This window comes from Pseudorca crassidens, chromosome 3 (genome assembly GCF_039906515.1).
Source record: "Pseudorca crassidens isolate mPseCra1 chromosome 3, mPseCra1.hap1, whole genome shotgun sequence".
Lineage (NCBI taxonomy): Eukaryota > Metazoa > Chordata > Mammalia > Artiodactyla > Delphinidae > Pseudorca > Pseudorca crassidens.
In genome coordinates, this window is record NC_090298.1 from 170801900 (window position 1) to 170870528 (window position 68629).

General features: G+C 56.4%; 2 protein-coding genes and 1 long non-coding RNA gene across 9 annotated transcripts in view; 2 read left to right on the top strand and 1 right to left on the bottom strand.

The window, feature by feature from the left end:
• Positions 1–6837: 6837 nt before the first annotated feature.
• CSNK1G2 (casein kinase 1 gamma 2) lies at positions 6838–34355 on the top strand. Of its 6 annotated transcripts, none has more exons than XR_010942562.1 (12): positions 6839–7118; positions 24306–24738; positions 31521–31561; positions 31706–31775; positions 31854–32002; positions 32101–32335; positions 32401–32486; positions 32566–32650; positions 32750–32873; positions 33062–33145; positions 33230–33336; positions 33456–33498. XR_010942562.1 is itself a non-coding variant. In XM_067734360.1 (12 exons), the coding sequence occupies exons 2-12, from the start codon at positions 24555–24557 to the stop codon at positions 33508–33510; spliced, it is 1245 nt and encodes a 414-aa protein (XP_067590461.1). In that variant the 5' UTR covers positions 6842–7118; positions 24306–24554; the 3' UTR covers positions 33511–34355. The 6 variants fall into 6 exon arrangements, 5 of the variants coding, with proteins under 5 accessions (XP_067590459.1, XP_067590460.1, XP_067590463.1 ...); XM_067734360.1 differs by having other exon boundaries at positions 6842–7118; positions 32750–32898; positions 33456–34355; XM_067734358.1 differs by having other exon boundaries at positions 6838–7118; positions 32750–32898; positions 33062–33336; positions 33456–34355.
• Positions 34356–47206: 12851 nt separating this feature from the next.
• Positions 47207–68629, bottom strand: part of BTBD2 (BTB domain containing 2) — a 22335-nt gene continuing 912 nt past the window's right edge. The window contains exons 2-10 of one of the 2 annotated variants that reach the window (XM_067734363.1): positions 65688–65783; positions 57876–57995; positions 54060–54216; positions 52873–52978; positions 52504–52701; positions 49262–49511; positions 49022–49109; positions 48584–48730; positions 47207–48168 (exon numbers count right to left, since the gene is read on the bottom strand). In XM_067734363.1, coding sequence (XP_067590464.1) covers positions 48007–48168; positions 48584–48730; positions 49022–49109; positions 49262–49511; positions 52504–52701; positions 52873–52978; positions 54060–54216; positions 57876–57995; positions 65688–65783 — 1324 coding nt within the window. In that variant the 3' untranslated portion in view covers positions 47207–48006. The remainder of the gene's footprint in view (positions 48169–48583; positions 48731–49021; positions 49110–49261; positions 49512–52503; positions 52702–52872; positions 52979–54059; positions 54217–57875; positions 57996–65687; positions 65784–68629) is intronic. The other variant, XM_067734364.1, reaches the window with a different exon arrangement.
• Positions 54213–62041, top strand: LOC137222712 (uncharacterized). The gene is made up of 2 exons (XR_010942563.1): positions 54213–54417; positions 57850–62041. It is a non-coding gene; the product is annotated as an uncharacterized lncRNA (long non-coding RNA).

The window sequence follows — 68629 nt, forward strand, 5'->3', positions numbered from 1 at the left end:
GCAGACGCCCGTGGGAGCCTTCCTGCAGGGGAGGCTGGGCTGAGAGCATCCTCAGTGGGATCCGAGGGGAGGGGCTGACCTTGGTCGGGAGCAGCGACAGGTCACCTCTGGTGACAGGAGGCTGGCGGACCAGGCAGGTCCTGCGAATTGTGAGTAGTTGATAGCTGACAGCTTCTCACCAGCTGTCCTCCAGCTCGGGGTTCCCTGGGCACTGCGAGCACTGGGGTTGGAGCATCTTCTGAGGACTGTCCGGGGTGCTGCGGGGTGTGGAGCAGCCTTGCTGGCCCCACCCCCTTGATGCCAGTAGCCCCCCAGTCGTGATGACCACAAACGTCGCCAGACATGGCCCCGTGTCCCCTGGGGGCAGGACCACCCGGGTGAGATCCCTGCTTTAGCTGCAAGATTTGACCTGGCAGATCTGTTCTCAGTGGAAGTCAAGAGCAGCAACTGAACTAGAAAACTTGATGAAGGTTTTTTTTTTTTTAATCTGATTGAGGGATCAAGTACCCTCAGTTTCATGCCAAAGCATCGAGGCTGATGGAAGTCACTTCCAGGAGTAAGAACATAAAACAAAAAAAACCCAAAGTTTTTAAAAGGGGACTTGCCTGGGCGTCCAGTGGTTGAGACTCCGCGCTCCCGATGCAGGGGGCCCAGATTTGATCCCTGGTCAGGGAACTAGATCCCACATGCTGCACGGCGTGGCCAAAAAAAAAAAAAAAAAGGTAACTGGAAGCGATTTAACTTTGCTATGGAGAAAATGAATGATTGATCAGGATTACATTTGATTTGTAGAGTTTACTCCGAACCTACTCAAAGAAACTCATCAGTTGGGGGGTGGTGAATCTGGGTTTAGATGCTGTCTTTCATCAACAAAGACCCAGGGGCCAGGGGGCAGGTGGAAAGGTCCATGTAACAGACAACCACAGACTGGGTGGCTTAACACGGGCAGGAACTGACGCCCACATTCTGGAGGCCTGAGTGCAAGGCTGAGGTGTCACAGGGCCCTGCTCCCTCTGAGACCTTTGGGGGGACCCTTCCTGCCTCTCCCAGCTCAGTACTGTTATTTACTATATTAGGATTGAAGACAGAAAATTTTGAAACATTTGTTAATGTCATTTAAAAAATAAACTCATTACATTTGAACTTTTTTTTTTGAAGTATAGTTGATTTACAATGTTACGTTAGTTTCAGGTGTACAGCAAAGTGATTCAGGTATACATACATGTATATCTATTCTTGTTCAGATTCTTTTCCACTATAGGTGTTTTTTTAACATCTTTATTGGAGTATAATTGCTTTACAGTGGTGTTTCCATTATAGGTTATTAAAAGGTATTGAATATAGTTCCCTGTGCTATACAGTAGGTCCTTGTTGTTTATTTTATATACTGTAGTGTGTATATGTTAATCCCAAATTCCTAATTTACCCCCCCTTCCCCCTTTGGTAACCATAAGTTTGTTTTCTATGCCTGCATTTTAACGTTTTTAAAAACCACATTTTCCAAAAATAAAAATAAAAATAAAAGGATGAGTGACATTCCTTTCATTTTTCGAATCTCTGACTTGTGGCTTCAGAGAAGAGGAGCTGGATTCGCCCGTGGGCTCCTTTGCAGCAGGATGACTTGGACCCGAGACACAGATTGAGGGTGAAAGGTTTACCCGGGAGGCGGAAGGCATAAATGAGCAGGTCACAGCCGTGGGCAGTCAGGAGGGCTCAGTCCCTCGAGGACCCTGCCTCAGGTTGTCTGCCCACGGGGGGTGCGCTGGGGGCATTCATCCTCCAGCTCACACACCTGGGCTGGGGGCCGGGGGGCCTTGACTCTGCCCTCAGGTGGAGAGTGCTGGTCTGTGTGCCTGCGTCTGTGTGTGTGGACGTGCGTGTGTGTGTGTGTGTGTGTTTGTGGGGAATGTGTTTGTGTCTTGTTATGAGTTGAATTGTTTCTCCTCGTCACCCCCCCCCAAATTTGTATGTTTAGGTCCTAAACCCTAGGACCTCACGGGGAGCATATTTGGAAATAGGGTCATTGCATGTGGGATTAGTTAAAATGAGACTATAGTGGAATGGGGTGGTCCAAACGCAGTATGGCTGGTGTCCTTATCCAAGGGGGAGTTTGGACACAGACAAGACACACAGGCAGAGAGAACACCGGGGGTGGTTGAAGTGATGCTGCCACAGCCAGGGAACCACCAGAAGCTCAGAGAAGGGCCTCCCCTCTCCCCTTCAGGGGGACACCTCAACCTTGGACTTCCAGTCTCCAGAACCAGGAGAGAATAGATCTCTGTTGTTGAAGCCACCCAGTCTGGGTGCTTTGTTACAGCCTTCCCCAGACACACACACAGATGGGTTGTCCTGTCATCTGGCCAGTCTTCATCTCTGCTCCTGTGACCCCAGCCGTCACCAACCAGGTCCTTCACCCACAACCCAGAATGTCTCCCCACTGCCTCGTGGCTTCTGTTCACCCATCGGGTAAGCTGGGCATCTCGCCTCAAGCATCAGAAACCACCTCCGGCTGTCTCGAGACGGCCCAGGAATTCATTGGAATTGATTTTTCAGAGTAAATTGATATAGGAATTTAGCAGATACCCAAGGAATTGGTGAGAGGCTGGAGACCCTGAATCAGACCCCAGACCAGGAGTGAAGGTGGCTGTGAGGACCAAGAGATGCTAATAGAACATCATCTTTTAAAGCATCCTGCGTGGTGAGAGGGTAGGACGACGGCCTCACCCCTGGAGTGAGCTGGTGGGAGCTGGCTCCAGGCTCCAAATCCAGAACAGGACTGTTCAGTGGCTGTTTTAGTCTCCTGGGGCTGCTTAACAAATTAACACAAACACCGTGGTTTAAAAGAGCAGATCTGGGCTTCCCTGGTGGCACAGTGGATAAAGAATCTGCCTGCCTAATGCAAGGGACATGGGTTTGATCCCTGGTCCGCGAAGATCCCACATGCTGTGTAGCAACTGAGCCTGTGTGCTGTAAGTAATGTGCTGCCACAACTAAGACCCAGTGCAACCACATAAATAATTTTTTTTTTTTAAAGAGCAGAAATTTGGGGATTCCCTGGCAGTCCAGTGGTTAGGACTCTGCGCTTCTGCTGCTGGGGGCCTGGGTTTGATCCCTGGTTGGGGAACTAAGATCCTGCAAGTCATGTGGCGTGGCCTAAAAAAAAAAAAAGAAAAAAGAAAAGAGCAGAAATGTATTCCCTCCTGTTTCTAGAGGCTGGAAGTCTGAAATCAGGGTGTCAGCTGGGCTGGTTTCTTCTGAAGCCACCAGGGAGAATCTTTTCCATGTCTTTCCCGGCTTCTAGTGGGTCCAGAAATCCTTGTCATTCCTTGGCTTGTAGACACATCACTCCAATCTTTGCCTCTGTGGTTACGTGGCCTCTCCCTGTGTGTCTGTGTCCAAATGTCCCTCTTCTTACAAGGACACCAGCCATTGCATCAGGGCCGCCCTAATCCAGTGCGATCTCATCTTAACTTGCTCACGACTGCAAAGACCCAATTTCCAAATAAGATTGCATCCCAGGTCCCAGGGCTCAGGACTTCAACATACCTTTTGGGGACCACAATTCCTAACAGTGGCTAAATCTGGGTGCACGTCTGTATGCGTTTCCTGGGGTGGCCGTAACAAAGTACCACAAACTGGGTGGCTCAAATCAGCTATTTATCCTCTGAGGGTCCTTCCTGCCTCTTCCAGCTTCTGGGGGCTCCAGGTATCCTTGGTTTGTGGACATATCCCTCCAGTCTCTGCCTCCGTTTTCATGTGGCTGTTTTCTTTATGTGTCCCTCTTCTTATAAGGACGCAAGGCATTGGATTTAGGGCCACCCTAATTCAGCATGACCTCATCTTAACTAATTACATCAGCAAACACCCTATTTCCAAGAAGGGTCACATTCTGAGGTTTCAGGTGGATGTGAATTTGGGCGGATGCTATCCAACTCTCTACCTTGCCCAGGCCTTGGCCCCCGGTAGTGGGGCGAAGGAGCTCCTCATGGGGGCTCCTTGGGGACAGGTAGGACATTATATGCCTGATGCTCGGGTGACTAAGGCTTCCTGGTTTGGTGGGATTTTTGGGATTTTAGCAATGAAAGGTCCGGGTCCCAGGAGACCCGGGTATATTGGGGTGCTTGGTCACCCTACACTGTGTCTCAACAATGGGGGGTGGTGGATGCCAGAGAAACCACACAATGGCAGAAGGCCACCATCTGGGTCACATCTCACACAAGTCATGTACCTTGGCCTCCATCCGCTGAGCAGTCCTAGAGGAGGATCTGATTGGCTCATGCTGGGCCAATCAGAGATGGCTGGGAAGTCACATGGTACAGACCTGGTTGCTGGGGGCTGTTCTCAGAGGATGGGGAGGCCCCTGGGGTGAACAGTTTGCTCCGGAGTGCTTCTGCATCCTCAAGGCCTTGGTTTCTTCCTGGTGTCTTCTGGCCTCAGTTTTCCCTCCATAGCTCACAATGACCAAAGAGAGAAATCTGATTTGTCCCAATCGCTGGTGAGCTTATGGCGCCAGGCCTCGCCTGCAGCCACTGGGATTGAGGGGGGGTGGTGCTGGGCCCACCCTCTACCCACTGGTGGAAGGCAGCAGCATTGGAGGTTTGAAGCTGGGAGACACTGGGCACGTCACTTGGCCTCTGTAATCCTCAGTTTCCACAGCTCGAAAATGGAAATGTATGTGTCCAAGTTCCTGCCCCACTGGGGCAGAGGCCTGGCTGCAGGGAGGGCTAATTCCATTCAATTCAACAAAAGCTAACCGGGGCACCCGCTTGTGTCTGTGGGCTGGCGCTGGACACCAGGACGCAGCCCTGATTCTGTCCTGGGGTCTCTCCATGCACCTGCCTCTTACAAGGGTAAAGGAACAGAAAGGGGTGCTTCCTGCTTGTCTCTTCCCCGAAATCTACAGCTGTTTGGGATTTATTGGGAGGCTGGGATGTTGTTCGACTTTCCCTGGTAGATGGGTAGGGGTGGGGGGAGGGGGCAATGTGGAGACTAGCTCATCCTCTTTGCAACGTTCTTATTATTTTATCGAGAGCCCCAAATGGGCTGTTTCCTACCCCAGCTTCCCCAAATGGTGTCCCCATGATCAAAGCCAAAAGGAAGCAGGAACATGTGGTGCACCTTTGAAGTGGGTTAAAAAAGAGGGAGCATGAAAGGCTGTTTGCTTTTTCAAAGATCCCAAGTGATTAGAGAGAAATATGTCCATTTGAGGCAGAAGGTCCTATGCTGGCAGGTCTTTTATTCACTAATTCATGGATTCTCATGATGTACCCGAGGGGGCTATCGTTAGTTACAACTTGCAAACGAAGATGCAGAGGACCCGAGGGGGTTAGTGACCTACTCATAGTCACAGAGCCTTTGGCTGGCACAACCCCAGTCCCGTGGCCTTTCTGCATTCTTTCCTTTGCACAAGCCCCCCTGCCTTTTACAGGGACAAGGCTGGAGTTCGGGTTTAAGGCTCAAATACATCTGGAGGAGAGGCCACCATGCCTCCTGCTCCCCTGGGAGTTGAGCACCTGTGGGCAGATTTTTTTTGAACGTCACGAGTAGGTGCCTACAGGCACAGCAGTGAGCAAAACAGATTCAGTCCATGTTCTTGCACAGCTGGTGGAAGCCTTTGATTTGAAACAAAGTTAAGGCTCAGGTTGGAGAGGGTGAGGATGCAGTGAGAAAGGACAACAGGGGAACGTGGCTTGGGCTTCCCGGAGGCGGTGACATTGCAAGTGGGGCTGAAGGAGGAGGACTGGGGCAGGACAAGCCCTAAACCGTTGTCATTTCGCCGCACCCCTCCAGTTTAATTCTCCTCCCCCGTTTTTGGCTGCTGAGACCATGGAAATCTTCTTCCCGTCTGCTAGATCTAGCTCTTAGCCCTTAGGGCCTAGCCCTTGGTCACTCTGCCCCAAGTCACCTTGTAACACCATCTGAAACCGTCGTGTCCATTTATTCACCGTCCTGTCCATCCCCCGGCTCAGCACTTAGGACTCGCTGGGAATCCATGCCAAGAGCCTAGCTCACCATTCTATTTTCAGAGCCGCTGGCAGGCACTTAATAAAGACGAGAATGAGTGAGTCTCCTCCAACGGTAAAAATGCCCCGCCGGAGGAGGCCCTGTCCCGGGGGGAGCAGACACTCACTGCAGGGCCCTTGCTAGTCGCCCCATCCCCAAGCTTCCTCTCGGTCCGGGGTGGACTGACAGTGCGTGAGCCAGCACTCTGCAGACGACACTTGTTGAGCGCCAGCTGCGTGCCAGGGCCCGTGCTCGGCCGGAAGGCCCAGCTGGACCAGTGCCTTGGGTGACCCCCTCCTTGGCTCCTCGCTTACGTCACTGTTTCTTAGGACGCGGAGAAGCGCCGCCAAGCCTCTCGCCCGTCGACCTAAAGTCCTCGCCCCTGCCGGTCCCACCCAGCCGACTCCCGCCGCCAGCTCCGGAAGTCGGCCTGCCCCGCGCTGACCACGCCCCGCGGCACCGCCCGGCCGTGACGTCAAGTGGCGAGACCTTGACGTCACAGGAGCACGGTGGGGCGGTGTCCGAGCGACCGGCCACGCGTCGCCATGGCAACGGCAGGGTGGGCCAGGGCCGGCGGCGAGAGCCCCGCCTCCCGGGAGGGTGGATGGGGTCCGGTTCCTTCACCCCGCCCGTGCGCGCCCTCGCGGCCGCGCGCCTCCAGTGGTCCCGGGGTCTGCGGCCCGGCCGCGCTGGAGCGGCCGCAAAGCGCGGCGGTCGTCGCGCGGCGCCACCCGCTGCCGCAAAGCGGCGGGCGCGCCTCCGGGCCCCGCCCCGCGCGGTGACGTCACGCGCGCGCCCCAGGGCCGCCGGCCGCTGCGCAGTGGGCGCCGGGCCCTCCCCCGCGACGCTGGCGGCGTAAGCGCGGGCCGCGAGCGACGCTGCGAGACCGGGGCGAGCCGGGCGCCCGCGCGGCTGGGACAGCCCGCGCCCAACATGCGGAGGCCGGCAGCTGCAGCGGCGCCGGAGTGGGGGCCCGAGCGGGCGCCAGAGCCGGAGCCGGAGCGCGAACGGGGTCCGGAGCGGGGGCCCGCGCCGCGCTGCTGAGGGAGCCCGGGCCGCCCAGCCCGGTCGCCCGGCCGCGGGGCCACGGCCACGACCACGGCGGAGGCCGTCAGGTAACGACGCGGACGCCCTTGTCGGCGGCCCCACCCCCGCGGACTCCCGGACCACGCCGCCCTTATATCCCGAGGACCTCCCAGTTCCGGCACCTCGCAGCCCCTACATCCGCACTTCGGCACCCCGCAGACCCCTGCATCCCGTGTCCCGCACCCCGCGGACCTCACAGTTCTGACCCTTTCCTGTGGACCCCTGCACTGCCGACTCTGCTTCCCCACTGCCCCCTGCACTGCGACCCCACTGCCCCCTGCACTGCGACCCCACTGCCCCTCCAGCTCACTGACCCCCACACTCTAGACCCCAACCGCTTAGCACTTCTCTCCTGCACCCCTGATCTTGCCGCCGCCAGCGACCCCCGAACTCAGGCCCTGTCACCTCTCACCCCCACTAATCCCCATACTGCAGACCTCATTGTCCTTCCTGATTCCTCACTCCAGACCCTACTGTTCCCTCACTCCAGACCTCAGTGTCCCCCACTGTCCCTCAGCCCCACCCCACCTCCCCCCTTCACCACCCCCCAGCGCTCAAGCCCACGGTCCGCTCCCCGCGTCCTCCCACCCCTCTAGCTCTCTCTACTGGGCCCATCGCTCCACCCCACGCTGGCGCATACACTCGCCCCTCTGTGGCTCTGCAGGTTTTAGCGGGGAGCTGGGAGCAGGGAAGGGGAGCAACAGTAGGGGTCTGGTCTGGGGGACCTGTTGTGGGCTGCTCAGGAACTCCCGGCTCTCGCCTGGCTGCGCCTCCCCCTTCCGCCCTCGCCACCGGCTTTGTTTTCCGGAAACACTTCGGATCAGGGAGGGGAGTGCGATGTCTGCGTGCCCAGCAGCCACACTCATCCCCTACCTGCCCTGTGCTTCCCCTGTTTCCTCTGCCCCTGTTTTCTCAGGGGAAGTGTGTTCATTATCGGGCTGGGGGCTGAGAGCACTGCTGTGACGTCCGAGGCGTCGTCCTGGGCAGGCTTTGGGCAGCTGGGGTAGTCCCTTGGCCTCCGGATGGCATTGTTTGCAGGAAACGGCCTGGAGAGCTCTGTGCACATAGGTGGAGCCTAGCATTCTCTCCCCAACCTCTTCCACAGGGGGACCCTGGCCAGGCCAGCATCTGGGACTCCAGGGTTGTTCACACATCCATCCTGAGGGGCTTCTGGGGGTCCCCCGTCCCTGCCCCAGGGGACACGGACAGGCTCAGTTGGCGTTTCCGGGCCCCCACGGGCTCCTGTGTTTCAGGGATGTGAGAGATCCGTGGGAGAGCACAAAGGCTCTGATCTGGAGGCAAGACCGGGGGCTGGGGGATGGCTCTGATTGGAAGGAGGTGGAGGCTGTGCTTGAGGGGAACCGGCTGAGCTGGGCCGCCGGTTTGAAAGGGGGAAGTTTGTGGTCCTCGCCAGGAGTTCGTTTTTATCTGCTGCGCCTCCACCAAGTTGTGGCTCCACAGGCGCGTGGCCAGGTGGGTTGGGGGGTTGACTGTAGCGCCCCCAGGAGCGCACACAGGCTTGGACAGGCCCACCTCACTGTCTCCGCGGCCCCAGGTGTTCAGTTCCCCGGCTGCGGTGGTGTCTGTGGCCCTATCTCTGAGGAGTGGAATGGGAGGGCCACTTGGGGGTGGTGGGTGTGGGCCGGGGGTCCAGCTGGTGGGGGGCAGCTCCCAGGCTGGGGGCCAGTTGTATGTGCTGCGTTTGCCCGTGGAGGGAGGGAGGGAGGTCGGGAAGGAGCTGGCTGGACCCCCACCCTAGGGGTGGGCCAAACCCTGGGGTCTGCAGCGGTCATCCAGCCCGGCTCTGGTTTTTCCGTGTGCAGTTGCCAGTTGGGTCTTCTGGTCTGATTTCGAGTTCCTCTAAATTTTTCTGAAGCGGGTTGGGGACAGGCGTCTCATTCCCTGGCTCAGAGATGTGACAGCAGAGCCGTGTGTACACAGACTCCTCTGAACTGCTGCTGCTGGTTCCATCTTAACCTCCTCCTTTCAGCTACATAGTAATTACCTCTGGATTGCAAGAGGAAGTAGGTGAGGTTTGTTGGTTTTTTTTTTTACACTGAAAGCTTTCTATCTGTTCGTCCCAGCTCTGGGGAAGCCAGCCAGCCAAGAGGCGTTCCGGACAGCTGCAGGGGCAACCTGTGTCCTTGGGGGTTTACTGGTGGGTCTGAGCGAGCCCTCATTGTGGGCCCAGTCCCCGCAAGGTTGTACCTGGGGAAGTAGCACCTCCCCTGGACGTCCTGGAGCACCAGGAACTCCTTGTTCCAGTGCTGCCTGGGCCACCTCAGAGCAGCAGGTTTTCTCCTCACAGTTGTTGTGGGTTTGGGTTGCTGCCTGCCCCCCCTCCCCCCAGAGGCCTTACTGGGAGGCCTTACCAGGCTGCAGGCTGGGGAGGGAGTTGGCAGCGGGGTGTCATGGCCAGGGGCGTTGGGTGGGTCAGCATGGGTGGTGCATGCGGCTTGGGGTCGTGGTCAGTGTCTGGGGTCCAGCTGGTGCTGTCACGCCCAATGGGGGCCTTGCTGTCGTGATCTAGGCAGCGGGGTGTGCTCGGGAGAGCTCTGGCCGTCGGGTCGGGAATCTTTCCGCCGTGGAGGAAGGGTCCGCCAGGCCCGAGACCTGGTAGGTGCGGAAGGCCCTACCTCGGGCAGCTCCGTGTCTGCCCATCCCCGTTTGGGAGCTTTGGGGGGCCTGTGCTGGGCGATGGCCCAAGTGCCCATCCTACAGATGAGGAGGTGAGGCCTAAGTGACCTCCAGTAGGAAGACCTATGCTCCCTGGGCTCCTCTGGCCCACAGGGGCTGCGAGTACCCATCTCCTCCTCTCCTGGCCTCAGCCCCTCCCTCCTGCCCTGTCTTCCACAGGAGCTTCTGGTCCAGGCTGAGCCCACGCCCGCCTTTGTAGCGCGGGGCTCCATGCAGAGGGTCGGTGGGACTCTCCGGGAGAGTGGCTGGTAGCAGCACTTCCTTCTCCGAACCCCATGCGTCCCCTGGTACCCGGCACGGTCCACGGATGTGCGCCCGCCCTGCTGTCACGCAGCCCTTCCTGTAAGCCCCTTTCAGTGAGCGGCAGAAGCCAGGTTGCTCGGAACAGACCGCGGTGCTTAAATTCCAGAGGGCGAGCCCCTCCCCTCACCGCGGAGACCCAGCCTGCAGAGCCCGTGCAGAGTGCGTGCGGGGCGGCAGGAGATCCCAGCAAGTGCAGATGTTGCAGTGCCTGAGCACCCCTGGTGCGGGACTGCTCTCCCCCGGTGCCCCCGCCAGCAGCCCGTCCTTTGGAGAACAGAGAGCTGCCCACCGTCCTCCCGCTGCTCGGAGCCTCTCCTGCCAGTGGCGGGCAGGGGCACCCAGGTGCTGGATCTGGTCCCGGGTCATCCTGGGTCATGGTAGGATCGCTATTTAAAGGTAGAAATAGGGGCTTCTCTGGTGGTGCAGTGGTTGAGAGTCCGCCTGCCGATGCAGGGGACACAGGTTCATGCCCCGGTCTGGGAAGATCCCACATGCCACGGAGCGGCTAGGCCCGTGAGCCATGGTCGCTTAGCCTGCGTGTCCGGAGCCTGTGCTCCGCAACGGGAGAGACCACAGCAGTGAGAGGCCTGCGTACCGCAAAAAAAAAAAAAAAAAAAGGTAGAAATAGATATACGGTATGTATCACAACTTTACGTTGGTCTGTGATGCACCTCAGTCTTAAAAAGTTGTTTTTGGGGACTTCCCTGGTGGCACAGTGGTTAAGAATCCACCTGCCAATGCAGGGGACACGGGTTCGAGTCCTGGTCCGGGAAGATCCCACAAGCTGCGGAGCAACTGAGCCCGTGTGCCACAGCTACTGAGCCCGTGCTCTAGAGCCCGCGTGCCACAACTACTGAAGTGCGTGCGCCACAACTACTGAAGCCCGTGAGCCTAGAGCCCGTGCTCGGCAACAAAGAGAAGCTACTGCCACGAGAAGCCCGCGCACCACAACGAAGGCCTAATGCAGCCAAAAGTGGAACTTCCGCCCTCTTGAATGAGGGGACAGCCCTGCCTGGTGTTGGGGGCCAGGCCGCTCCCCCGCCAGCCCCCTGCAGGACGTAGGGTTGCAGGGCAACGTCGCTCATTGTGGGGCCTTGGTGAGTGTTTGCGGTGCCCCCTTGCGGCCGTGCCCGTCATGGGGGGCTCTGCTCGCTGTGGTTCCAGAGCTTGGCTGGTAGGCACGTGGCAGAGCTCTGCTGGGCGCCCAGTGGGTGACCCAGCTGGGACCGCGGGGCAGCTGGCTGGGGAGTAGGCTGAGATTAAGAATCCCAGGCAGAGAATTCCGGAAAGACTGGGGGCTTTCGTGGGGGGACGGTGGGGTGGCGAGGGCTGAGGTTGGGGGAGGTGCCTGGGGACACGTGCAGGCTCCCTTCCTCGTTGCTTCTAGAACAGGCCTTGGGTGTCATTTCAGGGGGCCACGCTGGGAGACTGGTGTCTTTACAGAAACTCGACCGTGCTGTGTGCCAGGCCGCACCGTCTCGGGGATCACCCACATGGACGGGCTGGCCTTGAAGCCAGCCGCTCGCGTAGCTTAACCCGAGCGGGCCGGGAGGGCCCAGGTCAGTGCCGATAGCTCCCAGGACCCCTTGTGCCACCCTGTGCGCCCCTTTGCTCTCACACTTGCACGGGGGCAGTTTGGGGAGCTCCCGCCCTGGCCTGGGCCCTCCCTCGGACTGCCGGCCCTCAGTCATGAGCTGCTTGTTTCCTGAAGCTGCAGCCATGGGTCTAGCGGGAACCTGCATGAGGGACTCTTTCTAGAACCAGGTCTCTCCCCTCGGCACTGTGGGCGTTGGGGCCGGGTCATTCTCTAGGGCAGCCCCGTCGTGACAGCCGCAAACATCCCAGGCGCTGCGCGGTGTTAGGGCGGCAGGATCAGCCCGGCGAGCACCCCAGCTGGGTGTTTCCTGCACTCCACAGCCTGCTGTGAGGGCCCGGTGGGTGCCCGTTTCAGGTGCTCCCTGAGTGCGTCTCCGGGCCTCCACAGGCCCACCTTTGCCCCCAGGAGCTGGAAGTCTGTGGAAGCAGGTGGGGAGGGGACCGGCAGAGGGGAGGCCTGGAGGGATGCGGCTCATGTGGACTGGACGTGGTGGCCGGCCAAGGTCCCCCCATGGGGCAGTGTCTGCCCCCTCACCTCGGGCCGCCCTGCTGCTCGTCCAAGGGTGACCTTCATCCTACCTCCTGGTTTCGCCCCTGGCCTCCAGGCTGCTGCCTGGGGAGTTGGAGCTTCCTCTGTGGCCAGATGAAGGGGGCAGAGCCAATCAGGAGACCATCTCCCCTGGACGCTCCACTGCCTTCCCTCCAAAGCTGGGGCTCCAGCCTGGCCAGTCCCCACGCGCCCCTGGGTAGTGCCCCTCACCCAGGCAGGCTGCAGGGCGCGCCCGGCGCCTCTCACACCCCAGCCTAGGCTTCCCCGTCTGAAATGGTCATGACAGTACCCAGCTTGCGGGCGGTGCGGAGTATTTTGGAGGCCCAGGTGTCTATCAGGCTCCCCAGCCCTGGTCCGCAAGACAGACAGGATGTAAGCCGTGTGGATGGTGGACAGTGTGCTGGTACCTGGTTGAAAAGTAGAAAGCAACAGGTGACGCTCCGTTTACGTCATTTAATTTTGTTTTCTGAGGTATGATCATTGAAACGTTAATTGGTGTGAGAAGTTACTGTTGAGGCGGCTTATGTCCTTCCTATTGGGTATATATCCATACTCGTGGCTCATCACCATTTGGAAGCTAAGTTTTCATCGGAAACGCTTGATTTTAACAAATACACGGACTTGAGTAGAAAACATCAGTGCCTTTGGCAATGTGAGTCCTGGCAGAGGCTGTCTGCGCTGCTGTCAGTCGTGGCCACGTGTAGCTGATAACAGTGTGGGGTGCCCAGTGAAATTTTAGTTTCAGACAAACCACCGAAAATTGCTTAGTATAAATAGGCCTCAAATAGCGCATTGGACATACTTGTAGTAGAAGTTATTAGCTGCTTATCTAAATTTCCGTGTCAGCTGGGCGCCCTGTGTTTTTATCTGTGTCTGGCCACCCCGGGCTGGTGGCAGCCTTCCATCGGGGGCTCGGGGCTGTGTTGGCCTCAGTGGGTTGGGGCCGGTGGCCGGCCTTGAGGTGTGGAGGGGGACCTTTGCAATGAGGAGGTGGTGCTCCCAGGCGGCTGCAGGCCCTGCCCCGGCCTCCGCATCTGGGGGTGGGCTGGGCATCTGGTGACTCTGATGCAGCCTCTGGGCAGTGGAGGCGCTCCAGCTCGCGGCCAGTCTGGGGGACCAAAGTCAGGGTGCTGTTTGCTCGCTGAGCGGGGCCAGAGGCCAGCGGGGCAGTTCTGGGGCGAGAAGGGAGCTCCTGAGTGTGCCCAGGTGAGCGTGAGCCCGTCCTGGGCCATCGTGGGGACACCTCTGCGCCCCTGGGGCCTTGTCCCGGGCTGCTGGGAAGGACCGAGGCCGTGAGTCAGCCCTTCCTCCTCTCCCCACCTTCTCGCCGGTGTCTGCGTTTCTTACTTCCTGTGGGCACGAACCCCTTGTCCTCTGAAGGATTTATTGCGTGTCTGTCACAGAAGCTGCTTCAACTGGTGGGAGGGGGAGGCGTGGCTCTGGCAGCTGCACGTGCGTCGGACTTTGATCTGCGCTGGACAAGCCCTGTTCTCTGGGCTGCCTGCCAAGCCTCACGCCCTGTGCCCCTCCAGACAGCTCTGTGGAGATGCCACACACGCCCCCGGTTTTAGCTGAGGTACGACTCCCAGACCATGCAGTTCGCTGGAGAGTACACCTTGGTGGTTTTAGTGTATTCACAAATTGTGCAGCCGTCACTAAAATCATTTCCAGAACATTCCATCACCCCCAAAAGAACCATGTCCCCATGAGCAGTCACTCCCCAGCCCATGACAGCTACTCACCACTCTCTGTGTCCGTGGATCTGCCTGTTCTGAACGTTTCCCATCAGTGGAGTCGCACCCTGTGTGTCCTGTGTCTGGCTTCTCTCACTGAGCATCGTGGTCTCACGGTCCATCCACGTGGTAGCGAGTGTCAGGGCTTCACTCCTTTTCGTGGCTGAGTGATGTTCCTGTGTGTGGAGGGACCACATTATTTATTCACTCCTCAATTGATGGACATGTGGGTCGTGTGTACCTCTTGGCCGTCATGAGTCATGCTGCTGTGGATGTGCAGACACAGGTGTGCGTGGACGTGTTCTCAGTTGCCTCAGGTGGACACGGAGTAGGTCGAGTGGGGACTGCGTGTTTAACTTTTGAGGAACTGCTGCTTGTTTTCCATGGCGGCTGCACCACCTTCTGCCCCACCCGCCATGGGTGAGGGTCCCGTTTGTCCACGTCCCCACCAGCTTCCTCTCCAGGTTCTGTGTCCTGGCCTCTCCCAGCATCTTTCCTGTCCTGGGTTGGGGTCTGTCCTTTGTGGTGGTGTCTGTCTCCTCAGAGCCTGGGAACCCTGGCCGGTTTTTGGAAGACCATTCTCCCACTGCCCTGCACTTTCCAGAATGCCAACCCTTTGGAGCATGTGGGCGCTGGGGCTGGTCCTGCCCTTTGACATCACAGACAACGGGCTGGCCCGTGGACTTCGGTCCTGGCGCCCTCGGCTGCTCTCCTCTGAGCAGGCGTGTCCAGTGCCTGGAGTGACCGGCAGGCCCCAAAGGGCCAGGTGGCCCCCCCAGTTGTGATACCACAAAACAACTGTCTTCTCGTTGGTGTTTTCAGTAGCAAAAGCCACACGCACATTGAGGAGAATGGCCGTTACGACAAAGCGTGGGAATGTCTTAAGAACTTGCTCAGAATCTAGGAGGTGGGCACCAGCCACGCGTTGGTGAAGTCCTTCCAGACCGCTGAACAACACGGGCGTGTTTGTAAGCGGGTCCAGCGACACGCTGCGGACGGACCCGTCGGGATTGGCTGCGGGTTTCCTCCGTGTGGGGTAGAGAGACCGTCTCAGGCTGCGCCATGGGAAACGAAGCCCTGTGGGCCTCAGGCAAGCTCCTGGTGCACCAGGTCCAGGTGGGGGGTTGGGGAGGGAGGACTGTGCAGGCTCCAGCCTGGATGCAGGAGCCCGGCCCATTGGGCAGGCGCTGGGCCTCCTTCCCAGAGGCAGCTGCCTCGTGATGCCCCCGGCCCTGAGGGGAGGGCCCGGGTCTTTGTCCCTGACTCCTCACCCGGTGGGGGGCTGGCCGGATGGGTGGGCTGGTGGGTGTGGTTTTCTGGCGAGTTTGCAGGTGCTCTGGGGGGCCCCTTAATGTCCTCCCTCGTGTGTCTCTCCGGCCCCTGCGTCTGCGTGTCCCCCTCCACCCCAGCAACCCCGCTTCCGTGCCCAGCCGGGGCTCCGCGTGAGGCTCCGTGCTGAGAACCCTCTTCCCCACCCTTTCCCCCGCCCTGCTCCTGAGCTCAGGAAAGTTTGCACCTGCTGGCAGGGGCAGGGAAGGCACAGAGGAGCCCCTGGGCTGCAGTCTGGCTTCCTTGCTGTGGAAGCGCGGAGGCCGCTTCTGAGGGCCCTGACGTGCCTCTCCCAGCACCTGGCCTGGGAGCCCAGGTTTCCATCGTTTCCATCGGCGCACGTGTCCCCGCCCCACGCTCTGGCCCTCAGAGGCCTTCACGTTACTTCCCTGCTCTGCCCCTCGTGCTCTCGGACCCCTTTCAGCAAGTAGCCGCCATGTTCCCCCCGGACCTGCTGTGTCCCTGGGGAGCGCGTTGGGTGGATGGGCTGCCGTCGATGGCGGTGAGCGCCGTGATGCTCTTTGAGGGGCTGGGTGGGTGACATTGGAGTGAGGACTGGAGTGGGTGCTGGGTGGGTACTGGGGGAGCTGCTAGAGGAGGTGGAGGTTTTTTTTTTTTTTTTTTTTTTTGCGGTACGCGGGCCTCTCACTGTTGTGGCCTCTCCCGTTGCGGAGCACAGGCTCCGGATGCGCAGGCTCGGCGGCCATGGCTCACGGGCCCAGCCTCTCCGTGGCATGTGGGATCTTCCCGGACCGGGGCACGAACCCGTGTCCCCTGCATCGGCAGGCGGACTCCCAACCACTGCGCCACCAGGGAAGCCACGGGGTTGTTTTTTAAATAGACTTTTTTTTTTTAAAGTTATTTATTTATTTATTTTGGCTGCGTTGGGCCTTAGTTGTGGCACGTGGGATCTTTCATTGCGGCGCGGGCTTCTCTCTTAGTTGTGGCGCATGGGCTCCAGAGTGTGTGGGCTCAGTAGGAATCGAACCCGCGTCCCCTGCATCGGAAGGCGGACTCTTACCCACTGGACCACCAGGGACGTCCCTAAACAGACTTTGTTTTAGAACAGTTTTAGATTTACAGAGAGGCTGTGAATCAGTTCAGAGGGTCCCCGTGTGCCCACGACCAGCCCCTCAGCACCTCCCGCAACCCAGCTGATGGGCCCGTGTTCATACGTCATCCTCAGCCAGAGTCCATGCTGCCCCACGTCCTCTCTACCCCACGTCCTCTCTGCCCCAGGCCCCCGGGCTGTGCTGGTGTCGCCCGCTCTCCTGGGGTGGGGGGCATGGCCGTCTCCCTGTCTCTGTCTCCTCTCCTCACAGGGCACCCGTCACAGCTTCAGGCCCACCCTCGTTTGCAGATAAGGTCACAGTCCCAGACTCCAGGGGTGGGACGTGTCTTTGGGGGACACAGCTCAGCCCCCTCCTGGGACCGATATGGGGCTGCAGTGCAGGCACAACTGACCTGAGCACCCAGGACGAGGGGTCACGCAAGGCCTGTCATGTGGGCTGGGATGGTGCTGCCCCCTCCACGGGCGGCTAGCTCACTGCGAAGGTGTGGACAAGGCCTTGGCGGAGGGGCTGCAGGGAGAGGCCAGCCTCCGCGGTGATGGAAGGTTCCAGACCTGCTCGTCCAGGACAGTGTGCGGCAGCCCCGGCGGTGCTGAGCTCCTGGCACGTGCCTGGTGCCACCGAGCGCGCTTCTGTGTGTTTGCCTTCTGTGAATGCGTGGCCCGTGTCCTGGGGCAGGACGGCCAGTTGTGCCCGTGCGGCCGGCCCGGCCCTGTCTCTGCGCCTCCAGTTGTCTTGTGTTCCACCTGGCATCATGTGGGGTTTGGACGCCCGCCGTCCCCGTGATCGGACTCCTTCTGTGTCCCTTCCCGCCCTCCCCGACCCCCGCCTGTTCTCCTTTTAGCTCTCTGTCGGGAGGCTTTTAAACGTGCCCAGACGCAGCGAGAACAGGCCAGTGAGCCCGTGGCCCGGGCCCACCCGTTCCCAGCATTGCGAGCGATGCAGCACCTCAGCTCGTTCCAGGTGCTGTGTCCAGGGGTCACTGCCGAGCACTCCTCCGGTAGGTTCTCGAGTCGCCCCTGCACAGAAGCGCCCGGTGACTTCTGGGCTGAGGCTGTGGGGTCTGTCGTGAGAACGTTTCAAGTCTGTGGAGAGGTTTGAAGGAAAGCGCTGTCAGTTCCCCAGTCCTCCTGGGCTCGCCTGTAGCTTGGCTGTGCACCTGTGCGTCTCTGCCCACACTTGCTCTTCATGACCCCGAGCCTGCGGCTGCCCCCGAGCGTGAAGTCTGGCCCCCTTCCACCCCTTTCTCCAGGGGGCGCAGCATCTGGGCAGCAGGCGGCTTGTGCCGCACACGGACTTTTCCTCGTGGCTGCTGAGAAGGTGATGCCGGGCTGCGCCTCGGCGTGCTCCAGCATTGCTGGTGGCGGTTACCTGCAGCCTCCGCCGGGTGGGGTGCCCCTTCCTCTCCCGTCTCCTCAGGTCGCGTTCCCTTGTCTGTCAGTCAGTGTGTTGTGACCCATTTCTGCCTAATTCATTTAGGTGTCGACCTCGTCCCGGGGGCTGGTCACTGTTTTAGGGCCACTTCCTAGCTCTGTGCTGTAACTCCACGTTGCGGTGACCTCAAGCTTCTAGGCTGCGGCCCCAGGGCCGGCGCGTCTCCAGGGTCCGGGTCCCTCTTGGGGAGCAGTGCATAGGCACCAAGACCTGACGCTCGGGGTGCTCACGGCTGCTGGGGTGCCAACCCCGGCTCTGGGTGACCCTGGGGAGGAGGCCCTCCCTACACGTGTCACCAAGGCCCCGTGGGACGGAAACGGGCTCAGCCTGATGGAGGGACACGCGTGTCCGGAGGTGCCTCAAAGGGGGCCGCAGCCACGATCCCACCAGAGTCCCGGCACTTCCCAGGCGGCACCCACCAGGGCCTGCCGTGTGCGGTGGAGCCAGGCAGCCTCCGAGGGACCGCCCCCAGGAGAGAGGCTGCCCATCTCCGCCCCAGACTGGCCCTGCCTCTGGGCCAGGGCTGTGCCTGTGATGTCGGCCAGGGACTGTGACATCACTGGGTAGAGGTGCTCAGACAAGGGGGTTCCCGGGGCCTCCGCGAAGGGGACCTGGCCCAGGCCCTGACGAGATGGAGGACCCCCCAGAGAACACGGCAGGTAACTCACCTGAGCTGGAAGGCAGGCCAGGGGCCGCCTGGGGACTGGCCTGGGGGGCAAGAGTGGGTCGTCGGGACTCAGCGGGGCCTGTGGAATTTAAGTTGGCCATGGGGGCCTGAGCAGAGCCCACACCCCTGGAGGGCCTTCCCTGCATGGGGGGAGAGTCCAGGTGCCCCTGGGAGGACCTGAGGGCCATGTTGGTTGGATCGAGACTGGCTTTGTTTTAGGGTTGGGTCAAGGACTGGGTACACCGCCCCCATGATGAGTTTTAGCTTCGGCGCTTGCACCGGGGCTGGCATCACACACACCTGCCTCCTGGTCCCCCAGGTGTGCCGGGGGGCACCTGCAGACGCCCAGGCTCCTGGCAACGTTTGGCTCTGGTTTTAGCCCTGTGTCCACTCTCTGTTACCCCTGCTCCCCCCAGGTCAGTGGGGGACTCGCTCTTGCCATCCCCCCTCAGGCCCCAGGAGGGGACCCAGGATAACCATCCTGTGGATGGTGGGACGACCCCTCCGTGCGCGCTGCGGGTGGCTGCTCTCGTTTGCGGGGTGAGCAGGGCTGGCGTCCTGTCCCTGGGAGGCTCAGGGTCTAGGGCTCCTCCCCCGCCTCCCCGTGGTGGCCACACGCCTGCCTGTTGTCAGGAGGCGGATGGGGGGGCCGTAGGCCTGCCCTGCTGCTGTCGGCCCGGCTGGGTGAGCTGCGGTGGGGCCTCTGGCGTCGCGTGTGGGCTGCGGGCCAGGGTGGGGAGTACACACGCCAGAGTCTCTGATTTTGTCCTTGGCTCCCCGTCGGGAGCCCCGTGGACATCGGGGCGTGGGGGCCAACACGGTGCGCCTAGCACCGCAGCCCCTGTCGACGCGGGCTATGCCCTGGCTCTCGGCTCACACAGGGCTCCTTCCCTGCTGTGCCCGGTCATGCCCGTCTCTGCATGGCGCCTCCTGGACTCTCGGCCCACCGGCTGCCGCAGGTGTGCTTGCGAACGTGCCTCTCCGCGCTGGCTGGAGGGCCCCCTGCTGGACAGTGTGACCGGGAGAACAGGCCTGCTGCTGGGGGTTGTGGCCGGGAACCCACTGCTGCCCGAGCCCTGGGCACGGAGTAAGCGCTCACCTAACACAAGCCATCCTGGGAGGCGGCAGAGGAGAAGGGTCTGCCGAGGGGAGTGTCGCCGGACCCTGAGGCTTGCGTCCTGCAGGGTCTGGGAGTGAGGGCCTGGTAGTGAGCACCTGGGGGTAGGGGCGCTTCTGAACAAGCCCGAGGGGGCGTGTCTCGTGGCTTTGGGGCCGTCAGAGGTTCTGTGAGCTCGGAAGGGTTTGCACCTGGGGACGTGAGGCCAGGCGGAGGCGAAGGCCGTGCCTCTGTGGATCTTGGGCTGGGGCCGAGAGCGCGTCCCGCCTGGCCTGAAAGCGGGGGTCGCGGCCCGGAAAGGAGGCCTGCTAGGGAGCCAGGTGCCGGTGGCGGGGCACGGGCTCCCAGGCGGGTGGGCTTGGAGTACAGAGGAGTGGGGCCCTGGGAGGGGTTCCTTGTGTGTGCTGTGGGGCTGGGCGGTGTCAGGGCCCCCCGCCCCATAAAAGCTGCTTGCACAAAGCGGGACCCAGACATGAATCCCTGCCCGCGGGGGTGCGTGGGTCGCGGCGGCGGGACGCGGGACGGCGAGGCGCCCGCCCCGCACTGGCGCAGATGCGCCCAGTCCTCCTGGCCTCGTCTGCGTGGAAACCACCCTCAGAGGTTCCTTAAGAACCTCGGCGCTCGTCCCCTCCCGCTTGTGTGTGCGTCCCCCTGAGCTCACGGCCCCGTGGTGGCCTGCTGCTGGCGTCTGCCTGCCCTGCACCCTGGCTGCTTCTGCCGCTTGCAGGCGGGAGTGCCTGGCGGGAGTGCGCGGGGCATCCTCGGGGAGTGGAGCCGAGGAGTTGGGAGATCGCAGGGCTCAGCTTTTAATCTTTGAAATTCCCGTGGGTTTTACATCCACCTCTGGTGTGCCTGCGTGTGTGTGCACAGGCATGTGGTGGTTTGTTTTTTTTGTTGTTTTTTTGATTTATTTTTGGCTGCATTGGGCTTTCTCTAGTTGCGGCGAGTGGGGGCTACTCTTCACTGTGGTGCGCAGGCTTCTCACTGCGGTGGCTTCTCTTGTTGCGGAGCAAGGGCTCCAGGTGCGTGGGCTTCAGTACTTGTGGCACGCAGGCTCAGTAGTTGTGTCTCGCAGGCTCTAGAGCACAGGCTCAGTAGTCGTGGCACACGGGCTTATTTGCTTCACGGCATGTGGGATCTTCGCAGACCAGGGCTCGAACCTGTGCCCCCTGCATTGGCAGGAGGATTCTTAACCGCTGCGCCGCGAGGGAAGTCCCCAGGCATGTGTTTTTAATTTCTTTCTGACAAGAAAGAAAATCCGGCTGGAAACCACCCTTAAGTATCCATCAGCAGGGTGGCCTGTAGATTTTGGTGTTCCCTCTCTATGGAATCTGGGAGGACTTCAGCAGAATGAATGAGGGTAGCGTGTCCAGGCGTGTGGTCCGGGCACAAGGTGCCCAGGGTGTACAGGGCACGGGTTCGCTGCGTGTGTGCAGGTCTTGAAACAGCAGACGCAGGGGGCTGGGCACCAGGGGTGGTGGCCTCAGTTTTCTGCAGGAATCCCACGCCGGCTGGTTCCCATCTCAGGGAGTGTTTGCCTCCTGCCCGGTTCTGCTCCATCTGGCCTCTCGGCGGCTCCAGAAGTGAGTCGTGTGCAGTCTCCCGTGTGGTCAGGCATCTGGCCGCTCTGAGCCTGGCTCCACCTGGTCCCTGTGCGCACCTCCCCCACTGCTGGGTGCCTTTTCCACAGGCACCCGTGAGATGAGCGCGTGTCCGGCGCTGGCACGGGCTCTGGGGGCAACGCGTGCCCAGAGGTGAAGCAGGACCCCCACGCCCCGGGCAGCTGTCCTAAAGCTGGGCGGCAGCAATGCCGGGGGATGCGGAGGGCGTGGGCGGGCGCAGGAGGGGGGCAGCTCTTCTGGCAATTAAAATAGAACTTCCACCTGACCCAGCAGTTGCAGCCTAGGTCCGAGCCGGGAGACAGCACTCGCCTCCTGGGGGTTGTACACAAACGCCCCGGCCGCACAGTTCACCGCAGCCCAAAGGTGGGCACAGCCCGGGTGTCCTCCTGTGGATGAGCGTGCCCTCCACACGTAGCAGCATCACTCCGCCACAAGAAGGACAGAAGCCCTGACACTCGTGGACGGACCCTGAGAACACGATGCTCAGTGAGAGAAGCCAGACACAGAAGGACCCACGGTGTCCGATTCCACTGATGGGAAACGTCCAGAACAGGCAGATCCACAGACACAGAGAGTGGGTTCGTGGTTGTCAGGGGCTGGGGAGGGGGAGGAGGTGACTGCTGATGGGGACGGGGCTTCTTGTTGAGGTGATGGAATGTGCTGGAATTTGAGGTGATTGTAGCACAACTCTGCAAGCATAAGCTGTGGTTCAGTAAGAACCGTTGAACTGTCCACTTTATTTATTTTGGCCTTGCCGCGCGACATGTGGGATCTAGTTCCCTGACCAGGGATCGAACCTGGAGCCCCTGCATTGGGGAGCATGGAGTCTTAGCTACTGGACCAGCGGGGAGGTCCCACTATTTCCTTTGTTTTTAATGTAGTTATTTCCTTGTAAGTTTGTAACAGCTGTTCCCAGTTGACTCCCAAATTCCTGATGGTGAACAGCTGTCCGCCCGCCCACCCCCCACAGGGAACTAACTGCTTACAGGTGGGGAGCGGCCTGGCCCGTGGCGTCGGAACCCCTGAGACGCCGAGGGTGTGGGGAGTGGCCTACTCTGCTAAGGGCCCGGATTCTGGGCCACGCCCCTCCCTGCCTGCCTTTGGGCCTGCAGTGCCCGTGTGGCGTCCCCTTGGCTCAGATCCATCTCCTGCGAGTGCAGCCGGTGAAGGTGGAGACAGACGGGTGGCCGCCCGAGCAGGGGCACCGCTTGGCCAGCGACCAGTGTGTCGTCCACAGGCGCGGACAGCGCTGCTTGGGCGGGGGCGCGCGGCCCCGGGCCGGCCCCTTGCTCAGGTGGCGCGGCTGCGGTGCCGGGGTGTCGGCTGGTAGGTACCCCAGGCAGTGGCGGAGCTGGGCGCACGGTTCTTGTTGGGGTCGCATTGTCCACACACACCGTCCATGTGGTTGGGAAGCTGCCGGCCTTAAATGGTGAGGTTTGTCCTGAAGCCTGGGCCCCTGCCTGTCTGGGCATCTCCTGGGCTCCCAGGCTCTGGCTGCTCCGGCCCTGCACGCCCCCCCAGGCAGCGATGACCTGCGTGGGTGCCGAGCATGGACTGGCGTGTGCACGCGTGTGTGAGCATCTCCCCACCCCGTCCTGCCGGCTGTGGGCCTGCCTCTAGGCGCATGGCCAGAGGCCCCCTCATTTGGGCCTGTCCTCGGCCTGCGACTCTTGGCACCTGTGCCGTCGGTGACACATGGTTGCTGGCTGGCCCTTCCGAGCATCAGGCCCTCGGTGGTAGGTGGGGGCGCTGGGGGCCATGTGGGAGGCCAGTTGGGGGCTCGGGCACCCACGGGGGTGGGAGGCGACCCCCTCATCGCCCCCCCCCAGGGCACCGGGCCTCAGTGCTGGTCCTGCCACAGCCCGCCGGGGGCTCCCCCGGGTGCCTTCATGGGTTGTGGATGAGCTACAGCTGGGCCGCCTACCTGGCGTCAGGGCCCTCACCTGGCCTCACCTCCCCCCACCCCTGCAGGCATTCGGGGGCGTGGCCTCCACCAGGTGTCAGCCCTTGAGTGCTTGGTGGGGAGGGGAGCACAGGTGTGAGCCTCGCAGTGGCCAGTCTGGGCCCAAGGGGAGCTTGGGCAAGCAGAGGGCGTGGGGAGGTGTCATAGGAGCAGGTTAGTGTTTTCTTTCTAAAGCGATTCCTGTGGCTTTGGCGTGAGAATTGGCCAGAGGGGACAAGAGGAGGCGAGGGCCTGTAGGAGGGCCTGTGACCCTCGTGAGAGGAGGAGGTGGCTTGAGAGGCTAGGCCAGCTGGCAGGGGAGAGCCCCGTCCGTCTGAGCTGCAGGGTGACTGGTCCACGTGGTGGGGGGAGGAGGGAGAAGCCGGCACCACAGACAGACCTTGGGAGTGTATCCCCACCCCCCAGCTCGGGTGGCCAGCCCCTCCCTGTAACCTGGAGGGCTATCGGGGTGCCCACCGTTCCCTCCACAGCCCCAGCTTTCTGCTGGAGAGGCCAGGCCGGACTCGCCTTGGGGGCGCGTGTCCAGCCAGCCCTGTCAGGCTCACAGCCCATCTGCCCGCACTCGGGGCCCTTGCAGCCCCTCCTGCCCTCTCACTCTCCTGCAGCAGCAGCCGGTCACCCATCTGTCCACAGGGTCACGGGCTCCTGGAACGAGGCCCAGGGACGTTGATGTCACCTGGATATTGGGCAGGGGTGCGGTGGGGGAGAGGCAGCTCGGAGGCCCCCCAGGTCTGTGGCAGGGGCCTGTCTCCTAGCCTCGGGCACTTTCTGCTCTGCACCTGTCCTCTTCGGAGGAGCAGTGCTGGGGCCTCTGTTGCTCAACTAGGCGTCTCCTCTCCCAGCACAGCCGTCCTCTAGCCTGGGGTGGGCCGGCAGGCGGCACGTGGAATTCTCGGAGGCCCGAGCCTCCCTCCCCTCTGCCCCCAGAAGGTCACAGGTTGCACGAGCCTCCCTCCCCTCTGCCCCTAGAAGGTCACAGGTCGCACCTGCATATCAGAGATCTTTCCAGAACACGGTCCCGCCACCATTTAACGCCCAGTCCCGGGTCCCCTGCCAGGCTGTGCTCTGGGCCCCGGGGCACGTGGCGGGCGGGCGCATCGCGGCCTTCTAACCCGTGCCTCTGTTTCTCCTGCAGCCGAGAGCCACGAGATTTGAGCTCCCGGGACCCGTCAGCAGCATGTGTCCTCCCCCCATGCGTGACCCCAAGGCCACCGAGAAGAGCGCTGCGGCCGGGCCCTCGCGAGCGCCCGCGTCTCACTAGCAGGAGCCCGCCGGGCGCCATGGGGTGCTAGCCCTGAAGAGTCGCCGCGACCACAGGTCTCCGTGGAGCCGGGATTTGCACGGCAGCAGAGTCACCGTGGAGAGGCCAGGGTACCACAAACTTATGGATTTTGACAAGAAAGGAGGGAAAGGGGAGTCGGAGGAGGGCCGGAGAATGTCCAAGGCCGCCGGCCGGAGCAGCCACGGCGTCCGGAGCTCGGGGACCAGCTCGGGGGTCCTGATGGTGGGCCCCAACTTCCGAGTCGGGAAGAAGATAGGCTGTGGCAACTTCGGGGAGCTCCGGCTAGGTGAGCCCCGCTCATTCACTTCCGGGGACGCGGGGGCGGGGGTGGACGTGAGGGCTGGGAACGCAGGTAAGCGCGTGTGGGTTTCTGTTCCCTGCCCCCGGAGGAGGCTCTGCAGAGGGCTGGACCCCGACAGCTGTGGGGCGGTTGTGCCAGGGGCCCCAGGCCCACAGAGCTCAGGAGGCTGGTGACGTGGAGGTGGGGGTCCAGGGGCATCTCCTGCACAGCACTTAGTGGTTGGAGCTTAGTGGTGGGCGACCCCCAGCCCCCGTCCAGTGGTCCGTGTCTGTCTGTCGGCTGGTGTTGCTGGTGTCTGACATGCCCAGCGGCCTGCGAGGCCGGGAGAGGCCTGTCCTGAGCCTGAACCTTGGCCATGCCAGAGGCGCTGGGATGGGATCAGCAGCGGGTCCTCACTGCCCTGGGCTCTGGGTCTGAGCCAGTGGACTGCCAGCAGCAGGGGCCCAAACTGCTCACGGGAAGGGCGGAGGTGTGGGAGAGACAGGCGCTTCCCCCGGGTGCGGGGCCCCGCGTGCCCAGCCTGATCTGTGCTGCACGGTGGCCGACTCTTCAGCTTCCCCGACGGGGCTTCTGCGCCCCAACCCTGCTGCCCCATTAGTGTGTGCACGTATGTGTGCCCACACGCACACTGGCTGGCACACGCACACTCACGTCCCCCGGCCCAGTCCTGTCCTACAGCCTGGGGGTGCCCCTTGTGGCTTTGGGGACCCAGATGGCTGTCCTGGGTTCTGGCCTTGGCATTGGGAGCCGCAGCCTAAACAGCACAGGTCTGGGTAAACAGATGGTGGAGCGTGCGTTGGGGACGCGGGGGTAGTGGCTTTTGGCTTACAACGCTCTTTAAGGATCGAGGTTTGGTTGTTGCTCCACACCTCAGTATGCGAAACCCGCGGTGCAGGGGCTGACTGTGCTGGTTGTGCTGTGGGGTTTTCTGTCAGGGGCTGGAGCCCGCGGTACAGGGGCTGACTGTGCTGGTTGTGCTGTGAGGTTTTATGTCAGGGGCTGGAGCAGCTGCAGATTTCGGTATCCTCGGGGGCTCCTGGAAGCATTCCCCTGGAGGCTGAGGGGCAACTGTGTTCTTTCCTGCCAGGCTCCTCCGGCTCAGTGCCTGTGGTTTTGTGGGCCTGCAGTTAGTCGCTGTTTGTTACTCTGTCCATCTGTATGACTGCACCCCGTTTTGTTCATGCGTTCTCCTGCTCAGGGACCTTTGGCTGTGCCCAGATTTGGGGTGTTGTGAATAAAATTGCCCTGAGCACCTTTCTTCAAGTCTCGCGTATGAGTGTTTTCATCAAAGTGCTGGGTCACGTGTGCTTATGAGAAACTGCCAGGCTGGTTTCCAAAGCAGTCGTACCCCTTTGAACTCCCGCGGGCAGCGTGTGAAGGTTCTCAGTATCCCACATCCTCATCAACACTTGGAGTTGTCAGGCTTTTCCACTTGGAGCGTGCTAGCGGGTGTGAAGTGGTGCCTCACTGTGGACTTTATTTGCATTTCCCTGATGACTACTGTTGACCACTGTTCTCCTGTATATAGTGTGTCTTGTCTTGTGCCTGCTGCAAAGATTTTTTCATCTCTGGGTTCAGATGTTGATTCGGCCTTAATTTAGGTGTGGTTTTTTTTTCTGTTTATCCTGCTTTGGGTTCATTGCGCTTCTAGGGTATGTATATTAACACTCTTTTGTTAAATTTGGAAAAACTTTGCCATCATTACCTCAAATGTTCTTTCTGCCTTTGTTTAGTCTCCTCTCGTTCTCATACTCCAGTCACACATTAGGAGTGTTTGATGCTGTCCCACAGGTCCCTCAGGTTCCTCTCAAGTTTTTTTTCAGTCTTTTTTCTTTCTTCAGCCTGGATAGTTTTTACTGCCTTATTGTAAGTTCACCCTTTTTTTTCTTCTGCAGCGTCCAATATATTATTTGATACATCCATTGAATTTTTCATTTGATACACGGTATTTTTCACTTCCATTTGATTCCCTTATTTTTCTGTTGAGATTTTCCATCTGCTTGTTCATTTTGCCCATCTTTTCCTTAAAATCCTCGAACATACTTGCAATGGCTTTTTAAAAGTATATATTTATTTATTTTACTTATTTATTTTTGGCTGCATTGGGTCTTAGTTGCGGCACATGGGATCTTTGTTGCAGTGCACGGGCTTCTCTCTAGTTGTGGCACCTGGGCTTCTCTCTAGTTGTGGCGTGCAGGCTCCAGAGCACATGGGCTCTGTAGTTGTGGTGCATGGGCTCTCTAGTTGAGGCATGTGCGATTAGTTGCCTCGCGGCGTGTGGGATCTTAGTTCCCTGACCAGGGATCAAACCTGCATCCCCTGCATTGGAAGGCAGATTCTTAACCACTGGACCACCAGGGAAGTCCCAGCTTTTTTTAAATTGAGGTATAGTTGATTTACCATGTTGTATTAATTTCTGCTGTACAGCAAAGTGATTCAGTTATACATATATTCTTTTTTAAATATTCTTTTTCATATTGGTTTATCATAGGATATTGAATATAGTTCTCTGTGCAATACAGTAGGACCTTGTATCTGCTGACGTGTTACCTAACATCTGCTAACCCCAGCCTCCCACTCCATCCCTCCCCCAACCCCTCCTCCTTGGCAATCACCAGTCTGTCCTGTATGTCTGTGATTCTGTTTCATAGATAGACTCCACATATAAGTGCTATCATATGGTGTTTGTCTTTGTCTTTCTGACTTGCTTCACTTAATATGATAATTTCTAGGTCAATCCATGTTGCCACAAATGGTATTATTTCATTGTTTTTTATGGCTGAGTAGTATTCCACTGTGTGTGTGTGTGTGTGTGTGTGTGTACACGTCTTTTTTCTCCATTCCTCTGTTGATGGACATTTAGGTTGTTTCCATGTCTTGACTGTTGTAAATAATGCTGCTAATGAACACAGGGGTGCATGTATCTTTTTGGATTATAGATTTGTCTGGATATATGCCCAGGACTGGGATTGCTGGATCACATGGTAGCTCTCTTTTTAGTTTTCTGAGGAGCCTGCATACTGTTCTTCACAGTGGCTGCACCAATTTACCAGCAGTGTAGGAGCGTTCCCTTTTGCAGTAGCTATTTTAAATGCTGTGTCTGTGGTGCCTTTGGCGCTGTTTTTCCTTCTTGCAGTGCTGTTCCTTTTTTCACATGTCTAGTGATGTTTTATTGTCTGTTGGACAATGTGGGTGCCACACGTGAGGCCTGGATCATGCTTCATCCTGGCGACTCATCATGACCCCACCAGGGACTGTTTCTCAGCTTTGATAGGGTGGGTGGCAAGCAGGCATTACTCAAGGGCTGGGGTCGCCCCCTCCCAGTGTGTGGGCTTTCTGGGTTCTCAGCCAAATGTCCGGGGGGTTCAGGGTGGCCTCCGTGCTCTGGGTGGTGGAGGCTCCAGCGTCCTCCTGCCCTGTGCAGCCCCGGCATCTCCCTTCTGCTCATGGCCCCCCGGAGGCATTCTCTGTCAGGCCTTGCAGACTCTCCCACTTTTCACACCTACTGCTGAGCTGGCTGTTGGTGAGGCTCAGAGCCTGGAGCACCCGAGGTCCCCAGGAAGCTGTAAATCCAGACTTCAGATGCCCGCATGCACGTGCGCGCACACACACTCTCACCTTCAACTCATCTGGACTCCAGGACTTTGGCTTCCCCACGTGCACAGTCAAAACAGGAGGTTTCTTGACCAAGACACAGAATAAGATGACCAATTACCAGAAAGGATCAGTTAGGCATCATCAAAGTTTAAATTTCCAGAAATGTTGTTTAGAGCACGAGTAGGGGGGCTTCCCTGGTGGCGCAGTGGTTAAGAATCCTCCTGCCAATGCAGGGGACAGGGGTTCGATCCCTGGTCTGGGAAGATCCCACATGCCGAGGAGGAACTAAGCTCATGCACCACAACTACTGAGCCCGCGTGCCACAACTACTGAAGCCCGCGCGTCTAGAACCCGAGCTCTGCAACAAGAGAAGCCACCGCAATGAGAAGCCTGTGCACTGCAACGAAGACCCAAAGCAGCCAAAAATAAGTAAAATTAAATTAAAAAAAAACAAACACGAGTAGGCGAGCCACAGACCGGGAGGTGCTATTTGCTGAGCACCATTGGACAAAGCGCTGTTACCCGGGACGCAGGAGAAGACAACAGCTTGGTCAGCAATAAAAAAACAGGTGCTGCGATTAAAACTGGGCCAGAGATCTGAACAGACACCACCCAGAAGCAGACGGACAAGCGGCTGGGGGGCGTGGAGGGCACCTCGCCTTGTTGGCCCCGGACAGGACTTCTGCTCCGTGCACAGCACAAGCCAGCAAACCTGCCCAAGAAGTGACAGGAAGGCCCTTGCGCAGCGTTCAGTAACGGACACTGGAGACGGGCCAGGTGTGTCCGTGCTGCGACGGACGCGCCCGGGCAGGAAGCCAGAGCGAGCCGCGTCATGCGTGTGCAGGGAACCCCAAGGAGCAGGGAGCATGTGGGGTGGCCTCTCAGGAGGTGAGGTGGCGGTGACGCTGTCTGTCCTCACGGGATCGGGGTGGCCCAGGAGCACACATTTGCCAAAGCTCATCAAATGCTGTGCGTTTCCCAGGTAAATGCCTCCTTCCAAGGGAAAAACAAGCACTAAGTACAAATCGAAGTTGATCTGCAGGCTGCAGTGTTTAGGGGGCAGGGTGCTGAGGTCTGCAACTTCCAGACGCATCTGAAAATGAGATGAACAGGTGATGGCAAACAGAACAGAGCAATCGCGGATTGTGTGACCCAGGCAGCCAGGGTGTGGGGCTCCCTGCGCCCAGCTCTTCCTGCTTTTCTGAATGTGTGAAACTTTCATCATAAAGAGTGGCGGGGAAACACAAGAGGCATGCCTGTTATTTAATGAAAATGAGGAGGACTAGAGGGGCGCTTTCTTTCTCTGCCGCTGGGTGCCTTTTACTCGTAGTAACCGAAGGAGTGGAATCTGCAGGAGGGGCCCCTGCGGGCACCCGCTTCGCACAGTGGCAGTGAACAGAACAGAGAGGTAGAAAGCTGGGAGAGGAAGAAATACAGCTGTGACCTGTCTCGGACGGCTTGATTGCCCACGTGCGGAGGCCAGAGTAGTCTTTCAGTAAACAATTAGAAAGGAATGAGTTTGGTAAGGCTGCTGCATGTGCCAACACAGATCGACTGTATTTCTCTGTTGGAGCAACGACTGGAAAACAAAAATTTAAGAATAGTCCCGATCGTGTAAGAGCACCAAAACCCATCAGGTGCCTCCAGAACAAATCTCACAAAGGCCGCACACTCTACGCTGAGCAGTAAAAACATCGCCGAGTCTCAAAGGCCGCACACTCTACGCGGAGCAGTAAAAACATCGCTGAGAGAAGTTAACTCTGGAGACATGGACGGCACGGTTCTCCGCAGACTCGGGGCCACCCCTGCAGTTGTCTGGGGACCAGCTGACTCTATAGACGGGGACGGACACCAAGGCCCTGGAGGAGCTGAGGCTGAGCTGAAGACTCCAGGCCAAGCACCACAGTGATGAGACAGCCGGGATGGGCAGGGACCCGGGGGACCGACTGACAGGCATGCGGGCCCCTGACTTGGGCTTGTGGGGTCATACGCACCGGTGTCTTGGCCACCCACGGGTGGGGCAGAACGGCCTGGTGCAGCTGTCTCCCAGATTGTCCCACTGCAGTGGGATGGAGAGGAAGCTGAGGCCTCTTCCCACACTGGATCCTCTCAGAAATAAGACGCAGCAGCACGGCACTTCGGGCGTGAGGTCGCCTGGAGGAGCAGCGCACCGTGGGGCTGAGTCGGAGCTCAGGACCTGGAAAGGCGGGACGGCAGCACCGGGAGGGGCAGAGGGTGGAGCGTGTGCACAGCGCTCACCGTGCATGCAGACGGCCACCCAGGGGCTGGCCCACACTGTGCATGCAGACGGCCACCCAGGGGCTCAGCCACTGGTAGGAACTGTAGCAGGTGAACAGCTCGTGTTTTTGCAGTTTCGTGAGGTTGAGCGCCATGGCTTGTTCTCCGTGGGCACCTGGAGGTCCAGGTGGGCCAGCGATGGGCCGCGTGAGATGTCCTGCCCCAGGCATGTCTGTCTAAGCTGAGGACGCAGGTTACGCTCCCTCCTGATGGGCTCCTGGCTGGGGCCCCTGCTCCACAGCGAGGGGGCAGGGCTTGTCCTCTGGACGTGTACAGCTCAAGGCCGGAGTTCCTGGCATTGTGGAATGGGGGGCGCCTTCGGGGTCCCTAGAGGCTGGAGCGGTGAGCATAGGTCAGGTGGCGGGGGGGGGGCCTCACAGAGCCTCTGGGGACGGTGGGGGGAGGGTGTGTGGGAGGGGTGTGATGTCTCCTCCAGGTTCCCTGCGGCTGGAGCTGAAGAAAGGCCTTGGGGTCACCAGGACTCTTTGTTGTGTTTTCACTTTTTTAGATGGGAGAAGTTGGAGCGTGTTGGCGTGCTGGCGGGAAGGATCCCGCAGAGGACTTGGGAGCAGCCCCGAGTGGGCGGAGGCAGGGTTGGCCTCTGGGGCGGTGCTGAAGGAGAGGGCAGGACGGCAGGGAGGGGGCCCAGGAGATGAGGGTGCGGGGGCAGATGCGGGTTCCCACGGCCGGTGGGAGTACCTTGCAGGCCCGGGAGGGATGGGCCCATCCTTTTCCCTTCCAGGTCCGGGAGGGATGGGCCACGCTCAAGGAGGGCTGCCGCAGAACAGGAGGTGCCCCTTGGACGGGTGGGTCGTGAGCGGTCTCCTGTGTGCTGGGGGTCCTGCCGACCTGACGTGCCTCTCCTCCCACAGGAAAGAATCTCTATACAAATGAATACGTAGCTATCAAATTGGTGAGTCCGGGCCCTGCCCCCTTCCCCCAGTCCCCAGCCCGGGCAGGCCCCTCGCCGGCCCCCAGCAGAGGCTGTCCCCACGGGCCGGGAGGAGGGCAGGACCGCGCCCTGCGTGACATCCATGTGTCCCCTCGTCCCTCCCAGGAGCCCATCAAGTCCCGGGCGCCGCAGCTGCACCTGGAGTACCGCTTCTACAAGCAGCTCAGCGCCGCAGGTACCCCGGGGCCGGCTGTGGGAGCGCAGGGGGAGCCCGCCCGGGCGTCGCGTGAGTCTGTGTGTCCTCCACCCGCAGAGGGCGTCCCTCAGGTCTACTACTTCGGCCCGTGCGGGAAGTACAACGCCATGGTGCTGGAGCTGCTCGGACCCAGCCTGGAGGACCTGTTCGACTTGTGCGACCGCACGTTCACTCTCAAGACAGTGCTCATGATTGCCATCCAGCTGGTGCGGGCCGCGGGAGGGCGAGGGGGCCGGACGCTGTGGGGCGGCAGAGGGAAGGTGGGCAGGGCGGAGGGAGCCCGCTGAGGCCCGCCCGCCCGCAGATCACGCGCATGGAGTACGTGCACACCAAGAGCCTCATCTACCGCGACGTGAAGCCCGAGAACTTCCTGGTGGGGCGACCGGGCACCAAGCGGCAGCACGCCATCCACATCATCGACTTTGGCCTGGCCAAGGAGTACATCGACCCCGAGACCAAGAAGCACATCCCGTACCGCGAGCACAAGAGCCTGACGGGCACGGCGCGCTACATGAGCATCAACACGCACCTGGGCAAGGGTGAGCGGCGTGCGGGGTGGGCGGGGGGGCGTGAGGGCTGCGCTGACCTGCCGTCCCCCCCGCAGAGCAGAGCCGCCGTGACGACCTGGAGGCGCTGGGCCACATGTTCATGTATTTCCTGCGCGGCAGCCTGCCCTGGCAGGGGCTCAAGGTGGGTGCGCCGGGGCCGGGGCGGGGCTGGGGGGTCTCCTGCGGGCAGCGCCTCGGTGCCGACTGCGCTCTCCCTGCAGGCCGACACGCTCAAGGAGCGCTACCAGAAGATCGGGGACACTAAGCGGGCCACGCCCATCGAGGTGCTCTGTGAGAGCTTCCCAGGTGAGGGTCTGCCCCCCGTCCCCCGCACTCCCCGCAGACCCCCTGCCCAGTGCCGCCGCCCTGCTCCTCCACGCCCCCCAGCCCTGTCGCTGTCCGCAGAGGAGATGGCCACGTACCTGCGCTACGTGCGACGCCTGGACTTCTTCGAGAAGCCGGACTACGACTACCTGCGCAAGCTCTTCACCGACCTCTTTGACCGCAGCGGCTTCGTGTTCGACTACGAGTACGACTGGGCTGGGAAGCCCCTGGTACGTGGGCGGAGGGGAGGCTGGTGCTGGAGGGGGGCCCCTGGCGCGTGGGGGCAGCTGGCAAGGACCCTGAAGCCCCTGTGCTCGGGGGCGGGGGTGGCTGGCACGTGACGTGGGGCGGGGGGTGGCTGCCGGGCCTCAGCCGCATCCTGCCCCCTTGCAGCCCACGCCCATCGGCACGGTCCACACCGACCTGCCCTCGCAGCCTCAGGTTCGGGAAAAAGCCCTGCTATACAGCAAAAACCAGGTGAGGGGCCGGCCGAGGACCCCAGCAGCGTGGGGGTGGGGAGAGCAGGGCCTACAGGACTCCCGTGCCCCTCTTGCCCTGCAGGCACTGAACTCCACCAACGGGGAGCTGAATGCCGATGACCCCACCGCTGGCCACTCCAACGCCCCCATCACGGCCCCCGCAGAGGTGGAGGTGGCCGACGACACCAAGTAAGGCCCCCGAGGTTGCTAGGGGCTGGGACTCCCTGGGCCCACCCCCTCGCGCCCGTTCCCCCATCCCCCTCTTCTCCAGCCTGCGCCGCCTCCCAGCCTGTGCCCGCCTCTTCCAGGTGCTGCTGTTTCTTCAAGAGGAGGAAGAGAAAATCTCTGCAGCGACACAAGTGACCCCGGGGCGGTGGCCTCTGAAGCCTCCCGCTGCAGCCCCTCGGGGCCCGCTTTTCCACGGCCGCGTGGCCACCGCTGGACGCAGACTGCAGGCCCGGCAGAGCTGCCAGCCCCCGCGTGGGGTCACTTCCTTCACGTAAGACTTTGGCCGAGATTTCTACACCTGTGTCTAGTCCTCCCCTCCGAGAGCATTAACTATTTGAAACAAGGAAGAGAGAAAACCACAGCGGCCGCCCTGCCTTGTGCCCCCGCGCGTCTGCTGAGTAAGTAGCGCGGCCGCCTCCGTCCAGCCCGCCGCTCGCCCGTTAGTGTCATAAAGTGCAGCTTGTCTCCCTCGATCCAAAGGCCGTTTTCTCGAGGGGGCGCTGCGGGGCGTTGCTGCCAGGGGTGAGCCCGCCCTGGGCCTCCCCAGACCAAAGGGGAAGGCGGGATGAGAGCGGCCCCCAACTGAAATGCTGCACCAAAGCCTGGGCCGGTGGGCGCAGCCCGCGGGGGGTCTGCACACCTGCTCGTGGAGCCGCCGGCCTGGAACTCTCGGGGTGGCCACCGCGTGGCCCGTGGGCTCCTTGTGTCGCTCTGCGCTGCCGGCCGAGCCGTGGAGACAAGCGCCTTAAAGCCCATCCGAGCCCCGCAGGTGCGTGTGGAGCTGGCAGCCCGTCGGTGCGGCCCCCGTGGTCCCCTGGGGCCCACGTGCTGAGGGCAGAGCAGCTGGGGGCGCCCCGCGTGTGCGTCTAGGTCTTGCTTTACAAAAAGTGTACAGAAATGGCACTTCCGTTTCTCTGATGCTTCCTGGAAGCCATAGAACTTAGGGGCTTTTTTAAAAAAATAAAGGAAAATGAAACCAATTCTGAGCGTGGTGTCCAGTCTTTCCAAGGGGCTTGGCTGAGGCCAGCAGCAGCTCACATAGCCAAGTCCCTGGGAAGGGACAGGCTAGGAGGCAGGACAACTTGGGGAAGGAGCCGGGGAGTGGCAGCCCCCTTGCTCAGGAGAAATAAACGGTCGGAAACAAGGTAACAGAACTGAAGTGGATGTAAGAACCAGGTTTAGGACTTCCCTGGTGGCGCAGTGGTTAAGCATCCACTTGCCAGTGCAGGAGGACACAGGTTCGAGCCCTGGTCCCAGAAGGTCCCACATGCCGCGGAGCAACTAAGCCCAGGAGCCGCAGCTACCAAGCCTGCACTCTAGAGCCTGCGAGCCACAGCTACTGAGCCCACATGCCACAACTACTGAGCCTGTGCGTCTGGAGCCCGTGCCCTGCAACAAGAGAAGCCACTGCATTGAGAAGCCCACGCACCACAACAAAGACCCAACGCAGCCAAAAAAAAAAAAAACCAGGTTTGGTCTACTTGGGGCTGGTGGAAAAAAGAGCCATTGAAGTAAATCACAGTGAGAACAGCAAACACGGGAGCTGAAGGACAGGCTCCTTGCCGTTGTCTGCACAAGTCCATCTGAAACCCTAACCCTAAGGCTTCCCTTCCAGGAGCAAAAAGGTACCAGCTGTATGTGAATGGTTAGGTCTTGAGTGAACCCGACAGCACAAAGTGGGAAGCCCTGTGACAGCGTCACAGTCACTGTGGACGCGGCTGAGGAAAAATGACTTTGGTGGCTATGGACTAATTGTTTATATCCCCCAACATTCAGATGGTGCTGCCAGACCCGCAGTGGGGGACAGTGTTAGGAGGCATGGGGCCTTCATGATGGGACTAGCGTCCTGGTAAGGAGAGGAGGAGAGACCAGAGCTCTCTGTGCTGGGTGAGGATGCAGCGGGAAGGCGGCTGTCTGCAGGCTGGGACGCGGGCCCTCACCAGGAACTGGCCACACCGATCTCGGACTCCAGGACAGTGAGAAATGCCATGTGTGGTTTCAGCCTGTGTTGTTCTGTTAGGGCAGCATCAGCTAAGAAAACACAACAGCAGCAGTTCTTGAAACAGTTTCACAAGGATCCAGGTAGTTGAAAACGATGGCAGCCCACCGTCTGTCCCAAACAACACAGAACCACTGGGAGGAATGCCTGCCGCGTGCAACATCCTGCCTACACTTACAAAGTAAGGAACACCGCCAAGTCCCCCGTGGGAGCCTGGCCTCCCTCCCAGCCCTTTCTCTCTGCTGGGCCGTGTGGGAGCATCGGCAGGGGGCAGCCATCAAGGTGGGCAGAAGCCAAAAGGCAGAGGTTCACAGCACAACCTGCACATGTCCCTTGCCCCAGCCAGGAACCCCAGCGTCCCCAGGAGAGAGCATGAGGTCGGAGAAGGGCAGACTGTCCCAACAGCGTCAGAAGATACGAAACCATCTTGGATCAGAAATTCAAAAACAAGGGACAGACGCGGACAAAAACCAGACTTGGAAATGGCTGATCCAATTCTGGAAGAAAATGAAAGAACAGATGATTTTAGAAACGAAGGATAAACTGTAAGGTGCCCCAGGCTCCAGGGGAGATCTGAGAAAAGGCCTGGGAAGCAGAACAAGACGGTGAAGAGTTGACGCAGTTGCTGACGCAGGAGATGGTGGCCGAGTGAGTGTCGGTTGCTGGGAGCTCCCTGGTGGTCCAGTGGTTAGGACTCCGTGCTTTCACTGCTGTGGCCAGAGTTCAATCCCTGGTTGGGGAGCCGAGATCCCGCCAGCCACACAGCACAGCCAAAAAATAAAAAATAAAGCTGCTGCTGAGGGGAACTTTCCAGGTAGAGCCTGGAATCTCCACCACGAATTAGAGACAGTTGCCCACAAGGCACACCCTCGCAAGGATGCGGGAGGACCTTACGAGGACGTGCACGGGGAGGGCCGTGACTGGGGCCTGCAGACAGAGAGGTAGAATCGTGCACTGAGGCCCGAGAACTCGGCTCCTCAGCCTTTCCAGAAGCTGGTGGAACGAGCCTGAGCTGAGGCTCCCACGTGCTGCCAGGGTGTCCCTCCAGCACCGAGGCCTGGGAAGGCCAGTGCTGCCTGCCCGGTCCGGGATGGAGGGGTAGAGGCCACCTCTGTGTTGTGGGGAAGTGGAAATGGCGCAGCTGGGAGAGCAGGCGGAGAGGAGGCCAGGCCAGCCCTCTGGCGGTGCCGGAACCAGAGGGGTCGGCTCATGTGGCGGTTTTCGTTATAAACAGGGAAGGAACGCAGAAGAGAGGGGCACCTGTGTGATGTTGGCCTATTCCCACTTACCCCCACTTGTGCTATTTTTGCCATTTATTTTACTTCTGGCATACGTTACAAGCCCGCAACTCCCTGTCATTATATACGGTCAAGTCTTTCAAATACATTTTTTTAATAAATTTATTCTATTTTTGGCTGCGTTGGGTCTTCGTTGCTGTGCGCGGTCTTTCTCTAGTTGTGGCTCGTGAGCCCTAGAGCACAGGCTCAGTAGTTGTGGCGCACAGGCTTAGTTGCTCCGTGGCACGTGGGATCTTCCCGGACCAGGGCTCGAACCCGTGTCCCCTGCGTTGGCAGGCAGGTTCTTAACCCCTAATTTATTGATTTTTGGCTGCGTTGGGTCTTCGTTGCTGCATGCGGGCTTTCTCTAGTTGTCGTGAGCAGGGGCTACTCTTCGTTGCCGTGCGCGGGCTTCTCATGATGTGGCACCTCTTGTTGTGGAGCACGGGCTCTAGGCTCGTGGGCTTCAGTAGTTGTGGCGCATGGGCTCAGTAGTTGCTGCTCGCGGGCTCTAGAGCACAGGCTCAGTAGCTGTGGCACACGGGCTTAGTTGCTCAGTGGCATGTGGGGTCTTCCCCAACCAGGGTTCGAACCCGTGTCCCTTGCATTGGCAGGTGGATTCTTAACCACTGTGCCACCAGGGAAGCCCCTCAAATACATTTTTAAGAAGAGTTTTGTGGACTTCCCTGGTGGCGCAGTGGTTGAGAGTCCGTCTGCCGATGCAGGGGACGCGGGTTCGTGCCCCGGTCCGGGAGGATCCCACATGCCGCGGAGCGGCTAGGCCCGTGAGCCATGGCCGCTGGGCCTGCGCATCTGGAGCCTGTGCTCCGCAACGGGAGAGGCCACAACAGTGAGAGGCCCACGTACCGCAAAAAAAAAAAAAAAAAAAAGAGTTTTGTATGTTCACCCACGTGGTCACGCTTCCCACTGCTCTTTGTTTCATCTGCTGACCCACCAGAGGTTCCATCTGAGATCCTTTCCTTTCGGTCTGAAGAGCTCCCTTTAATACGTCTCGTGGTGCGGGTTTACTGGCAACAAATTCTCCCAGCTTTTAGTGGCCTAAAAGTATCTTTATTTCGCCTACATTAGCAGAAGGTATTTTCAGTGGGAATGGGATTCTGCGTTGGCAGGTGGTTTGGGTTTGACTTTCTTGCCTCAGCATTTTAGAGATGCTATTCCGTTGTTCCTGACAAGAGGTGAGCTGGCCCTGTTAACCCCTTCAAAGGAATGTGTCTTTTTTGTCCGGCTGCTTTTTTTTAAAATTTATTTTTGGCTGCGTTGGGTGTTTGTTGCTGTGCGCGGGCTTTCTCTACTTGGGGTGAGTGGGGTCTACTCTGTTGCGGTGCGCGGGCTTCTCGTTGCAGTGGCTTCTCTTGTTGTGGAGCACGGGCTCTAGGCGCACGGGTTTCAGTAGTTGTGGCTCGCGGGCTCAGTTGCTCCGCGTCATGTGGGATCTTCCAGGACCAGGGCTCAAACCAGTGTCCCCTGCATTGGCAGGCGGATTCTTAACCACTGTGCCACCAGGGAAGCCCTGCTTTTTATAGTTTGAAGTTATTTGACTCTGATGGGTGTTTTTGGTTGTTTTTTTAAAGTATAGTTGATTTACAATGTTGTGTTAGTTTCGGGTATATAGCAAAGTGATCAAATTTTATATATATGTGTGTATATATATGTGTGTGTGTGTGTGTTCTTTTTCAGATTGTTTTCCATTATAGCTTGTTACAAGATATTGAATATAGTCTCAGGGCTATACGTAGGTTCTTGTTGCTTATTATATGTATAGTAGTGTGTTTCTGTTAATCCCAGACTCCTAATCTATCCCTTCCTCCCACCCTCTTTGGTAACTGTAAGTTTGTTTTCTGTGTCTGTGAGTCTGTTTCTGTTTTGTAAATGTGTTCATTTGTATTTTTTATATTCCACACATAAGTGATATCATATGGTATTTCTTTGTCTGACTTATTTAGTATGATAATCTCTAGGTCCATCCATGTTGTGGCAAATGGCATTATTTCATTTTTATGGCTGAGGTAGTATTCCATGTATATAGGTACCACATCTTCTTTATCCATTCCTCTGTCGATGGACATTTAGGTTGCTTCCGTGTCTTGGCTATTGTAAACAGTGCTGCTGTGAATACTGGGGTGCATGTATCTTTTCAGATTAGCGTTTTGTCTGGATATATGCCCAGTAGTGGGATTGCTGGGTCATATGGTAGCTCTATTTTTAGTTGTTTAAGGAACCTCCATACTGTTCTCCATAGTGACTGCACCAATTTACATTCCCACCAACAGGGTAGGAGGGTTCCCTTTTCTCCACACCCTCTCCAGCATTAGGATTTGTAGACTTTTTGATGATGGCCGTTCTGACTGGTGTGAGGTGGTTCCTCATTGTAGTTTTGATTTGCGATATATGTGTCTATACATATTATGTATATAAACAGATATATATGTATTTATACTGTGTGCAGACTAGGAACGATCCTGAAGTGAATGATATTGTGATTCTAATATACCAGAAAAAATGTATATATCATATTTCCTATTCATCCATCAAGGGACACTTAGGTTGTTTCTATGTCTTGGCTATTGTGAATAATGCTGCAGTGAACATGGGGGGTGCATATATCTCTTCAAGGTACCTGATTTCATTTCCTTTGGATATATACCCAGAAGTGGGACTGCTGAGTCACATGGGAATTCTATTTTGAATTGTTTGAGGAACCATCATGCTGTTTTCCATTGCGGCTGTATCTATGTTTCTGTATTTCTGTAGATTTCTGTAGTGAATCTGTTCTTTTTCTCGTTTTATTTTTAACCACCTAAAGTTATGGTCTGCCACAACAGTCTATATCCTAACCAGAAATTGAACCCCTTTTATTATCTCTTTCATGTCTGTAGGATCTGTAGTGGTGTTCCCCTTCTCTCTTTTTTTTTTAATAAAGGGAACTTTATTTTTATTTATTTATTATTTATTTATTTTTGTTTGTGTTGGGTCTTCGTTGCTGCGTGCAGGCTTTCTTTAGTTGCAGTGAGCGGGGGCCGCTCTTCATTGCAGTATGTGGGCTTCTCATCGCGGTGGCTTCTCTTGTTGTGGAGCACGGGCTCTAGGGCACGCAGGCTTCAGTAGTTGCGGCACAAGGGCTCAGTAGTTGTGGCGCATGGGCTTAGTTGCTCCGCAGCACGTGGGATCTTCCCGGACCAGGGCTTGAACCTGTGTCCCCTGCAGTGGCAGGTGGATTCTTAACCACTGTGCCACCAGGGAAGCCCCCGCTTCTCACGTTTGGTGTTAGTCATGTGTTTTCTCTTTAAAAACAAACAGAAACGTTTGCTATTGTTTTATCAGAGGACCAAAGGTTTGTTTGTGTTTCATGTTTTTCGTGTTTTCTGCTTCAGTTTTGGCCTCATTATTTTGTTGTTTCTCCTGTTTTGGGTTGAACTTGCCGTTAATTCTCTGGTGTCTTAAGATGAAACCTGAGACCATGGATTTTAAACCTCTCTTCTTGGGAATACCCTGGCGGTGCAGTGGTTAGGACTTGGCGCTTTCACTGTGGGGCCCGGGTGAAATCCCTGGTCAGGGAACTAAGATCCTGCAAGCTGTGTGGTGCAGCCAAAAAATTAATGATAATAAATAAGTAAAATAAACCTTTCTTCTTTTCCAACCTATGCATAAAGTGTAAGTGTTCCCCTCAATTCTGCTTTAGCAGGATCTTCAAATTTTGGTGTATTATAATCACCACCATTCAGTTCAAAGTCGTTCTTAATTTCCATATGGTTTCTATTTCAGCCTATGTTTATGTCAAGGAGTTAATTACCAAACACTTGGGGATTTCTTGTTGTTATCCTATGATTGATTCTAGTTTGATTCCACTTTAGCCAGAGAACACGCTCTGCAGGAGGTAAATTATTCTTAAGCCTGCATTACGGTACATAATATTACCTATTGTGGTCATTGTTTCCTGTGCACTTGATAAAAACCTGTGTTCTGCAGTTGCTGGGAGTAGTGTTCTGTGTATGTCCACTAGGCAAGTCTGCTGTTCATGTTGTTCATGTTGTTCCGATCTTAATGATCCTTCCTGATTTCTTCTGTCATTTATAGAGCTGTGTGATGGTGTCCATCTCCAACTATGAATATAGTTTTGCCAGTTTTTCAGTTTTGTCCTGTCAGTTCTTTTTTTTTAATATATTTTAAAAAATATTTATTTATTTGGCTGCACTGGGTCTTAGTTGCAGCACATGGGATCTTTAGTTGTGGCATGCAGGATCTAGTTCCCTGACCAGGGAGTGAACAAGGGCCCACTGCATTGGGAGTGTGGAGTCTTTTTTTTTATTATTATTATTTTTTAAAAAAATATTTTATTTATTTTTGGCTGCATTGGGTCTTTGTTGCATGGAGTCTTCTTCATTCTTCCTCTTCCCCTCCTTTGGGACTCCACTGACAGACGTCAGGCCCTTTGACTGTGTCCCACATCCCTTATGATCTGTTTCATTTTCCCATTCTTATTACTTTTTACTTGTCTTCACATTGGACATTTCTTATTGCCCTGTCTTCTGTTGTGTCCAGTCTACTGTTGCTCCTAGCTGCCAATATTTTCATTACAGATATTGTATTTTTCAGTGCTAGACTGTCAAATATAGATATGTTCCAACTCTGTTGAATTTTGTTATTTTTTTTCTTATTTATTCATTTAATTTTTTTTTACATTGGAGTATAGTTAATATACAATGTTGTGTTTTAGGTGTACAGCAAAGTGACTCAGTTATACATATATCTATTCTTTTCCCACTTCGGTTATTACAGACTATTGAGTAGAGTTCCTTGTGCTATACAGTAGGTCCTTGTTGGTTATCTATTTTATGTCTAGTAGTGTGTATATGTTAATCCCAACCTCCTAATTTATCCCTCCCCCCACCTTTCCCCTTTGGTAACCATAAGTTTGTTTTCTAAGTCTGTGAGTCTGTTTCTGTTTTGTAAATAAGTTCATTTGTATCATTTTTTAGATTCCACATATAAGTGATATCATATGATATTAGTCTTTTCTGTCTGACTTCACTTAGTATGAGAATCTCTCGGTCCATCCATGTTGCTGCAAATGGCATTATTTCATTTTTTTTTACGGCTGAGTACTATTCCATTGTATGTATGTACTGCATCTTCTTAAATATTCATCTGTCAGTGGACATTTAGGTTGCTTCTGTGTCTTGCCTATTGTGAATAGTGCTGCTATGAACATTGGGGTGCATGTATCTTTTTGAATTATGGTTTTCTCTGCATATATGGCCAGGTGTGGGATTGCTGGATCACATGGTAGCTCTCTTAGTTTTTTAAGGAACCTCCATACTGTTGTCCATAGTGGCTGCACCAATTTTCATTCCCACTAACAGTGTAGGAGGGTTCCCTTTTCTCCACACCCTCCCCAGCATTTATTGTTTGTAGACTTTTTTTAAAATTAATTAATTTTATTTTTGGCTGCGTTGGGTCTTCATTGCTGTGCGTGGGCTTTTTCTCTAGTTACGGTGAGCGGGGGCTACTCTTCAGTGCGGTGTGCAGGCTTCTTACTGCAGTGGCTTCTCTTGTCACGGAGCATGGGCTCTAGGCGTGCAGGCTTCATTAGTTGTGGCACGTGGACTCAGTAGTTGTGGCTCATGGGCCCTAGAGCGCAGGCTCAGTAGTTGTGGCTTGCGGGCTGTAGAGTGCAGGCTCAGTAGTTGTGGCGCATGGGCTTCGTTGCTCCGCGGCATGTGGGATCTTCCCGGACCAGGGTTCAAACCCGTGTGCGCTGCATTGGCAGGCGGATTCTTAACCACTGCGCCACCAGGGAAGTCCGTTTGTAGACTTTTTGATGATGGCTGTTCTGACTGATGTGAGGTAATACCTCGTATTATAGTTTTTTGTTGTTTTTTTTTTTTTTTTTTTTTTTAGCTGTACGCGGGCCTCTCACTGTTGTGGCCTCTCCCGTTGTGGAGCACAGGCTCCGGACGCGCAGGCTCAGTGGCCATGGCTCACGGGCCCAGCCACTTCACGGCATGTGGGATCTTCCCGGACCGGGGCACGAACCCACATCTCCTGCATCGGCAGGTGGACTCTCAACCGCTGCGCCACCAGGGAAGCCCCTCGTATTATAGTTTTGATTTGCATTTCTCTAGCAGTTAGTGACGTTGAGCATCTTTTCATGTGCTTTTTGACCATCTGTATATCTTCTCTGGAGAAATGCCTATTTAGATCTTCTGCCCATTTTTCGATTGGGTTTTTTGGTTTTTTTGATACTGAGCTGCATGAGCTGTTTGTGTATGTTGGAGATTAATCCCTTGTAGGTCGCATCGTTTGCAAATTTTTTTTCCCATTTCTTAGGTTGTCTTTTTGTTTTGTTTATGGTTTCCTTTGCAGTTCAAAAGCTTTTAAGTTTAGTTAGGTCCCATTTGTTTATTTTTGGTTTTATTTTCATTACTCTAGGAGGTGAATCCAAAAAGACATGGCTGCAATTTATATGAGAGAGTGTTCTGCTTGTTGAAATTACTATTACATCTATTTTGTCCATTTTTCTACTGTCTTGAATATATGAACTCTCTGATAACTCCAATTTCTTTTATTGTTTTTGAAGTATAGTTGATTTACCGTGTTCTGTTAGTTTCAGGTATACAGCGAAGTGATCCAGTTACCTATATATCTGTTCTTCTTCAGATTCTTTTCCATTATAGGTTATTACAGGATATTGAATATAGTTTCCTCTAAGTAAGTCCTTGTTGTTTATTTTAGACATAGTACTGTGTGTATATTAATCCCATACTCCCAATTTATCCCTCCCCCCCCCGACCTTTCCCCTTTGGTAACTCTAAGTTTGTTTTCTATGTCTGTGAGTCTGTTTTGTACATGTGTTCATTTGTATTATTTTTTAGATTCCACATATAGTGGATATCATATTTGTCTTTCTCTTTCTGATTTACTTTGTATGATAATCTCTAGGTCCATTGATGTTGCTGCAAATGGCATTATTTCATTCTTTTTTTATGGCTGAGTAGTATTCCATTTTATATATGTAACATTTCTTTATCCATTCATCTGTCAATGGACATTTAGGTTGTTTCCATGTCTTGGCTATTGTCAGCTATTATAGTGCTGCTATGAGCATAGGGGTTACATGTACTTTTTTTTTTTTTGACGTGCATTTTTAATGTCTTTATTGAATTTGTTACAGTATTGTTTCTGTTTTGTTTTGGTTGTTTGGCCTGAGGCATGTGGGATCCTAGCTCCCCAACCAGGGATTGAACCCATACCCTGTACACTGGAAGGCAAAGTTGTAACCACTGGACCACCAGGAAAGTCCCTGCATGTACCTTTTTGAATTATGCTTTTGTCCAAATATATGCCCAGGAGTGGGATTGCTGGATCATATGGTAGTTCTATTTTTAGTTTTTTAAGGCACCTCCATACTGTTCTCCACAATGGCTGTACCAATTTACATTCCCACCAACAGTGCAGGAGGGTTCCCTTTTCTCCACATCCTCTCCAGCATTTATTGTTTGTAGACTTTTTGATGATGGCCATTCTGACTGGTGTGAGGTGGTATCTCATTGTAATGTTTTGATTTGCATTTCTGTAATAATTGGTGATGTTGAGCATCTTTTCATGTGCCTGTTGGCCATCTGTATATCTTCTTTGGAGAAATGGCTGTTTAGATCTTCTGCCCAATTTTTGATTGGGTTGTGGGTTTTGTTTATTTTTCAATATTTATTCATTTGGCTGCACCAGGTGTTAGTTGTGGCACGTGGGATCTTTGTTGCTGCGTGTGGGATCTTTTTTTTTTAGTTGCAGCATGCAGGATCCTGTAGTTGTGGCATACAGAATCTAGTTCCCTGACCAAGGATTGAACTCAGACCCTCTGCCTTGGGAGTGCAGAGTCTTAACCACTGGACCACCAGGGAAGTCCCGGGTTGTTTTTTTTGTTTGTTTGTTTTTGCGGTACGCGGGCCTCTCACTGTTGTGGCCTCTCCCGTTGCGGAGCACAGGCTCCGGACGCGCAGGCCCAGCGGCCATGGCTCATGGGCCCAGCCGCTCCGCGGCACGTGGGATCCTCCCGGACCGGGGCACGAACCCGTGTCCCCTGCATCGGCAGGCGGACTCCCAACCACTGCGCCACCAGGGAAGCCCCCGGGTTGTTTTTTTGATATTGAGCCTGCATGAGCTGTTTGTGTATTTTGGAAATTAATCACTTGTAGGTCACATTGTTTACAAATATTTTCTCCCAGTCCATAGGTCGTCCTTTCATTTTGTTTATGGTTTCTTTTGCTATGCTAAAGCTTTTAAGTTTAATTAGCTCCCATTTGTTTGTTTTTGCTTTTGTTTCCATTACTCTAGGAGGTGGATCCAAAAAGATACTGCTGTGATTCATGTCAAAGAGTGTTCTGTATGTTTTCCTGTAGGGGTTTCATAGTATCTGGTCTTATATTTAGGTGTTTAATCCATTTTTAGTTTATTTTGTATATGTTAGAGAATGTTCTAATTTCATTCTTTTAGATTTAGCTCTCTAGTCTTCCCAGCACCACTTAGTGAAGAGACTGTCTTTTCTCCACTGTATATCCTTGTCTCATAGACTGACAGTGAGTGCGTGGGTTTATTTCTGGGCTTTCTATGCTGTTCCAGTGCTCTATATGTGTGTTTTTGTGCCAGTACCATACTGTTTTGATGACTGTAGCTTTGTAATACAGTCTGAAGTCATGGAGTGTGTTCTGACTTCAGCTCTTTCTTTCTTTCTCAAGATTGTTCTGGCTATTTGGGATTGTGTTTCCATATGAATTAAAAATTTTTTTGTTCTAGTTCTGTGAAAAATGCCATTGGTAATTTGATAGAGATTGCATTGAATCTGTAGATTGCCTTGGGTAGTACGGTCATTTTAACAATACTGATTCTTCCAATCTAGGAACATGGTATATCTTTCCATATGTTTGTGTCATCTTCAATTTCTTTCATCAGCATCTCATAGTTTTCTGCGTACAGGTCTTTTGCCTCCTTAGGTAGGTTTATTCTTAGGTATTTTACTTTTTTTGATGCAATGGGTTTCCATAATTTTTCTTATATTTCATTGTTAGTGTATAGAAATGCAACAAATTTCTGTATGTTAATTTTGTATCCTGTGACTTTACCAAATTCATTGGTGAACTCTAGTAGTTTTCTGGTAGCATTTTGAGGATTTTGTGTGTATAATATCATGTCATCTGAAAATAGTGACAAGTTTCCCTTTCCAATTTGGATCCCTTTCATTTCTTCTTTTGATTGTTGTAGCTAGGAATTCCAAAACTATGTTGAATAAAACTAAGAATGGGAGTCCTTTTCTTGTTCCTGATCTTAGAGGAATCGCTTTTAGCTTTTCACCCGTAAGTATGATGTTAGCTGTAGGTTTGCCTAATATGGCCTTTATTATGCTGAGGTATGTGATAACTCCCATTTCTGAAGTACATGTGGATCGGTTTCCGTTTTCTCTCTTGCTTTGTAATTTTTGAGTTGCTGTAGGACATTGTCATGACAGCTGGTAGAGGCTTATACTGTCCGTCTTTCTCCAGAGGGTGAGTTGCACGTTCCTTTCGGCAGGTCACTGTGACCCTACATAGCTACACGTCTTGGGAGTGGGACGCAGATGTCTCGGGGGCTATTCTGACAACCCCACCATCTTGTTGCATCTCGTTGCCAGGCTTTGCTCCTACTCATGCCCACCTGCCATGGGTGCCCCAGCTGTGCCCTCATCTGACACCATTTGTCATCCTGTCCTGAGGCGGCAGCCCTGAACTGCAGTGGCCTCCAGGACAGACTGCTCTGGGGGCTACAGTGGAAGGCCTGGCCCCCCACCCCGTGGATCCCTCAGCTGGGGTCTGCCTGCAGTGTGGCTGGTCTCAGGAGGTGACACAGCCTGAGGGCCACAGTGGATCTCGGCAGCCAGCCCAGTCCTGGGTCTGGATCGTCCCTGCCTTGGAACAGTAAGATGCCACATCCTCCTTTGGGCCACCTCGGGTGTAAACTGTTACTTGCACCCAAGAGTCCTCACTGCACAGAAGGAGGGGCCAGGGGTGGGGTGTGAATGCAAGGGGACTCCCCTGGTGCAGAGCCAGCAGGGCCGCTCTGGGGTGCAGCCCCAGGTCCAGAGGGCAGAGCTGACAAGATCCCTGCATGGCTCACTGCAGTGGGGGCCCTGCTGACATCCTCAGAAAGTGCCAGGAGGCTCCCAGGGCTGCACCAGGGCACAGCCCCACTGCGTGGCCATCACCTGCTGGTGGCTCTGCCCACCCTGCCCAGGGTCCCTGATCGCTGCACAGCAGGGGCACAACGGGAGCCCCAGGGTTTTGTGCAGAGGACAGAGGGTCCGGGGAGGGTCCGCAGCCCACGTGGAGGCCCGCGTGATTTGGACGCCCCGAAGGTGAGAAGTCTGTGTCAGGAGATGGCCCCTCCTGTGGGCCCCCTAGCCCAGCTGGCCCCTCTAACGGTGGGGAAACAGATGCAGTGAGAAGGGCCAGGTCTCCAGCTGCCAGGGGCCCATTCTGCTGGGAAGCAGCACGTGGGTCAGGGCCGGTAAGTTTCTTTCCTTTATTTAAAAAAAAACATTTTGGGGTGTGGTGTGAGGACACACCTTCCATGGCTTCGGGGAGGACACAGGCTCCAGGTGGAAGCATGGGGGTGGGGAAGGGACAGTACCTGGGGGTCAGGGAGGGGCTGTGCCCTCCAGCACCTCTGTGCAGAGTGCTCGCTGGGGGCCGGGAGTGGGGCTACAGGATGTGCAGGTGGGCCAGCTGGGATGCGGCCCCCGTGTGTGGCCCGCAGCCTCGCCCTTCCCAGGCAGACAGGGTCTGCCGCCCGTGTCCACAGCTGCAGGGGCTGGGAGGGACCGTCCAGGAGGGCTGGACAGGGATGGTCCTTCACTGGGCCCACAGGCTGGGCCTGGGGCTGGCAGGAAGCTGGCCCGCAGGACCTCGGGAGGGCTTGAGCCCGCATCCTAGGGGTGGGTCAGGGTGGTCTGAGTGTCTCCAGTGAACAGAACAGAGGAATGCAGGACCCAGGCCCGCTAGGGGCCCCGTACGTGGTCTCCTACCAGAGAAACGGGAATCCAAGATGCATTGCCACGTGCAGCTGAAACAAACACGAGGCAACACCCTACACGAATCCTATGGTCGGGCAGCTGGTCAGGCAACCCTGAGCTGCAGGGGCAGCGGGCGGACCCTCGGCTCAGGGCAGGGTCAGGCCGGCCCTGCCCCCCAAGTCCTGAGGGGTTGTCTCCCACTGCCCTGCCCATCCGCCACCTCGGAACAGAGGAGCCCTCCTGGCGCCCGGGACCGAGGCAGGGGGAGCAGCGGGTGTGGCGTGGGATGGGACAGCCTAGGTGTAGAAGATGACCTCAGGGATCTGCCCATCCTCCACGGATGTGCCATTGTTGTTCCCGGCCGCGTAGCAGAAGGTGAAGCACGTCTTGGCCCCAGTCGTGGGCGACTCGTGGGTGACCTTGCGCAGGCCCTTGGTGCCGTAGTGGGAGTCCGGGCCCTGCGGGGTGGGGCCCGGCGGGTCAGGATGGATGTGCTGCGTTGGACAGGGCGCAGGATCCTGACCCGGCGCAGGCAGCAGGCCCTCCATGGCTGCGACGCAGGGTTGCGCGCTCCTAGCCCCACGTCGTCAGAGGTGGGCAATGGACTGGGAGGCAGGGTCCAAGTCGGGGTCCCAGGTACGGCTCAGGGGTCAGGTTCAGGGTTGGGGTCTTGGGTACGGCTCAGGGGTCAGGTTCGGGGTCAGAGTCCCGGGTTTGGCTCAGGGGTCAGGATCAAGTTAGGGGTCGGGGTCCCGGGTACGGCTCAGGGACCAGGGTCAGGGTCTCGGGTTCGGCTCAGGGATCAGGGCTGGGGTCTCGGTCCTGGGTGGGGTGGGGCGTCAGGGGCACGGCTAGGGTTGGGGTCGGGCACACCTTGAGCGTGGCGCAGGCCGTGTAGTTGACATTGGGCAGCACCTCCACCGGCTCCTTGAACATGACTCGGAAGGTGCTGGCGGAGCCGTCACAGCTGAAGCCTGTGTCGTTCTGGCCCAGGACCGTGTTGCTGTCTGTGTGGATGATCTGTGGGCCAAGAGCCAGGCACAGCTAACTCTGGCGCCCCGGCCCCTGTGCCCACCCGCAGAACCCCCAGGAGCCTGGAGCCCAGGGCTGAGCCCCACCTCCAGGCCCTGCAGCGGGGGGGTCCGACCCGTGACCTGCGCGAAGCAGGCCAGTGGCAGGAGTGGGGAGGCATCGTCCTGAGTCCCCCAGACTCCAGAACACTCGTGCCACCTTGGGGGAAACACAAGCAGACCCTCGACTGAGAGGGACGCGGTGGGATGTGGAGGGGCAGGGCCTGGAGGCGAGCGGTACCTGGATGTTCACTTGGTAATCGGTGGGGCCGTGGATTGAGCCATAGAGCCCGAAGCCAACCACGAAGATGCGCTTGTTGACCGAGAACCTGAACCCGTCAGAGGAGGGAGATGCTGAGCTAGCTCGACCGTCCAGCGCCCGCCCCTCCCCACGGAGGACCCCAGCCCCCCAGCCCCCCAACCCCCCCGCCGCTGTGCTCGCTGCCCGCGCCTCCCGGCCCTGCGCCCGGCCCGCACCTACCTGATGCGGTCGCTCGTGCCGCTGTAGCCCCAGCGGCTCTCCACCTGCTGGAAGCGGTTGACGCTGCACTCCTTCCCGCGGAGGCAGCAGCGTGGACGGTCAATGAAGTCCACGCGTGGCTTGGGGTTGACGGTGAAGTGCAGGAAGAGGCTGACCACCTCGCGGTCCACCAGGATGCCCGACTGTGCGGGCCCTGAGGGCACAGGGGCGGGTAGGGAAGGCTGGGCAGACCCCAAGCACGCAGAAGACACTGGAAAGCATGGCACCCAGCCTCTCAACTCCTCAGCATCTTTCTTCTGCAGAACATCACCGGTCCAACCACCCCCGCGGGGGGATGGCCCTTCTGCCACGTTTGGGGAAGGACCCGAAGCAGACATGGGGCCAATGCTCTGAGTTGCTGGCTAATCGGGCAAAATCCCCCTCACTGCCCCAGGCCTCCCCACCTCCACTGGGACCACCCCAGGGGACCACTGCTCTTCCACAGAGCACCTGCCGCCCTGCCCGTCCACCCCGGGCACCTACACAGACAGGGGGGATGCCAGCCCCCAAGAGAGGCCCAGAGTTGGAGAGGAGTCTGGAGGTGGGGGCCTGGATGTAGCCATGAGCTGGTGACAGGGGGCAGCGCGTGGGGCAGACAGGTGGTGCGGAAGGATTGTACATGCCTCTGCCCACCACCTGCACCGGGACAGGGTGCCTGACGCAGGCCTTACGGCACCACCCTTGCTTTACAAGAATCACTCATTCACCCGCTTTGAGCTCATTTCTGCGCAGGTCAGCCACAACCCGGCCCACTGCCCCAACAGCTCACAGGCACACAGGTCTGAGCAACAGGGCAAGAGAGCTCCATGGATCACAAGAGCAAGTTAAGATACAAAAGTGAGCACAGGGCTTCCCCGGGGGTGCACTGGTTAAGAATCGCTTGCCAATGCGGGGAACACGGGTTCGAGCCCTGGTCTGGGAAGATCCCACATGCCGCAGAGCAACTAAGCCCGTGCGCCACAACTACTGAGCCTGCGCTCTAGAGCTTGCGAGCCACAACTACTGAGCCCGCATGCCACAACTACTGAAGCCCACGCGCCTAGAGCCCGTGCTCCACAGCAAGAGAAGCCACCGCAATGAGAAACCTGCGCCACAACCAAGAGTAGCCCCCGCTCAGCACTAGAGAAAGGCCACACACAGCAACAAAGACCCAACACAGCCAAAAATGAATGAATGAATGAATAAACAAATGTGAATACAGATAACCATTTTTTTTTACATCTCTGCATAGAGAATACAGAAAGAAAAATACATCAGACCTCAGTTGTGACACACTGAGCCAGGGGAGTCTTTGGGGGAGTTTTTTCCCAAACTTCTACATTCTTGTAATTTCAAGTGGAACATAAGAAGCAGGAGAATTCTCTACAACACACTGAGTGACAAAGAACTGAAGCCCCGCAGGCCATGCTGCAGAGGGACAAGGCCAGAGGCCCAGCACACAAGCCCTGGACACACACACACTCATCCCAGGCACTTGCAAGCTGAGGGGTGGTGGGCTGTTCTGGCCCGGAGGCCCATCATGGGAGAGTGGCGAGGGGGCCAAGGGTGAGGGGTGGCGCTTCTAGGAGACCTGAGACCCCGGATGATTTGGCGGCCAGGTGACCTATGAGGAGAGTGGTTTCGGGGGTGCAAACGGGGCTGGAGAGGGGTCCAGCAAGGCTCACGCAGATGTCTTAGGCCAAGACAACTCAACACTATAGCTCGGGGCTCTCACCCGGGGCATCCTGCCCCCCAGGGGACACTGGGCAATGTTTGAGGACATCTGTGATCAAGACTGGGGTGCAGGCTTCCCTGGTGGCGCAGTGGTTGAGAGTCTGCCTGCCAATGCAGGGGACACGGGTTCGAGCCCTGGTCCGGGAAGATCCCACATGCCGCGGAGCAACTAAGCCCGTGAGCTACAACTACTGAGCCTGCGCTCTAGAGCCCAAGAGCCACAACTACTGAGCCCGCAAGCCACAACTACTGAAGCCCACGCGCGTAGAGCCCGTGCTCCACAACAAGAGAAGCCACCGCACTGAGAAGCCTGTGCCCATAAGGAAGAGGAGCCCCGCTCGCCGCAACTAGAGAAAGCCAGCGCGCAACAACGAAGACCCAACGCAGCCAAAAATAAATAAATAAACATAAAAAAATAAAGCCCTCATACTGTTAAAGAAAAATGACTAGGGGTGCTCCTGGCATCGAGGGGGTGGGACCAGGGAGGCTGCTCCACACCCCACAGTGCCCAGGACGGCCCCCCCCCAGAGTAGGACCCGGCCCCATGTCTGCAGTGCCCAGGCTGCCTCGGTCACTGCTGTACTGCCAAGGCCAGGTACCCAGGAGGTGCTAAGTATCTGACGGATGAGTGACCCCCAGTGTGGAGACAGCCTCTCAGGCTTCGCCCCAGCACTGAGGGAACACCGTGGACCGCCAGATAAAATGCAGGACACCCAGTCAAGCCTTGATTTCAGATCAAAGAGGGCTGATCTCTAGGATAAGCGTCTCCCAGCTGCTGCACGGGACACACTTACACTAAAAAAAATTGTTTGCTCTTGTTGCTAAATCTGGCAACCCTAAGCCTGGGTGGGAGCAGGGGCAGCACGGACCGGGGAGAGGCAGGACAGCGGTGCACCCGCCACGGGGCTGCATCACGGAGCCCCGTCCAGAACCTTCCAGGCCAGTTTGGCTCCAGGACCGTGGTCGGCACCGGCCATGAGAATGACATGAAGGGGAGGCCCAGGCCCAGGGGAGGGGTCGCCAAGCTGGCCACCGCTGCCGCTGCTGCACATCCCCAAGACCCGAGTGTGCCCCAGCGCGAGAGGCAGGGTCAGGGCCAACCCCACCTGGGCCCAAGCCCAGGCCCGGCAGCAGCGGCCCACAGTCCCAGACACTGCCCACCCTTTCATGGGGCTCGTCAAGGACGTGGGCACCAGAGCCCAGCTCCCAGGACCTGAGCCCCAGACGGGACCCTCAGGGGCCTGGTACATTCAGACACGTGCGTGTGGACACCCGAGACGTGGGGGTGGGAGAGGCTGGGACACGGGAGGGTCGGCATCTGGGGGTCATTCCATCTTCACCCACTTGAGCCAGTCCAGGCTCCCGCATGGACACGGCCAGCACCTGACCCGCTGTGGCCGGGCCGAGGGTCATGGGACTGAGTCACACGCAGCAGGGTCCCTGGGGTCACACCCCTCCTGAGCGTTCCCTCGGCGCCCCATGACCGTTACCTGCAGCAAACTCCTCGATGGTCATCAGCGGGAAGCGGATGAGGGCCAACGCCTTGCCCAGAACCTTCCGCTTGTTCTCAGGCGTCACCTGCAGCTGCTGCCGCTGACACTCAGCCTCAGACCAGCGGACGACAGCGTTGAACAAGCGCACCTCGCGGATGCCCAGGGTGTCCCGCTCCAGCACGGCCACCAGCGTGTCTGCAGGGGAGGGGCCATCAGCGAGCGCCGGCCTCCATGGCCTCGGGGATGACCTCTGACCGGCTCGCGGCCAGGCTGTCCACGGCCCGTGCAGCAGCAAAGTGGGGCAGGCGGCGGGGCCTCGGTGGGACGCATGTGACCACCGAGCCCTCCCCAGCCCTGTGGCCTTACCCAGGTCGATGTCTGTGAAGCCCTCTGCAGTGATGGCGTCGGCCGTGTTCTTGTCGATGTTTTCCAGGCACAGGCTAGCGAGCTGTGGTTCGTCGAAAAGCCTCGCCTGCGGGGGAGAGAGCCTGTCAACACCCAGCCGGATGGACCCTGGCTCCAGACTGGGCACAGATTTCAAGTCCCGGGCACAGATTTCAAATCCTGGGCCGAGGGTCCAGAGGGATCTTCTTTCTTGAGGTTCACAGACTCTCAGTAACCACTGCCTGGGGCGGGGGTCAGGCCTACACCTCAAAAGCTGGGGCGCCTAGAGGTTCAGGCTGGAGGCGGGCCCAGTCGCCCCTTGCAGCAGGCAGGAGCCCGGGGGAGACGGCTGAGAGGACCCGTGGGACGCAGCAGCGCTGTGCTTCTGACCAAGAACTCGCACACGGGGCGGGGGCCGGGGACGGAGAACCTGTGGGGCAGCTCGACGCCCACACCCCTGTGCATCAGTCTCTGCCTAGGGCCTGGCTAGGAGGCTAGGACACCCCATGTGGCTGCAGCTCTCAGCAAATGGCCGGGAGCAGCTGGCCCCCACCCGACCGTCCAGGCTCTGGCCCTTGAGAGCGACTCAGCAGACGGGGCCAAGGCCCAGGTGCCATCTCAGCGAGGGGTCTGTGGAGCCACGATGACACTCGGGCTCTGCCCCGTCCCGCCAGGTTCCCAGCCCCCACAGTGGTCCAGGACCGCCACAGACCGTCAGACCGGACAACCCCAAAGGGTCCCCCTCCAAGAAACCTAGTACAGAACGCCTTTCCCCCCACACCTGAGCTCTGCACAAGGACACCAAAACGCCAACGGGAATCCTTTAGTAAATGACTGTTGTGAGGCCGGCCTGCCAACAAGGTGCACTGCACGAGAGGCGACCAGGGAAACGCCGCGGTGCCACCAGGGGCAGGGACAAGGGCAAGATGAAGTGAGGGAGACACTCACCCGGGCGCAAGAGTTAAGCGGCGCCTAAACTCCGAAATTCCCCCATCCGTCCTCCCCTGCCCCGGCGTCCTTACTCGCACCCACGCACCTGCCTCCTTGCGCAGACCCGGAGCACCTGCTCCCCAGCGGGTCCCGCGCCCTCGCCCCGCCCCGCAGCCCTGCTCGCCCCGCCCCCTGTGGCCTCGCCCCGCACCTGCACACCTGCACCCCCCGTCCCGTACCTGCGTCAGCAGCATGAACGCGTTGTCCGCCCGCAGGTTCTTCTTCAGGAACTCCACGCAGTGGGCCTCGAGCGCGGGCACCGCGTACTTCTTGGCGGTGTACAGCGTGGTCATGACCGTCTCAGGCCCGATCTGAACCTCGTCCGAGTAGAGAAACCTGGAGCGGGGTTGAGGCGGGGGGGGGGGGAGCGGACGGCGGCATGAGGACAGCCGCCCAGCCCCACCCACCGGCCTGGCCCGAGGAACCAACCGAATTAGCATCGGTCGCCCTCTGACCTGTGGATGTGACCCCGCAAAGGCAGTTACCCGGGAAAAGGAGTGCCCACAGGCAAACCCTGGAAACGAGTCTACACAGCAGGTAGGCCTCTGTCCGGCTCCTCCGTGGGCAGCACGGGATTTGCCCCGGGACGCGGAGAGGCTTCCGCACCACCACCCCCCCACCGCCCCGACCCCGCCACAGCCGACTGCCATGCCCGACCACTAACGGGACCAGAAATGCCGGCCGGAATCGCAGATACCGGATGTGTTGACCACTCGCCATCGGGCCGACTCTACATGTGGGTCAGAAGTCAGGGTCGATTACAAAACCACGGGGAGATGGTGAGAAATCACAACCCTGGTCCATCTGGTGGGAGCGCCTCAGAGGCGGCCCTGGGCGCGCAGCTCACCCCTCTACGTCCAGGAGAAATGACGCGTGTTCACAGCAGCGCGATCCACGCGAAACCACCCGAGTGTCCGTCCACGGGCACCATGGACACGGGACTGGGGGCGGGGTAGAGGAGCCCAACCGGGAGCCGCCCAAAGAGCACGTTCCTGGAAGGGGCCCCCCTCTCCTGGGACTCACTCCCCTGAGAATGCACAGGAAGCCCGAACAGCAGCGGCCGGCGGGGTCAGGGACAGGACGGCCACCCATGGCAGCAGTGCGGAGGGGGACCTGGTAATGGGACAGGCCGAGACACGTGCGGGGAGATGGGGGAGCCCTTCACATGCCAGTGGAGATAGTGTCCACCCTCTCGGGGGGGCAGCTTGGTTACCAAAACCCAAGCTGATATGGGGAGAGAGATAGAGACAGAGAGACACAGGGATGGAGCGGGAGACGGAGAGAACAGCCTTCCACCCCACATCTCACCAAGCTTAGACTAAGGCAGGGTTTGGCTTACTGCAACCCGTCACCTGTTTGGGGTCTTGATTTTTTTTACAGATATGACTTTTACATTTTTAAAAATTATGGTAAAATACATATAACATAAAATTTACCATTTTAACCATTTTTATCAGTAGCATTAGGTACGTTCATATTGCTGTGCAACCATCCCCACTATCCATCTCCAGAACTTTCTCATCTTCCCAAACTGAAATTCTGTCCCGACTCCCCCTCCCCCAGCCCCCGGCCCCACCATCTACTTCCTGTCTCTATGGAAGTGACTCCTCTAGGACCTCCTGTGAGTAGGTTCACACTGTATTTGTCCTTTTTCATCTGGCTTATTTCAATAAGCATCATGTCCTCAAGGTCCATCCTTGTTGGAGCAAGCGTCAGAATCCTTTTTTTTTTTTAATTTTAATTAATTTATTTATTTTTGGCTGCGTTGGGTCTTCATTACTGTGCATGGGGTTTCTCTAGTTGTGGCCAGCGGGGGCTATTCTTTGTTGCAGTGCACGGGCTTCTCATTGCAGTGGCTTCTCTTGTTGCAGAGCACGGGCTCTAGGTGCACGGGCTTCAGTAGTTGTGGCACATGGGCTCAGTAGTTGTGGCTCGTGGGCTCTAGAGCGCAGGCTCAGTAGTTGTGGCGCATGGGCCTAGTTGCTCTGTGTGTCCCCGTGTCCCCTGCATTGGCAGGTGGATTCTTAACCACTGCACCGCCAGGGAAGTTGCCAGAATCCTTTATGACATAAACGGGTGCTGAATTTCGTCAAAAGCGTTTCCTGCCATCTATTGAGATGATCGTATGGTTTTTATTCTTCAACCTCTTGATGTGGTGTATCACGCTGATTGATTTGCAGATACTGAAAAATCCTTGCAGCCCTGGAATAAACCCCATTTGATCATTGTGTATGATCCTTTTAATGTGTTACTGAATTCCAGAATCCTTTTGAAGGCTGAGTAATATTCCGGTGTGTGGATGGATCACACCTCGTTCATCCCTCAACTGTTCATGGACACTTGGGGTGTTCCCACCTTTTGGCTGTTGTGAATCAAGCTGCTGTGAACACGGGTGTGCAAATCTCTCTTCGAGCCCCCACCTCTCCCTTCTTTGGGGGATGTACCCAGGAATGGGGTTGCTGGAGCACATAGTGATTCTATGTTTAGCTTTTGAGGATCGTCCACTGTTTCCACAGTGGCTGCCTCATTTCACATTCCCACCAGAAGCACACGAGGGTCCCAATTTCTCCACCTCCTCGAGACAAGTCGTTTTGTTTGTTTGTTTTTTAATAATAGCCACCCTGGTGGGTGTGAAGTGATATCTCCCCTATTTTGTACATAAAGTTTCCTTGGCCCACAGTCCTGCCCACAGTTTACAAATCCTTCCAGGCTGCTTTTGCAATGTCGGCGGGGAGCTGTGGAGACAGAGCCCCTACCCTCCCACCCACCCCGGGGCAGCCTGCGGCCCCTGGTCTGAGGGACCATCTGAAAAGTTGCCTAAAGACAGAGGAGTGAGATTATTCCACAAAGTGCTGTGATCAGCCCACAGGATTCAACACTGTTAGATGGAGCTGAAGGGAACCAGTTTACACCCTGCAGACACCAGAGGAAAAAAGGAGATGACGACACAGTGGGTGGGGAGGGGCGCTCTGAGCACGTGATATGAATGGGACCCGATATGAATGGGAGCAACCAGCCCCGCCCCGCCCGTGGGCCCCGCCCCCGTGGTGCTGAGAGGCAGGTTCACTCCATTTTCTTCCTTATGCTTTCTTTTCTCTTCTTTTCTTCTCACCCTCCCTTTTTCTCTCTCTCTCCCTTTTTTTCTGTGAGCCAATGCCATTTTTATAATCAGAAGGGGAAAAAAAATAAGCTCCACATCTGAAGAGCTGTCTTGACTGTTCGGGATAACCTTTCAAGCCACCCAGACCATTTACACCAGGGTTTCCGGACAGGGGAAGACGGTGCTCCGCGGAGCAGGGAGGTGTATGGGAGTTCCACAGAGCTCGCCGGCCTCCTCCTCGGTGGAGTTGCAATCTGTGGGCGGCACTCCCACCCCCAACATCCACTATATTTGTTTTAAAGTCCTTGAGAAAAAATTTGAAACCCAGGAAGAAAAAATATAGGTGGAATTTAAAATTCTTGCCTCAGGCTATTTCTTCAAAAACTCTTGAAAGGATGAAAACTTAGGGACTCACACACGCTGCAGCGTGGGTGGACCTGGAACCGCCATGCTCAGTGAGAGCAGCAGATGCAGAAGGACACACAGGGTGTGATCCCACTGATGGGAAACGTCCAGAACAGGCAGATCCACAGGGACAGAGAGTGGGTTCCTGGTTGTCAGGAGCTGGGGGAGGGGGACGCCATTCCTTTGGGGGTGATGGAATGTTCTGGAATTAGAGGTGATGGTTGCACACTCTGTAAACATACTAAATGTCATTGAATTGTACACTTCACACGGGTGAGTTGTATGGTATGCAAATTACATCCTGATATTAAAGATACAAAAATGAAAATGGGGGGGGCGTCCAGAGCCCACCCCTCACTGAGGAGGTGAGTTCTAGAAATCTCCAGGGAGCTGGGGGCTCTGGAGGCAATGTCACCAGGGCTCTATTTTTTTTAAACATCAGGTGTGTCTGTCCCTCCCCCCAGGGCGTGAAGGACCTGGAAAATCTTACTTGAGCAGTGCCAGGAAGGCAGCGGGCTCCACGTCCGGCAGCTCGATCTCGGTGGACGTGGTGGCCATTCCCCCGTTGAACATGGCATCAAAGACGGCGCTGCCCACGGCCAGCACGAACCTGGTGTGTCAGAGAAGACCCGGTTACCCTTCGCGAGGCCCACCGGTCCCCACCGCCCGAGCCCGGGGGGCTGTCGGGGCCCCGGGACGTGGAAGGCGAGTGTCCCCGCAGCAGTGACACCCCAGCCAGCACCTGCAGCAGATGCTGTGCCCAGAGCATCCTGCCCTGGATGCTTCCGTTAGGAAGGCCCTGAGGACTGAGAAGGCAGCACGTGTGGATCGGTGGCAACAGAGGCCGGAGAAGCGAAATCGTCTCCCCAGGGGCTGAATGGCTTATGGCAGAGAGCTCATGCCCTCCCCACGCAACTCATTCACTCCCTCCCTCCGTCATTCCCTCCCTCCGTCATTCATTCACTCGCTCATTTGCTCATTCACTCACGGATTCACCCGATCATTCATTCACTCAACCACTCCCTCCCTCCGTCATTCATTCACTCACTCATTCCTTCACTCACTGATTGGCTCACCCACTGATTCATTCATTCATTCACTCCCTCATTCATTCGTCATTCACGCCATCCTTTCATTCATTCATTCAGTGACTCACTCAACCACTCCCTGCCTCCCTCATTCACCCGCTCCTTCATCACTCCCTCCTCGCTCTACACACACGGCCCCCGTGCTGGGGCTGTGGGCACTGAGACCCTGGCCTTGTTGGAGGAAGGCAGCCACGGGTCCACGGTGTGGACAGCCTGACAGCGGGGCAGGAAGGAGAACGCAGGGCTGTGAGGGCGCAGTCAGGAAAGGCCTGGCGGGGTCACCTGCATCGGGCTGAGCCCGTGGGGAAGGGCGTGGAGGCCAAGGGAGCATCCAGACATGGGTGGCCATGGGGGCCTGCAGGTTCTGCCTGGCATCATGCGCCCACTGTGCTGTGCACCCGCGGTCCCCAGGGCCCGCCCCACAGCAGCCTACCCCGGGGCGGCCCTGCAGAGCCCCTGTCCTCTGGGTCTGCAAGGCCCCACATCGCAGCCCCTCTCGGGGTCCCCACGGTGACACACGCAGGGCTCTGAGAGGCCACCCCCTTGCGGAACCGCTGGAGTCGGCAGCCACAGCCCGATTCCCGGCCTCTGCCCAGTGCCCAGGGGACGTTCCCACCGCTCCCAGCGAGCCCCACCCGGGCGGCCCCCTACTCTCCACGAAAAGAACCGCCTCCCACCCACTCCTCCGTCGTGGACTGGTGCTCCCGGCCCCGCCAGGCCCTTGTCTGGTCCCCAGTCTGGCCCGGGGCTCTACGGCACCCCAAAGGCCAGACCAGCGATGGGGGCCAGGTGGGAAACCGAGTGTGAGTGTAGTGGGGTGAACAGTGTCTCCAAAGTCATGTCCATCTGGAACGTCAGGATGGTACCCTGTTTGGAAACGGGGTCTTTGCACATGCCATTTATTAAGATGAGGCCACCCAAATCCGGGCTGGCCCTAATCCAATGACTTATAAAAGGGAAATGTGGACCCAGACACACAGGGAGAGGCTACGTATTGCCGGAGGCAGAGCCTGGAGCCCCAGAAGCCGGAGGAGGCGGGAAGGACCCTCCCGGGAGCCTCTGGAGGGGGCGCGGCCCTGCAGTACCCTGACCTTGGGCTTCTGGATCCCGGAACTGAGAGAGGACAGATCTGTGCGGCTTTGCCCATCCAGCGGCGGTGCTCATGCCCTGTGCTGCCCCACCGCGTCCTCGAAGCCCCGCTCATTCACCACCGCAGCTGGGCCCCTGGAGCCTCACTGCACTTCCCCACGCACACTCTCCATAAATAAAGTGTCTTCCGGTTCCTCCTTTCTTTCTAGATTAAACAAAGCATCTTGATCTCCCGCGGGGAAAACTTTCCCCAACGATTCACTGGCAGGAAGTAAGAGGAGGCCCAACTGGGCCTGTGTGTCTGTGCAGAGCCCCGGATGCCAGGCTGTATGCACCCTCAGTGCCCTCGGCGGACGTGGCGACAAACCCCAGGGCTGGCAAGGCCACTGGGTCGAAGGCGGGCTGAACATCTCCAAGGCTCCTCCACCCACAGCCTCACCCGCCGGCCCCTCGCTCGCCTCCCACCAGGAGTCTTCTACCCTCCCTTATCCATCCATCCTCAAAAACATGACGGTGAACACGGCAAATCAAAGCCACCATGAGACACCACCTCACCCCCACTAGGAAACGCCAGCTAGGATAGAAAATCCGGACAATGACTGGAGTTGCTGCGGATGTGGAGAGATCAGAGCCCTTGTGCAGGGCGGGTGGGGACATAAAGGGTGCAGCAGCGCTGGATGGCAGGCCAGTGGGTTCATCGGAGGGTTCAACGTGGAGTTACCGTCTGACCCGGCAGTTCCACTCCTAAGTTGCGTACCCGAGAGAAACGAACACACACGTCCACATAAAACCTGTGCACAAGTGCTCACAGAGACACGATTCACAGACAGCCAAAGGCATCTGTCCAATATCAATGGACAGATGCCGGATGAACACAGTGTGGTCCCTCCATACATACAAGGAATGTTAGTTACCTTAAGAAGAAGGAAATTCCGACACATGTTACAGAGTGGATGGACCTTGGGGACGTGATGCTCAGTGAGACAAGCCAGACACAGAAGGACACACACTGTCTGATTCCACTCACAGGAGGTCCCTGGGGGAGTCAGATCCACAGAGACAGGAAGTAGACGGTGGGGCCAGGGGTTGCGGGCTGGGGGCTGGGGGACGGGGAGTCAGTATTTCATGGGGACAGAGCTTCAGTTTGGGGAGATGAGAAAGTTATGGAGATGATGGTAGGGATCACTGCAAACAATGTGAATGTGCTTAATGCCACTGAACTGTGCGCTTAAAAAGGGTAAAGAGGGTGAACTTTATGGTATGTGTATTTTACCACAATTTAAAAATTTTAAAAAAAAGAAAGAATGACATACTACCCTGAAGGGGCAGGGAAGAAGCGGCCAGCTAAGTAGCTTTGGGAAACAGGTTAAAGGCTAAAAGAACTGCATACAAATACTGTGCTTTACTTAGTAAAAGTATTTTTCACAGGAGAGGGTTAGCAGCTCTGAAACTACTCTACATATCTAGGTTTGTGCTACCAAGTAGACGTGTGCAGAATGAGAGCCAGGGTCCTCATCGTGGGAGAAAACAGTTATAGATGGGGGGGGCTGGAATAAATTCTGGAGGGCTGAACCGAAATCAGAGCGATCAAGATGATCTCGTGGCTTTTAGACAGGTAGCTGGATGGTGGATGGATGGACAGATGGACAGACGGGTGGAGAGACACAAATAAACAGAGACATGTGTGTGTTGGTACATTTCCTCACCCTACCTGCTAAAAAGGTCTCTAAACAACAACACCCCAGCAGCAGCGGGCACACCCAGCACCCAAGTCTTGGTTTCTAAATACCATTTTCCACTAAAACGAACCAGAGCTCCTTGGAGAAATGGCTGACTGCAGGGCTGGGGCAGGGGAAGGACAAGACGAGCTTGGAGTATCTTGTGGCGCCAGAAAGTAAAAACACGCTCCAACATGACAGGGAAATGTTGAACGGACACAGGAGCCAAATCTGGGACGATACGAACAACAAAATAATGTTCGTGTCGGATGATGACCCCCAGGATAAAATCAATATCCATGAGTCCATGATGAAATAAATATATAACTGAAGAAATGGATGAGTAAGGGAGAAGGGACAGCTCTTCCTTTTAGAACCCCAGTTAACAAATGCAGAGGGAGTTACGGAAATAGGAAATCACCATATGGCAGGTGCTAGAGTAAATAACTCTTTCCAGCAGGAACCACCATACACCAGCGGGCAAAGCAGGAGGGGGAAATGGGATGTCTGTACAGTCCCAAAGTATCCCTCGGGAAGGGTGATTTACAAGGAGACGGTGGTGACATCCAGTGGAGAAATCTACCCCATGACCAAGGCTCACGTCACCAGAGGTGGGACAGATGGATGTCACGGGCTCAGAAGTTTTACATTCAAACACACAAAGGGAATGAAAGGAGAAGGACGGGGAAAGACATGCCTTGCATTCGGAAACCACCAGACAGCTGGAGCGGCTACACAGATATCAGACAAGACAGACGTGACGATGAGGAGTATTACTGAACAATGGACGTTTCATGTGAACAGAGGGTCAGTACATGGGGACAGGTAACAGTACAAATGAATACACAACAGAGTCCCAAACTACACGAAGCAGAAACTGACTGTCAAAGGAGAAAGAGGCAATCCCACAATTATCGTTGGAGGTTCTGATGCCTCACTCTCCACAACTGACAGAACGGCCAGACAAAATCGGCAAGAATACAGAAGACTGAACAGTGCTGCCAAGCGACCTTTACGGAACCCTCAGCCCAACGACGGCAGAATGCACGCTCTTAGGCGCAATGGCACATTCTCCAGGACAGACCACATGCAAGGCCAAACAAAGATACTCAGAGGCACTGAAAGCAGTCAAAGCATGTTCTCCAAAGAGAGGAATTAAACTCCGTACCAACAACAGAAAGACCTCTGAGAAATCCGCAAATATTTGGAAATGAAACAACACTTCTAAGTAACCCATGGGTCAGAGAAGGAACACAAGGGAAATTAGAAAAGATCTTAACTGGAACAAAAATGCAAACACGGCGCATCAAAATGTAAGGGATGCAGCTAAAACAGTGCTTAGAAGTAAACATTATATACGTATTAAATAAAGATCTAAAATCAGCAAGGTGAGCTTCCAGTAATTCCCTGGCGGTCCAGTGGTTAGGACTTGGCGCTCTCACTGCCGGGGCCTGGGTTCAATCCCTGGTCGAGGAACTAAGATCCCACAAGCCGTGTGTGGCATGACCAAAAAATAATTAATTAATTTAAAAAATTAAATCAGCAAGGTAAGCTTCCATCTCAAGAATCTAGAAAATGAAGAGCAAATCGAGCCCAAAGAATGAAGAAAATAATAAAAGTGAGAGGAGGAATTAATGAAACTGGGAATGGGAAAATAGAGACAATACAATGAAACCTAAAGGTCACTCTTTGGGGGTGGGGGGCGGGGAAATCAACAATTGCTAGAACTTTAGCTAGACTGACCAAGAGAAAAAAACACAGATTACCAAAATCAGGAATGAAAAAGGGAACGTTACTACAGACCCTATAGGTGCTAAAAGAACTTTGAAACAACTTTATGCCAACAACTTAGGACAACTTAGAGGAAATGGACGACTTCCTGGAAAGACTTCCTGCCAACACTCACTGGTGAAGAGAAAATCTAAACAAACACATAACAAGTAAGTGAACTACTCATTAATAACCTTCCGGAACTTCCCTGGTGGCGCAGTGGTTAAGAATCCGCCGGCCAATGCAGGGAACACGGGTTCGAGCCCTGGTCCGGGAAGATCCCACATGCCGCGTAGCAACTAAGCCCGTGCACCACAACTACTGAGCCCGCGTGTCACAACTACTGCAGCCCACGTGCCTAGAGCCTGTGCTCTGCAACAAAGAGAAGCCACCACAAGAAGCCCGCACACTGCAACGAAGAGCAGCCCCACCTCGCCGCAACTAGAGAAAGCCTGTGCACAGCAACAAAGACCCAAAGCAGCCAATTAAAAAAAAAAAAAAAAATCTTCCCACTGGGACTTCCCTGGTGGTGCAGTGGATAGGACTCTGCGCTCCCAATGCAGGGGGACCGGGTTCAATCCCTGATCAGGGAACTAGATCCCACATGCATGCCACAACTAAGGAGCCCACCTGCCGCAACTGAGGAGCCCTCAAGCCGCAACTAAGGAGCCCGCCTGCTGCAACGAAGACCTGGTGAGACCAAATAAATAAATAAATATTTTTAAAAATCTTCCCACACAGAAAAGCCCATTCCCAGAAGAAATAATACCAACCCCATGCAAACTCTTCCAGAAAGGAGAGGGGGAGGGAATATTTCCCAACTCACCTATGAGGCCAAAGACACTCTGGAACCCTCGGGCACCAGTGGGGGGTGGGGAATGGGGAGGCCACTTTGGAAACCAGTTTGGCAGTTTCTTAAAATGTCACATTACCCTGTAATTCCAACATGCGACCCCTAGGTAGTCACCCAAGAGAAAAGGAGCAGTTCTTCCACAGGCATATTTCCACACGAATGTGGAATGTTCATGGCAGTATGATTCCTCGTAATGAAAAGCTGGAAATAACCCATATAACCCGTATGCCCATCGACTGGTGAGTGGACAAGGCATGGTCCATCCATGCAATGGAATTCAGCAGTAACGTGAATTGCTTTAGCAATACAAAGAAATGAACTGCCGATACAACGGTGTGGATGGACCTTATAAACAGCACACTCAGTGAAAGAAGCCAGACCAAAGCCCACACATTCTATCATTCTAATTCTATGAAATTTCTGCAAACAGCAAAACTAGAGAGAAAGAAGGAGGTCAGTGATTGCCCAGGGATCAGGGTGGGAGTGGGGAAAGGGGCTTCTGGGGGTGACAAAAGTGCTCCCAAACTGGGCTATGGCAGTTGTCACACAAATGCATAATTTTCTACATGGCCAATTGTCAGATCAAACAAACCAAAATCCATTAAAAGCACTCGATAACATCCCATGCCCACACTTCATGGAAACTCTTAGTGAACAAGGGATGGAAAGAAACTTGTTACTGTATTAAAAAGGATTTGTCAGAAACCAGTATCAACGATCACATTGAACTGTGAAAAACACCTCTGTTACGGAACAATGCCCCTGGTGGTCAGAAATGCAATCAGAACAGAAAAAATGAGGCAGAAATATGAGAGAGAATGAGAAATTAATTGCCCATAACGTGACTGTCTCACTTAAAACTCTAAATTCAGGGCTTATTTAAATCTAAATTAAAATTAAGGTAAATAAAAGATTCAGTTTGGGAATTCCCTGGTGGTCCAGTGGTTAGGATTCTTCGCCTTCACTGCCGAGGGCGCAGGTTCAACCACTGGTTGGGGAACTAAGATCCCACAAGCCACGCAGTGTGTCCGAAAAAACAAAACCAAAAAAAAGGATTCAGTTCCTCAGTTGCAAGAGCCACAATTCAAGTGCTCAGCAGCCACAAGTGATTAGTGGCCAGGACTGGAGCGCATAGATCTAGAGCAATCCCAACATCACAGAAAAGTCTACTGGACAGTGCCAGACCACAGAATCAGTGGAGCAATTATTAATGCTAAGAAGGGTTCAGAAAGAAATCGTTCAAATAGATAAAAATAAATGCGCAAAAAATCTACAGCTTCCCAGCAAGAACCAACTAGAAAAAATACAATGGAGAAATTACTCACAACAGAGAAAAAACAAACAAAAACTAACCAGAAACTTAGCAATATACGTGCAAGACCTATTTGAATAAACTACAAAACTTCCCTAAGGTTTCACAAAAATGCCCTGGATAAACACGTTCCCAGATATATTTTGTATTCTAAACTGTCAGCTCTCCCAACCTGTATCTTTGCAAAGACCAATCCCTCCAGGCAATTCCTTTAGCATTTGATAAATTGATTCTAAAGATCATAAGGAACCACTGAGGCAGAGGCTGGTCAACTACAGCCCTGGGACTCAATCTGGCCCACCGCTTGTTTTTGTAAATAAAGTTTTATTGGCACACAGCCACACCCATTCATTTCTGTCTTAATGCATTTGTGTTGCTATGCCAGAATTAAGCAGTTGGGACAGAGACCGTGTGGCCTGCTGATACTATATACTATTTGGCTCTTTACAAAACTTTGCTGGTGCAAATTTACCTGAAGGTAAGTCCCACAGGGAAAGAGATGTCTTCTGTCAGCACTGTTTCAATGACTGTTGGATGCAGGGAGGGACAGATGGATGGATGATTGATTCTGGAAGAGTTAAGTGTGTGAGACGAGCTGAAAAAAGTCTTGACAAGGAGTAAAACTGGGAAGAACAGCCACGCAGTTCTCAAAACCCACCATAAAGCCACAGTCATCAAAAAACGTGTTATTGGGCTAAGCACACACAGATCGATGAAGGAGAAGGGACCCCAGACACAGACTGCTCCACTTCTGGGACTTCTCTGCACTGCTAAGTTTTCCGTGATAGATGAATAAAGGTATTTTAGATATTAACGTGGGACCACCCGATTTGTGCACAGTGCTACCCTGAAGATGCTCGGTATTTCCTCAGAGGGAGCCCCGCGAGCGCGAGCGTAGACAGTGGACTCACAGGTTTCCTGAGCACCTGCCGTGCCAGGCATTTTCCTGGGCCTAGCAGGAGGGAGAGAAGCAAAACCCTGGGGCGGTCCAGTGGCGGGGACTCCGCGCTTCCACTGCCAGGTGCCGGGGTTCAATCCCTGGTTGGGGAACTAAGATCCCTCAAGCTGTGACTCAGCCAAAAAAAAAAAAAAAATCCTGCTCACAGGAAGCCAATGACGGCAGTCGCAGAGAAAGTTAGGAGGAGAAAGCTGTCAAAACGCCGTGCAGGGCGAGGGGGTGGGGCTAAGGCGACTGGGGGCGTGGGGCAGGGGGAGGCTCCGAGTGAGGTACGAACTTGTCCAGGTGCCATCACTCATGCCAGGCCCTCCTGTGTCCCACCCCCCGGGTCACCCTGTACCCAGAATTCACAGCCCCAGCCTGAGACCACCCCAAGCCTGGGTCCTGGGAAATGGTGGGTCCAGACCCCATGGCCTTCCTCAAAGTTAGCACGAGCCCCTCCCCGGCTGGGCCCTGCTCCCCAGTCACCAGCTCAGGATGCTCTCCGCCCCAGGCCCGCATCCAGGATGCCACGTGGCTTTCACTTGTGTCCTCAGGCTCCTCCCAGGACTGGCTGGCGTCCTGCAGCATGGCCCCAAGCTGGGTTTATCTGGTATTTTCTCCGATAGGACCAGGTGTACTGGTTTCCTGGGGCTGCTCTAACAAATTACTGCAAATTGCGTGACTTGAAAGAACAGGAATTTCCTCTCTCACGTTCTGGAGGCCGCATGTCCAAGGTCAGTGTGTCCCAGGGCTGTGCTGCCCCCGGAGGGTCCCGGGGAGGGTCCCCCTCTTGCCTCTTCCAGCTTCTGGGGTCCCAGGTGTCCTGGGCTTGCGGCCGTGTGTCCTTCCCATCTCTGCCTCTGTTGTCACATGGCCGTCTTCTCTCGGTCTCTCGGTCTCTCCTCTGTCTCTCGTAAGGATACTTGTTGGATTTAGGGCCCGTTCAGATAATCCAGGATGATCTCTTCTTGAAACTCTTAATCACATCTACAAAGACCCTTTTTCCAAATAAGGTCCCGTTCACAGGTTCTGGGTGTCAGGATGTGGACACACCTTGTTGGGGGCCACCATTCAACCCACTACACTGGGGTTAAGGGTTTGGGGTGGAGCACACTGAGGTGAGGTGCCCTTCTCATTGATTCCTTCTAGGGGGACCCTGACACCCCCAGGACATCACCCTGAGGTCGACCTTGACCACCTGGCTGAGGTGGCATCTGCCGGGTTCCCCCAAGGTGGGATTCCAATCTACTCTTTACAAGCAAGTCCCCAAATCCAGCCCACCTGGGACAGAGGCGGGAGTTAGGTCCAGCCCGGGAGCATGGCGCACGGTATTAGGAATTTTCCCCACTCCTGTCTGTGTTCCATCAGTGAGGCTGCGAGGTGTTTCCTTTATGCGTTGGGTCACATCCTCACCTGCATTTTAAGCCAGCCTGTATGGAGGATGAGCCCCAGGCCACTGTGATAAGGACCTGGTTGGGTCACAGGGTCCACCCTCCCTGTGGCCCTGGGAAGGAGGTGTCTGAGTGGTCAGTCCCAGGTCCTGGGGGGTGGGGGGGAACTGAGGCTCAGCAGAGCCCAGGGTCACTCACGGTACAGTCATCTACCTGATCGCTACAGGTAAAATGTCAACAATGCATATGAAATAACAACCCAAAGGCTGAAAAGACAAAGAACCAGAACCTTTGATCTGGGAGGTCCACACAGCAGGAATGTGGGACAAGAAAGGCATGACGGAGGCTGGGGGCTCACAGGTGACACATCAACTGGCCCCCTACTCACAGCTTGCGGGAGAGGTGGGAGGGCCACAACACACACACACAGGGCACGGAGGTACTGGGGACCGCATCACGGGCCTGGAAGCTTCCTTGGACAGGAATCTAGACCCAGTTGTGTATAAATAACCAAAAACAGCCAGAAAGAGGAATCTCGAAGGCACAAGTCAAATAAAGGCCACACGTCAGAAAGGTGGGGAGGACCCTCACAGCAGGTTGGGGGACACTCCAGGCAGAGTGGTGAGAACCCCTGCAGCCCCCCTCCCCAGACAGAACCCTCCCCAGCACCCCCCAGCGAGCAGGGGCAGAGGAACCAGCAGTGGGCAGGACGCTGTCTGACATCACTCCCACCCTACCCAAGAGTCTGGGTGCTGCACCCTGGAGACTGGCAGAGGGATGGGGCCTGGACCAACACCCCCCCGCCTTTCGAAAGGAGGCCTGTGGGATGGGGCGTCACAGAGCTGGGTGATCGCAGAGCTGGGAGTCACTGGGGGTCCTGGGTTCACAAGGTGGGAGTCTGGTGGGGCTCTGGGGGCCTCAGCCCCAGAAGGATGGGGCACTTGGGGGAGGAGGTCACTGGGGCAGGAAGGAGGAAATGGAGGGAGATGGTAGTGTCTGGGGGTCCTCGGGCTGGCCAGGCTGGGGGTTGCGGGGTCTGGGGAGCCTGGCAGGGGCTGAGGGGTCACAGGGATGCTGGGGGTG

What these genes read in the sequence shown, in the direction of transcription:
- CSNK1G2 (XM_067734358.1), top strand. Translation starts at nt 24,555, where the DNA reads ATGGATTTTGACAAGAAAGGAGGGAAAGGGGAGTCGGAGGAGGGCCGG. An exon ending in AATACGTAGCTATCAAATTG is followed by an intron (nt 31,562 to 31,705) that starts GTGAGTCCGGGC and finishes CGTCCCTCCCAG; the next exon opens with GAGCCCATCAAGTCCCGGGC. An exon ending in TCATGATTGCCATCCAGCTG is followed by an intron (nt 32,003 to 32,100) that starts GTGCGGGCCGCG and finishes GCCCGCCCGCAG; the next exon opens with ATCACGCGCATGGAGTACGT.